The 72089-nt window shown below is 41.5% G+C and overlaps 1 protein-coding gene across 9 annotated transcripts; it reads right to left on the bottom strand.

The window, feature by feature from the left end:
- Positions 1-32927: 32927 nt before the first annotated feature.
- Positions 32928-62404, bottom strand: slc4a5b (solute carrier family 4 member 5b). 9 transcript variants are annotated; one of them, XM_088355427.1, is made up of 27 exons: positions 62268-62404; positions 60143-60216; positions 56898-57092; positions 52554-52686; positions 52336-52496; positions 47358-47516; positions 46996-47097; positions 44869-44924; positions 44585-44742; positions 43680-43767; positions 43458-43612; positions 43260-43385; positions 43020-43194; positions 42825-42958; positions 42568-42748; positions 42174-42264; positions 40693-40745; positions 40438-40629; positions 40105-40218; positions 39861-39974; positions 37760-37921; positions 37515-37693; positions 37357-37429; positions 35814-35882; positions 35575-35748; positions 35342-35509; positions 32928-33053 (listed from the first exon to the last, which is right to left on the bottom strand). In XM_088355427.1, the coding sequence occupies exons 2-27, from the start codon at positions 60213-60215 to the stop codon at positions 32985-32987; spliced, it is 3354 nt and encodes a 1117-aa protein (XP_088211553.1). In that variant the 5' UTR covers position 60216; positions 62268-62404; the 3' UTR covers positions 32928-32984. The 9 variants fall into 9 exon arrangements, with proteins under 9 accessions (XP_088211553.1, XP_088211554.1, XP_088211555.1 ...); XM_088355428.1 differs by having other exon boundaries at positions 32928-33050; XM_088355429.1 differs by having other exon boundaries at positions 40693-40724.
- Between the last annotated feature and the right edge of the window lie 9685 nt (positions 62405-72089).

Genomic DNA, 72089 nt, shown 5'->3' with positions numbered 1-72089 from the left:
CATCGAGTTCAGTCCGAAACAAGATACAGGGACAATATAAAACCCGGAGTAGCTCACCGAAGTCGTTGTGTTCATAATAATGTGCAGCCGTGGTCCTCTTATATCCGTGAGTTTAGTAAATCCAGGAGAATACAATATTTACAAATACAGAATAGTAAAAAAATGCTTTCTGTATGCCGTCAACCACGTGCTATACGCATTCATCTTTTTCGGCCAATTGCAGGCTTTGTTTTGCCGTTTAAGCCAATGCCAGCCTGTTAATGATAAAAAGGATCCGCCCCTTGACCTCCGAATAACTTTAGCTTTTAGGTGCGCCTTATAGTGCGGAAAATACGGTAATTATAATATTGTGTAAATTATAACCTTTTTCTTCTTTGATTTCCTTTATCCTCATTGCTAAATGTGAAACTGGAGTGCCAGGTCCAATTTCCTTGTCACAATATGTTCAACCCATTTTGTAACAATGACAATAAAAGGTATATTCTATTCTATTCTTCTATTCTATAAATCGTACAACTTACAAAACGCCTCTGACCGGGTGGCCGACAACTTTTTCAAGAAAACAAAAAAGGAAAAAAAACGAAAGATTTTTTTCAAACGTTTGTGTTATTCCGATTTCGAAATCTTCATTCGGTTTGGAAATTTTGGAATTTCGGTTCGTTTGGCAATTTGCATACCCGGCAGCCAATCAGAAGCCCGCATCGACTAACTTCCTGCTTCCGGACTTTCCCGAGCGTTATTGTCGGGACCAGAAACAGGAAACAGGACCCACTCGCGTAACGTTACTCACAGTTTTATTGGGGAGAAGGGAAAGGAGCGCACGCTCGATCCAGAGATCGTTGGTCGCGGGGAGTAAGTTGCTCAAGTGGGACCTCCGTGGCGAGCGATGGCGGTGTCGGGAACGGAAAAAGTCGAAATCAAACAGATCGTAACGGGAGAAAAAACGGGGCAAAAACAAAGGACAAGCGAAAAAGGGCTTGCGGTGTAAAAACGGAGATTCGCAGACGCACCGACAAAAGGCGACTGACAGGACAGCGTTTGAATACTGACAGGGAGCCAATCTGTCAACGAGCTTCAGCTGGCGCCACACAGGCGGGGCCAATTGGGCACCATGGCAACCGTGACAGAAGCTGGCGCCACACGGCGGGGGCCAATTGGGCACCATGGCAACCGTGACAGTTACAAGGTCGTGCATTTGCATGTCATTTTCCAAAGTAGACGCACAGAAAACACAAGAAAAATGGAGAAGTGGGCAGGAATCAAGCCAAAACCTCAGCCCCAGAAGAAAGATTCAAAAGAAGCGAACGAAATTGATGACGCTCCAAAACGTAAACGTACATTAAAAGCATCGTGGAAAAACGGATACGTGGTTAGGAATCAAGCCAAAAACTCAGCCCCAGAAGATTCAAAAGAAGCGAACGAAATTGATGACGCTACAAAACATAAACGTACATTAAAAGCATCGTGGAAAAACGGATACGTGGTTAGGAATCAAGCCAAAACCTCAGCCCCAGAAGAAAGATTCAAAAGAAGCGAACGAAATTGATGACGCTACAAAACGTAAATGTACATTAAAAGCATCGTGGAAAAACGGATACGTGGTTAGGAATCAAGCCAAAGCCTCAGCCCCAGAAGAAAGATTCAAAAGAAGCTAACGAAATTGATGACGCTCCAAAACGTAAAGGTACATTAAAAGCATCGTGGAAAAACGGATACGTGGTTAGGAATCAAGCCAAAACCTCAGCCTCAGAAGAAAGATTCAAAAGAAGCTAACGAAATTGATGACGCTACAAAACGTAAATGTACATTAAAAGCGTCGCTTAAACTTTGCAACAATGTTTTTTTTTTGCAATGTGTCGTCTTATTGTGTTTCAAGTTGTGACACTGGAGCACCAGGAAAATTTGGCGAAGGATCAATGAATTGATAGAAAATATATTCCGATCTGCTTCAGTGCTAGTCAGCATTGGGGATGAGTTGACCAATCGCATCATTTTGGGTTATAAATAATTCATTGGGATTAACTTCAGTCACATTTCCAAATCAATAAATCTTTTTTAAAAAAAACAACACATGGGAACTTGGGCGAAGAGTTGACAAACTGGGAGAGAACAATGCAGCCATCTGGTTCAGTTTGAGTCTTAAGTGTTGGCGATAAGTTTATCGATTGTGTTTGAATTACTCGAGGTTTGAAGACATTTTTGGAATTACATACAGACCTACAAAACATTGATGATTGAAGAGTAGTCGGGACTGGATTGGGGACAGAGTAAGGACATTTCAGTAAAATATGGGGTGAGTAAAGTATGAAACGGGGTAGCATTCCAATAAAACACCTGAAGTACAGTAGGCTATGTCTGCTTGACCAGTTGTCTCCGGTTGTGAGAGTTGGATTTCATTTATTTTTTCATTACTTTTTTCTTTTATCAAGATAAGTAGAAATAAATCTTTGAAATACCACCTGTAAACTTGATCAGGAAATAAAACATCCGTATCTCTGATCAGTTTTCTCCTTATGTGACGGAAAATTGCAGTGGTCTGATACGCCTTCCATTTCAATATTATTGCTTGTACAGCGCTCCTTGGGATGTTTAAAGCTTGGGAAATGTTTTTTAAATCCAAATCCAGCTTTAAACTTCTCCGCAACAGTATCTCAGTCCTGCCTGGTGTGTTCCCCGTTTTTCATGATGCTCTCCGCGCTTTAAACAGACCTCTGAGACTATCACAGTGCGGGTGCATTTATACAGAGACTTGATTACACACAAGCGGATTCCATTGATCATCGTTAGTCATTTAGATCAACATGGAATCATTCAGAGATCCTCACTGAACTTCTGAACAGAGTTAGCTACACTGTTTTTTTTATTTGTTAAAAAAAAGTTGAAAATATCCAATAAAATGTGTTCCACTTCATAAATGTGTCCCACTTATTGTTGATGCTTCACAAGAAATTAGTTTTATATCTTCATGTTTGAAGTCTGAAATGTGGCAAAAGGTCACAAAATTCAAGGGGGCCAAATAGTTTCGCAAGACACTGTACTTCAGTTCGAACAAGAGTTAACCAATTGTGTTTGTATAACTCGAGCTATAGACAGGGTTCGTACACATTTTTCATGGCCAAATTCAAGCACTTTTTAAGGACTTACAAAGCCAATTTTACCATTACTCTAGTAGCATTTAAAAAAAAAAATACAGTGTGAATCATGTATCTTGCAAAACCACAAATATATATACCGTTTACATATGTGATTTTTTTGTCTTGTATGTGCATTGGTCAAGTCAAACGATCGGTGCTTCATAAGACAATGCCATACAAACTCATGCCAGCTGCCGTTAATCACGCGGGAAGAAGAAATGCAATGGAAAAGCAAAGCCACCAAAGAGCAGTGATGGCCTCATTTTTAAGTATACTTGTTGAGAAACATGGCAAATGTTTCAAGCATTGAGGAGAAATTCACCAAGAATTCAAGCACATAATCCATTTCTCTTTAAGGATTTCAAGCACCCGTACAAACCTGGTATAAATTAATTAAACTAGATGAGTCTTACTTGAAATTTTTAGACAATCCACAACTAAAAAAGGCAGGTTTGTTTTATTTTCCGGCACGTTGCCGACAAATGTGTGTTGTAATAATTACATTGTGTAACTAAAAATGTGAAACTGGAGTGCCACGTCACAATATGTTCAACCCATTTTGTAACAATGACAATAAAGGTATATTCTATTCTATTTTCAAACATGGCCGCTTTATATGAGCTTCTACTTCGCTCTTGTAGCCATTAAAAGGTAAAAGCTTGCTTTGTTTATACAACGCTAAAAGTGTTTGGTTACTAATTTACACGGAGGTGAAAAAATAAATGGACTGTTTGGGTTGCTCTGGGAGACGGGAGGAAGACATTTTGGTTTCCCAAAAATCAAAGACACATCTTGAAACACAACAAACAGAACAGAAGAACAGCTTCAGCGACAGACTGCTGTCACAGTCTTGTTGCACGGAGAGACAGAGGAGATCATTTTTTCCTCATGCCATGAGGCTCTTTAACTCCACCCGGGGGAGTTAAAGCCCACATTAAACCCACCCCCACATTTGCATATTACCCTATTATTATTACAGTGTATACTATTTAAATACTCTATATCAACACGTTATAGTGGGTATTTTTGTATTATATATATTTTATTTAATTATTTTATTTTTCAACACAAGGATACTGCTGGAAGTGTGAATTTCCCTACGTGGATGAATAAAGTATCTATCTATCTATCTATTTATCTATCTAGATATTTATCTAGACATCTATCTCTCTATCTAGACATCAATCTCTCCATCTCTCTATCCAGACATCTATCCCTCTATCTAGACAGCTCTCTATCTATCTAGACACCTATCTCTCTATCTAGACATCTCTCTATCTAGACATCTATCTCTCTATCTAGACATCAATCTCTGCATCTATCTATCCATCTCAACATCTATCTCTATCCATCTCTATCTATCTAGACATCTATCTCTATCTATCTGGACATATATTGCTATCTAGACATCTATCTATCCATCTCTCTAGACATCTATCTAGACATCTAACTAGACATCTATCTCTCTATCTATCCATCTCTCTATCTAGACATCTATCTAGACATCTCTCTATCTATCTAGACATCTCTCTAGACATCTATCTCTCTATCTAGACATCTATCTCTCTATCCAGACATCAATCTCTCTATCCAGACATCAATCTCTCTATCTAGACATCAATCTCTCCATCTAGCTATGTCGACATGTATCTATCTATGTCGACATCTATCTCGACATCTATATCTATCTAGACATCTATCCTATCTATCTAGACATCTATCCTATCTATCTAGACATCTATAGCTATCTAGACATCTATCTAGATACCTATCTCTATCTAGACATCTCTCTATCTATCTAGACATCTATCTCTCTATCTAGACATCAATCTCTGCATCTATCTATCCATCTCAACATCTATCTCTATCCATCTCTATCTATCTAGACATCTATCTCTATCTATCTGGACATATATTGCTATCTAGACATCTATCTATCCATCTCTCTAGACATCTATCTAGACATCTATCTATCTATCCATCTCTCTATCTAGACATCTATCTAGACATCTCTCTATCTATCTAGACATCTCTCTAGACATCTATCTCTCTATCTAGACATCTATCTCTCTATCCAGACATCAATCTCTCTATCCAGACATCAATCTCTCCATCTAGCTATGTCGACATGTATCTATCTATGTCGACATCTATCTCGACCTCTATATCTATCTAGACATCTATCCTATCTATCTAGACATCTATAGCTATCTAGACATCTATCTAGATACCTATCTCTATCTAGACATCTATCCATCTCTATCTATCTATCCATCTCTATCGACTATATCTATCTAGACATCTAGCTCTGTATCTCTCTCTCTCTATCTATCGCTATCTATCTAAACAGGCTCAATGATAGCTATATGTAGTCTGGATTGTGATTCAGATGGAGAAACCGATATGAGCCTGATTTTCAATGCGCCACTATGAAAGGATTTGAACTTTTGTTGACGTCGAGACGAGTCCATACACGTGTCTGTGTCACAAAAATGAAGATTAGTCGGAAAACATTCTGGCCAGGTTTGTTTCGGACCTAAATTAGTCCTAAAATAGATGTCTAAAATTGGGTCATGTTGAGATACTCTGACGCGGACGAAATGTAGTCATTTTATATCATCTAAAAAGGTCCAAATCGAGCTCTCAAAAAGTCCTATTTTCAACATCTTGAAAATTCAAGAACTCGTCATTCCTTGAAAACACAACATTCAAATTCAATCGTTTTCAAGGATTTCAAGCAATCGTACGAACCCCTTTCCTATTTCAACTTATATTCAAACACTTTTTGCCAGATGGGTCAAATAGATGATAGAGATAGCGATAGATGTCTAGCTAGATAGAGATAGATGTCTAGAGAGAATGTTAGATGTCTAGCTGCTAGATAGATGTTTAGCTAGATAGATGGATGTCTAGAGATAGATATATATGTCTGGAGAGATAGAGATTGATGTCTAGAGAGATAGAGATTGATGTCTAGAGAGATAGATGTCTAGCTAGATAGAGATAGATGTCTAGCTAGATAGATGTTTAGCTAGATAGATATATGTCTAGCGAGATAGAGATCGATGTCTAGATAGAGATAGATGTCTAGAGAGATAGCTAGATGTTAAGATAGATGGAGGTCTAGATAGATGGATAGGGATGTCTAGATAGAGATAGATGTTTAGCTATATAGATGTTTAGCTATATAGATGTTTAGCTATATAGATAGATGTCTAGAGAGATAGATAGAGATGTCTAGAGAGATAGAGATGTCTAGCTAGATAGATAGATGTCTAGAGAGATAGATGTCTAGAGAGATAGAGATACATGTCTAGAGAGATAGAGATACATGTCTAGAGAGATAGAGATACATGTCTAGAGAGATAGAAATACATGTCTAGATAGATAGATAGGGATGTCTAGAGAGATAGATAGGGATGTCTAGATAGATAGGGATGTCTAGATAGATAGGGATGTCTAGATAGATAGGGATGTCTAGATAGATAAAGATAGATGTCTAGATAGATAGATGTCTTAGATGTCCTGTCCCGGCTATCGACCCGCTTTTTCCGTCCCTGACACCGCCATCGTTCGCCACGGAAGTTCCACTTCCGCGGTCGGAGCACAACCCGAGTACCAGAGCAGGGGGGCGCAACCCTTTCTCTTTCTTTGTGGTCGCAACCCTTTCTCTTCCAATAAACACTTGTGAGAAACGCAACGCAAGTGGGTCCTGTTTCCGTTCTGGTCGTGATAATGATAATGATAATTTAGATTTTTAATCTATATTTTATTGTTTTGCATTTTCAGGTATTTTGTGTTGTTGTTTGACTTTTAATCTGTTTAATGTGTAAAAAGCTAAAATTGTTTTGTATTTCAAAAAATGTTTTGTAGATCTTTGAGGTTATATGTTTTTCAGGAATCTTCTGCAAAACATATGAAATGACCAATTGCTAAATAGCTTGGTGCTTAATGTTTTGTGATTATTTATCACATATTATTTAAAAAACAAAAGATCTGAGGAGTTGTTTGGGCGGCGAAGGAGCCGTCTCTTCTCATTGAGCTGACCCAAAAGAGCCGGTTTTCTAAATAGAGCTGTCCTCTTGGGTGCGACCTATAGGAGGCAGTGACTCTTCGGATAAGCAGGCGTGTTGAAGGATTTTATACATTTGACTATAAAAGATTTTATACGATTGAATACAAGTTACATTTATTGAGTTTAATGCAAGATATTCACTGACTGTTTTTCCTCAAGGTACATTAGAAGGTTAGGCTGTGTGGAATGCATCAGACGAATTTCTGATAACAGATTTCCTATTAGAGCTGACGGAGAAGGCCAGACGCACAAGGACAGACATCGCGACACCCAAAGAGGTGGTGAAGCTGAGGGGGGGCTTCCCTGGCACGCCCATGGGAGGAGACGGCACACCAGCTTGCGGAAAAACGTGGGCCGGGAGAAGAAAGCGAGAGAACGAGAGAGGAGGCTTGACAGAGACAAGAGCGACACTAATTCGGCTAATTCGAGAGAGGAGAGAGAGCGGGACAAAGAAAGAAAAGGCGAGAGATAAAGAAATAACTGAAAGAGGGAAGTAAAAGGAGAGAGGGCGGGACAAAAAAAGGAAAAGAGAGAGATAAAGAAATAGGAGAAAGAGGGAGGGTAAAGAAAAGAGAGGGCGGGACAAAGAAAAAAAAAGAGAGATAAAGAAATAAGTGAAAGAGGGAAGGAAAAGGTGAGAGGGCGGGACAAAGAAAGAAAAGAGACAGGGAGAGAGTGTGAGAAACAAAAGATAAAAAGTCGTGAGAGAGGGGGAAAAGAAAGGGAGGGGAATAAAATCTGCCCCGTGTGGAAATGCCGGTCTCTTGTCCATCTTTTCCATCAAGAAACAAGTGCGCATACACTGTTGGGTGAATGTAGGTTGTGTTTGGTTAATTAAAATTCAAGCAACTTCAAGGATTTCAAGCACCAGTACAAACCCTGACAACAAACTAAAAAAAACTTCACTAGAATTCCATTAGCTCCTGCCAAATCTGATATCATCGTCACGCTCCATAAAGTCCGTAGAACCTCCTCCTTTAAAAACTCTGATGCACCATAAAAACAACAAAAACAGCAGGAGGCAAAAGAACAGAAAAGCGAGAGAGCGGCCCAATGAAATCTTGAAAGGAACATTCGTGTCAGGGGTTAAAGACAAATTTTGAGAAAAGCCATCTTCAATGGACATTCCAGCAGCATGATGTCAGAAACAACTACAAAAAAAAACGACAAATCCGACTTATAACCACCAAAATTGCATACGAGGACCATCCAAAGTCTTCCACGGGAACGTCCAGCCGGTTTTTTCTCACGGAGCTTTTTCCGAAACTGAAAGTGACAAAAGTCTATCGATGATTCACGACCTGGTTAAAAATAAACACCTAGCTGCCGAGGAAGAAACATGGCCGCGTGAGAGTTATACTTCTTCTCTACACTAAAGTACCGTATTTTCCGCACTATAAGGCGCACCTAAAAGCCTTTATTTTTTTCTAAAGCTGACCATGCGCCTTATAATACAGTGCGCCTTATATATGGATCAATATTAAATGGCAAAGTCTTCCAACTAATTTGCAGCCGCCGACTCGATTTTCCCCCGAACGCGAAATAGTCCGCGGTGTATGCTCGGATTTATTTACCGGCGTTTCATTGGCTAACCAATGTGTCAATCATCATTTGAATCGATCGCTATTGGCTAAAGTTATTCGGAGGCCAAGGGGCGGATCCTTTTTATCATTTACAGGCTGGCATAGGCTTAAGCGGCAAAACAAAGCCTGCAATTGGCCGAAAAAGATGAATGCGTATAGCACGTGGTTGACGGCATACAGAAAGCATTTTTTTACTATGTAAATATTTTATTCTCCTGGATTTACTACCCTCACGGATATAAGAGGACCATGGCTGCACATTATTATTGAACACAACGACTTCGGTGAGCTACTTTGGCTATATATTTTCCCTGTATCTTGTTTCAGACTGAACTCGATGTTTCTGTGATAAGCGGTGCAGATAATGAATGGAATGGAGTGTCTATTTTTAAATTACACTCAATTCCAAGTGTTTATTGTCATATGCACATAAAGTTGTGAGCGAAAAAGAAAATAGAAACTAAGGAATGGTTGGCATTTCTTGAATCCCAAGACTTTAACCTTCCGAATGATATTTGAAACAATGCGTTTGAGTGACATCGTACGGACACCACATCCGCACGTGTCTACGACACGTATTTGCAAGCTTTGGGAATGTTAAGGGGGTAATAAGTTGGACTGAACCATCTGACTGTTTTGTCCACGTTCCCATTGTAGCGCCTTATAATCCGGTGCGCCTTATGTATGTCAAATATAGGACCAAAAACTATTTTTTCGGGGTGCGCCCTATAACCCGGTGCGCCTTATAGTGCGGAAAATACGGTACACACAGTATAAGACAGGGTTTGTACACCTTTTTCATGGCCAAATTCAAGCAATTAGTTCAAGAACTCAAAAAGAATACTTTAATTTCTCCTGTACAATCATACATGTCGCGCTCCAGGGCTCCATGCTCTTACAAACTGTCGTATTTTCCCTCACAAACTACTAAATAATCTTACACCATATTTATTTTTCAAACGTGTTTATTTATGTAGTTTAACATGTTATATTGTACATGTGTTTCGTTAAATCATATATATTGTTGATTAACATTTTGTTGTGAGATGCCGAGTTGCTCGACATGAATGAGGTTTATTATGAACAAAAGTTCAAAAATTAAGTCGCTGGGACGTTCACTGTAGAAGAAAAAAATACAAATAGAATTAAGTAGAATAATACACTTTCTTATTCAAATTATTTATTCATTTTCTGCATTAAATTATTGTTGGTAATATACTGATTAAAGGGATCACCACAAACCTGTTTTTTTTTTCATTTTCTCCTTTTATACTTCCTTTTTTCTTAACTTCTTTATACAACATCATCATTCGTAATATAATGCATCAAGGCAAGTGAGCCGTTTGAGAGCCGGCTCTCTTGAATGAGTTGAGCCGAAAAAGCCGGTTCTCTAAAAAAGAGACGGACTTCCTTTCACTACACAACTCAAACTCGTTTGACTCGATTGATTTGCCGTTTCGTGATAGTCGGTGTATACCGGATGGTACCCATCATTGCCAAAATTTGCGTTTTTCCGTGCAAATTTTCTTGTACGTCGTACACGTCTTAAAATGCATCATAAACGTGCTTTGTACGCAAAAAACGTACAGGTTGACAGGTATGTGTACAATTTTAAAAAGAAATCAGGTGTTTTTGTAGACCCAAAAATATACCGGCGATACACAAAAGTGATTTTGTATCAGTCATGTGTTGTGGTTTAGCAGGGTTGGGTAGGGTTACTTTAACTGGATTACTTTCAATGACTTTTGGATTACTCCAATAGCAAATATGCTCATAAAAGACAAAATAGGAATAAAATGACTAAATTTTGTGCAAGCTTGGGGAGTAACGGAATCCACGGAACGGCAAAAATGATGTTTGGATTGATTTTCATTTTGTTTCCGTCGCATTTGATGTTCGTTTTGCCGGAGATCAAAGAGATCAAAGCCAGGAGAGAAAGCTTACCACGTGTTGTGAGTCATCATTTTATTCATACTGAGTTTCTTTTTGTCTTTTATTAGCATATTTGGTATTTGAGTAATCCAAAAGTCATTGAAAGTAATCCAGTTAAAGTAACCCTACCCAACCCTGGCTTTGCCGGAGATCAAAGCCAGGAGAGAAAGCTTACCACGTGTTGTGAGTCATCATTTTATTCACATTTAGTTTCTTTTGTCTTTTATTAGCATATTTGGTATTGGAGTCATCCAAAAGTCATTGAAAGTAATCCAGTTAAAGTAACCCCACCCAACCCTGTGGTTTAGCGGTGGACCCAAACGCAGGAAGTGCGATAAGGCGCTCAAAAGGATGGCATTTAATCACAAAATAAATAGTCATTGAACAACTGAACCATCCAAACCGGAAAACAAAAAAAACAAACCTCAAAAACCAGGATGAAACGGGAAACAGAGTTCCTGCAGCTTAAGGCAAGTGAAATTCAAGACTTTTAAAAATCAAATTTAAGACCAAGTTAACAAAAAAAAAACACAATTAAAATTAAATTTGTCCTACTACTCATTGAATTCGATTTCCCATAGTCCAAAGTAAACATCACTGTTTTAATAGTTTCGCTATTGTGGTCCCGCGATGCTACTACGAAAACAAATCGGTGATTTATTTGGAAAAAAAAAGACAATTGATAAAGGTTACCAAATCTTTTGAGTTTAAATAAATACATATCTTATTAATGTGTTCACATTAAGATTTTCGAAATATGGATTTAAAACATATGAATGCCATTTAAGGCTTTATTCTTATAATAATCCATCCATTCAATATGGTTGGTGTAAAGTGTAAAGATCAGGAGAGCAGTTTCATTGGAAACAAAAGTGGAATAAGAAAGATTGATGCGGTTGAGAAAATGGTTGGATCGCTTTCTTTTCAGTCACATTTTACCAGGCAGGAGGACCTCTAGAAGCTCATCTTCTAAAAGTAAGTTAAACTTCCCTTTATTTATCTTTATAGAGGATATTATTTCATGAAATGTTTATTTTTGAGTACGAAACAATACAGATTACTTATACAAGCCTTGAACATACATTCTATACAAAATAAAGCACTGAAGCAACTTACGAGCAAATTCAACTTACAAATGATCGTCTGGAATCTTGTTCGTAAACAGGGCAGCGTCTGCATAGTATTTTCTAATGCGCCGAAAGAAAAGGCAAATGAGGGCTGATTTGCAAAAAAATCTGAGCAACCTGACTTGGGTCATTTATCTCCTGTTCATTTCCAAAGACCCTCTCCCACCAATCAACAGCTAATGCCCGAGAGAGGAGGTTACATTTGTTTTGTATTTTCTACTATTTTTAGCTTGATGAATATTTTCCGTTTTTTTTCAATCGTATTGTGTTTATATAAAAATGTAAAGTGTATTTTTTGTCTTCGCTTTTTCCTTTTGTTGAGACATTTTTATGTTTAATATCTCGTGCATCCATTCGATACGGTTGGTGTAAAGTGTAAAGGAGAGGCGAGCCGTTTCATTTGAAATAAAAGTGGAATAAGAAAGATTGATGCGGTTGAGGAAAATGGTTGGATCGCTTTCTTTTCGGCCACTTTGTACCACGGGAGGAGGACCTCTTGAAGCTCATCTTCTAAAAGTAAGTTAAACTTCATTTTATCTTTATAGAACATATTATGTTATGAAATGTTTACTTTTGAGTACAAAACAATCCAGATTACCGCCAGAATCTTCCTACAGTAAGGAAAACACTGATTTGAATCATGGCCACACTCCGACAAAGTTTGTCGCTTACAATGTTTAGTTTAAGATGAGAAAAAGTCAAACAGAATGTGAACGTTTTTAGTCAAAAATGAGGGTTCCTGAAAATATCTGGCAACCCTGCTTACGGTGAGTAGAACTGGAAGAGACGAGGTGAAAAATGGCGGAACGGAGAAGAAAAACCTCATTGTGGGCCCCTCAAACTTGCTTGAATATCAAAAGCTGGCCCTCTCGGACAAAAACACTCTCACATCGAGAGAAAAGTACAACCTCAGAGTCGGAGCTGGCAAGCGGCTCTCGGCTTCTTGGACCCGCATGTGCGAGGCTGCTGAAATCCGAGTGCCAAAAAGAAAAAAGGCAATAGCGAGAGTTTGGAGTGTTGGGAATGAGTGATGATGTGTGCAGAACTACTCCATATGGAGACGATATGGAGTACGTTTGTATATGTTTTGGCCTCTGCTGCTAAAAAGATTGGACTGCCGGTAAAGAGCTGAAAAGAAACTCCAAAAAGACCCCGAGAACCATGTTGGAAGCTATGTTAACTCGCTTTGAACCCTTGGTCCCCCAGATGAAACATTAAAATACTGTAATAGTATTTTACATGACTTGAGCTGGTACAGTGGTGTAGCGGGTGGCTGCAGGGAACGGGCAACAGATGTCATTTGATTTAGCTTTGAGTGTGACATGGCTTGAGCTGGTAGAGGAGTGTAGCGGGTGGCTGCAGGGAACGGGCAACAGATGTCATTTGATTTAGCTTTGGGTGTGACATGGCTTGAGCTGGTACAGTGGTGTGGCAGGTGGCTGCAGGGAACAGGCAACAGATGTAATTTGATTTAGCTTTGAGTGTGACATGGCTTGAGCTGGTAGAGGAGTGTAGCGGGTGGCTGCAGGGAACGGGCAACAGATGTCATTTGATTTAGCTTTGGGTGTGACATGGCTTGAGCTGGTATAGTGGTGTAGCGGGAGGATGCAGGGAACGGGAAACAGATGTCATTTGATTTAGCTTTGGGTGTGACATGACTGGAGCTGGTACAGTGGTGTAGCAGGTGGCTGCAGGGAACGGGCAACAGATGTCATTTGATTTAGCTTTGGGTGTGACATGGCTTGAGCTGGTACAGTGGTGTGGCAGGTGGCTGCAGGGAACAGGCAACAGATGTCATTCGATTTAGCTTTGAGTGTGACATGGCTTGAGCTGGTAGAGGAGTGTAGCGGGTGGTTGCAGGGAACGGGCAACAGATGTCATTTGATTTAGCTTTGAGTGTGACATGGCTTGAGCTGGTAGAGGGGTGTAGCGGGTGGCTGCAGGGAACGGGCAACAGATATCATTTGATTTAGCTTTGGGTGTGACATGGCTTGAGCTGGTACAGTGGTGTAGCAGGTGGCTGCAGGGAACGGACAACAGATGTAATTTGATTTAGCTTTGGGTGTGACATGGCTTGAGCTGGTATAGTGGTGTAGCAGGTGGATGCAGGGAACGGGCAACAGATGTAATTTGATTTAGCTTTGGGTGTGACATGACAGAGCTGGTATAGTGGTGTAGCGGGTGGCTGCAGGGAACAAGCAACAAATGTAATTTGATTTAGCTTTGGGTGTGACATGACTTGAGCTGGTAGAGGGGTGTAGCGGGTGGCTGCAGGGAACGGGCAACAGATGTAATTTGTTTTAGCTTTGGGTGTGACATGACTTAAGCTGGTACAGTGGTGTAGCGGGTGGATGCAGGGAACGGGCAACAGATGCCATTTGATTTAGCTTTGGGTGTGACATGGCTTGAGCTGGTATAGTGGTGTAGCAGGTGGCTGCAGGGAACGGGCAACAGATGTCATTTGATTTAGCTTTGGGTGTGACATGACTTAGAGCCGGTATAGTGGTGTAGCGGGTGGCTGCAGGGAACAAGCAACAGATGTAATTTGATTTAGCTTTGGGGGTGACATGACTTAAGCTGGTACAGTGGTGTAGCGGGTGGATGCAGGGAACGGGCAACAGATGCCATTTGATTTAGCTTTGGGTGTGACATGGCTTGAGCTGGTATAGTGGTGTAGCAGGTGGCTGCAGGGAACGGGCAACAGATGTCATTTGATTTAGCTTTGGGTGTGACATGGCTTGAGCTGGTACAGTGGTGTAGCAGGTGGCTGCAGGAACGGGCAACAGATGTCATTTGTTTTAGCTTTAGGTGTGACATGACTTAAACTGGTACAGTGGTGTAGCGGGTGGCTGCAGGGAACAGGCAACAGACGTAATTTGATTTAGCTTTGGGTGTGACATGACTTGAGCTGGTACAGTGGTGTAGCGGGTGGCTGCAGGGAACAGGCAACAGATGTCATTTGATTTAGCTTTGGGTGTGACATGACTTAAGCTGGTACAGTGGTGTAGCGGGTGGATGCAGGGAACGGGCAACAGATGCCATTTGATTTAGCTTTGGGTGTGACATGGCTTGAGCTGGTATAGTGGTGTAGCAGGTGGCTGCAGGGAACGGGCAACAGATGTCATTTGATTTAGCTTTGGGTGTGACATGGCTTGAGCTGGTACAGTGGTGTAGCAGGTGGCTGCAGGAACGGGCAACAGATGTCATTTGTTTTAGCTTTAGGTGTGACATGACTTAAACTGGTACAGTGGTGTAGCGGGTGGCTGCAGGGAACAGGCAACAGACGTAATTTGATTTAGCTTTGGGTGTGACATGACTTGAGCTGGTACAGTGGTGTAGCGGGTGGCTGCAGGGAACAGGCAACAGACGTCATTTGATTTAGCTTTGGGTGTGACATGACTTGAGCTGGTACAGTGGTGTAGCAGGTGGTTGTTTTCATATTTTTAATTACCACAATGTCTGCATCTTTTAGTTGAATTTCAGTATCTAAAAAGTACTTTATAAATTCAATCGGAATTGGCTCTAAATAAACTGGTGCATCGTATAGCGCCCTCTGCCCTTTGCACTCTAAATCTATGATCTAAGTTGTTGCCAACGCTTTTAAAAATCAATTTCAATCTATTTTATCGATTCATTGTTGCAGCCCTAGAGCGATTATTCTGATTTTTTTATTATCACAAGCTTCGTTTGCGAGGTTTTTGCTTCTTTCTTTAGCATTACACTCATAGTGAATCAATACAGTAATAGAAATACAGTGGATAGCGGATGGGTTCAGCCAAATTCCTTCGCGAGGGGAATGATTTTTTTTTTTTTAGTATTCCTTGATTATCACAAACTTTGTCTCCATGGTTATCATGTTTTTGCTTCTCCCTTTAGCATCACTGCAATAATTGGAGCCATAGTTAATACATACAGCACCAGGAATACAGTCGATAGTCGATTGGTTACAGCCAAATTCCGTTGTGAGGGGAACAATCTTTTAGTATTCCTTGATTATCGCAAACTTTTTTTCCATGGTTATCATGTTTTGCTTCTCCCTTTAGCATTACTGCAATAATTGGAGCCATAGTTAATAAATACAGCACCATAAATACAATGGATAGCGGATTGGTTACAGACAAATTCCTTAGCGAGGGGAATTATTTTATTTTAGTATTCCTTGATTATTTCAAACTTTGCTTCCATGGTTATCATGTTTTTGCTTCTCCCTTTAGCATGACTGCAATAATTGGAGCCATAGTTAATACATACAGCACCAGGAATACAGTTGATAGTCGATTGGTTCAGCCAAATTCCTTAGCGAGGGGAATGATTTTTTTTTTTTTTAGTATTCCTTGATTATTGCAAACTTTGTTTCCATGGTTATCATGTTTTTGCTTCTCCCTTTAGCATGACTGCAATAATTGGAGCCATAGTTAATGAATACAGCACCAGAAATACAATCGATGGTCAATTGGTTCAGCCAAATTCCTTAGCGAGGGGAATTATTTTATTTTAGTATTCCTTGATTATTTCAAACTTTGCTTCCATGGTTATCATGTTTTTTGCTTCTCCCTTTAGCATCACTGCAATAATTAGACCTATCGTTGATAAATACAGCAACAGAAATACAGTCGATAATCGATTGGTTACAGCCAAATTCCTTATCGAGGGGAATGATTTTTTTTAGTATTCCTTGATTAACTTTTTTTCCATGGTTATCATGTTTTGCTTCTCCCTTTAGCATCACTGCAATAATTACCAAATTCCTAAGCGAGGGGCACGATTCTTTGGATTGCTTCATTTGCACGGTTGCCATGTTTTTTGCTTCTTTCCTTAGCACAACTGAGAGACTTGAACAGTCTTCTCAACGATTTAAAAAGACTTGACGAAGCACATGAGATTATGAACCCAATGAAGAGAGAGAAGGGTATTGTGGGAAGTAGTTCAACCAATAGCGTGGATGTATTCTCAGGATACGGTGACGCAAAACAACGGCAGACCACCCGTTTATAAAACAAGGACCGAAGACAGACCTAACTCTAGTCCTGCAAAGGTATTTGTGATGTATACCATAGTAGACACAACGCCATAGAGAGGGATCATCAAACGATGGCCACCATAGAAACTACAGATGTGCATTCCTGCAAGCAGCGAAGCGATGGCGGCTTTAAATAGAGACCCGAAAGGAATGCAAACAGAGAAACCAGGCCTGGGGGCGCCACGGGAGTAGTAGAGTCCGGGTATTTGGCTGAAAATAAGCCGCCATTTTTGGCCCCACACTCTCACTCCAATCAGAAAGGACTTGTTGTGCAAAAAAAAAATAAGATTTTGATCTTCTTGCATTTAAAAGTGCTTCAAGAAATCTCAAATCTGGTTTTAATAGACTATAAATAGCTGGGGGGGGGGGGGTATTTATTTAACGCAAGGGCTGAAGAAAAGGATAAAAAGGACAGTTCATGACCAATGTTCCCTCTAAACAGCGCACAAGAAAATCTAGCCAGCTCACAAAAATCAGGGCTCGAAATTGCTAATTAAGAAGCCAATTAAGTCAAAGTTACAGTGCGTGAAGGGAAAAATACACAGGTTCCCCTGACGTTCTGTCCTAAATGCGGTATTTTGAAGTCGAGTCGAAGTAGAACGAAGTTGAGTAAAGTTGGTAGAGTTTTTCGAGGACCGGCTTCTTCGGCTCGGCTCACTAAAAGGAAGCGGCTCTTTTGGGTCCCAAACGGCTCTTCGGGTCGTTTTTGCTTGTTTCATCCCAACTTGACCAAATATGATGTAAAATTATGCACAAAATGACTTAAGAGAAGGGGGGAATCGATCAAAAAAGAAAAAAATGCCAAAATGAAAAAGTAGTAAAAAGCTGAGAAAAAATAAACAAGAGGAAGAGAAAAAAGAAGGAAAAATTCAGAAACAAGCCAGAAAAAAGGAAAAGAAAGAAGAGAGAGATGTCTAGATGTCTAGATAGAGAGATGTCTAGATAGATGTCTAGAGAGAGATGTCTAGAGAGAGATGCCTAGATGTCTAGATAGAGAGATGCCTAGATAGAGTGATGTCTAGATGTCTAGAGAGAGATGCCTAGATGTCTAGATAGAGAGATGCCTAGATAGAGTGATGTCTAGATGTCTAGATAGAGAGATGTCTAGATGTCTAGATAGAGTGATGTCTAGATAGAGAGATGTCTAGATGTCTAGATAGAGAGATGTCTAGATGTCTAGATAGAGAGATGTCTAGATAGATGTCTAGATAGATGTCTAGATAGATACACAGATGGATAGGGAAATTCACACTTCCAGCAGTATCCTTGTATAAAATAATAAAGATATAGAATACAAAAATACCCAATGTAACATTTTGCTATAGAGTATTTAAAATAGTATTTAAATACATCGGCCACATCATACACACTGTCCCTTTAATGTCATGAAGAGCCTTAAAGGGACACTGTAGCTGGAGTTACATCTTCTGTTTTTACTCTCCAACCTCAATTGTAGTCTCCTTTTTTATTCTTTTTTTTCTGGAAAAAAACTCAATTTTATGCCTTTTAGTAAAGCAAAACTTTTTTTCACGACGTGTTTTTCTACTGTCAAAAAGAAAATCCACACCGATTAGTTCAGAGTAATAAAATCTCTCTTTTTTCCACTTGAAATCAGTTTTATGTGGAAAAGAGAACATTTGAAAACTGTTTTTTTGAAATACAGCCCGGAAAACGCCGGTTTTTATTCGTATACACGATAAAAAGCAACCGCGGCTCACACAGAGTTGAAAATTCAACTCATTTGTCGTTTAGATAGACATATAGATGTATAGCTAGCTAGATGTATAGCTAGCTAGATGTATAGCTAGCTAGATAGCTAGATGTATAGCTAGCTGGATAGCTAGATGTATAGCTAGATAGATAGCTAGATGTATAGCTAGATAGATAGCTAGATGTATAGATATATAGCTAGATGTATAGATATATAGCTAGATGTATAGATAGCTAGATAGATGGATAGCTAGATAGATGTATAGCTATCTAGATAGATGTATAGCTATCTAGATAGATGTATAGCTATCTAGATGTATAGATGGATAGCTAGATAGCTATATAAGCTAGATAGATAGCTAGATGTATGGATGGATAGCTAGATAGCTGTATAAGCTAGATAGATGTATAGCTAGATAGCTAGATGTATAGATAGATAGCTAGATAGATGGATAGCTAGATACATGCATAGCTAGATAGATGTATAGCTAGCTAGATAGCTAGATGGATAGCTAGATCGTTAGATAGCTAGCTAGCTAGATAGATAGCTAGATAGATGTATAGCTAGCTAGATAGCTAGATGGATAGCTAGATGTATACAGTATATGAATAGCTAGATAGATGGATAGATAGAGATAGATGTCTAGATAGATACTTTATTTATCCCCGTAGGGAAATTCACACTTCCAGCAGTATCCTTGTGTTGAAAAATAAAATAATAAAAGATATAGAATACAAAAATACCCAATATAACGTGTTGATATAGAGTATTTAAATAGTACACACTGTAATAAAAATAGGGTGATATGCAAATGTGGGGGTGGGGTTAATGTGGGCTTTGACTCCCCCGGGTGGAGTTAAAGAGCCTCATTACATGAGAGAGAAATGATCTCCTCTGTCTGTTTAGTCCACTTAGAGGTTTTAACGTAATTGTCAAACGAGGGTTTCGAATTCGGATTTGAAACCAGATTTTAGCTTTCACATGGTTTTAAACTAAACCGAGGGTTCAAGTTGAGGTTTTAAAGTTTTGGTGTCAAGGTAGGATTTTGAACTGTAGTCAGGGTGTTAGGGTTAAAGATAGGGTTAGGAATAAAGTTAAGGTAGTTTTAGTAGGGTTAGAGGTTTAGAGTTAGGGCCAGAGTTCTAATCAGGTTTTTAAAACAGGGTCCTTGAGTCGAAATAGGGCTTAAAACTTTAACTAGGGTTAGGAAGTGATGGTACGGTTTACAGTTTTAGATTTAGGGCCAGAGTTCTAATCAGATTTTTAAAACAGGGTCCCAGTGTCGAAATAGGGCTTTAAACTTTAACTAGGGTTAGGAAGTGATGGTACGGTTTACAGTTTTAGGGTTAGGGAGTTAGGGTAGGGTTAAAGGTTTACGTCTAAGGTTCCGATTATGGTTTTAAAGCAAGGTTCCGGAGCCAAAGTAGGTTTTTAAACTGCAGTTAGGGTTAGGTGGTCGGGTGAGGGGTAAGGTTTCAATTAGGGTTTTAAGAGTGGGGTTGTAGTGTAAAATCAGGGTTTTAAAATGCAGGTAGTGTTTGAAACTAACTTATGGCTTTCAAAGTAGGGTTTGAATGAGACATGGAGGTTTAGAGCTAGGGCTGGGAGTTTAGGGGCTGGGTTTGAGGCTTAGGGTTCGAATTATTAATTTAAAATAGAGCTTTGGTGTCAAATTATGTTTTTTATTCTGCAGCTAGGGTTTCAAGTTTCGGTTTCAGACCAGCTTTTGGCTTTCAAATTAGGGTTTGAACTAGGCATGGAAGTTTAGAGTTAGGGCTAGGACATTAAGGGTTCGAGGTTTAAGGTGCAAATTACTAATTTAAAATAGTGTTTTGGTGTCAAATTAGGGTTTTTAAACTGCAGCTTGGGTTTCGAGTTACGGTTTAAGACCAGATTTTGGCTTTCAAATTAGGGTTTAAACTACGCCTCTCGATTCTTATCAGGGATTTAAAGTAGGGTTTTGATGTCAAACCAGGGTTTTAAACTGAAGATAGGGTTAGGGTTAGGGTTAGAGGTAAGGTTCCAATTAGAAATTCCAAGTAGGGTTATAGTGTGAAACTATTGTTTTCAAGCGTAGTTAAGGTTAGGATTTTAAGGTTAGAGGTTTAGGGTTGTAGGGTTTTTATACTACAGCTAGGGTTTCAAGTTACAGTTTAAGACTAGATCTTGGCTTTCAAATTAGGGTTTAAACCAGGCCTCAGGGTTCTTATCAGGGATTTCAAGTAAGGTTTTGATGTCAAATCCAGGGTTTTAAACTGAAGATAGGGTTAGAGGTAAGGTTCCAATTAGAAATTTAAAGTAGGGTTGTAATGTCTAATGATTGTTTTCAAGCGTAGTTAAGGTTAGGATTTTAGAGTTAGGGGTTTAGGATTGTAGGCTTAGGATTAAGGTTCCAATTATGAATATGGCTTTGGTGTAAAATTAAGGTTTTTGTGCAAGAGTCAGGGCTTCAAATCACGGTTTACAAATTAAGGTTTGAAACTAAAAAACTACAAAATTGTTTCTCTCCGCAACGTGTTCGCAACTCTTTTGCCAATTGCATTAAACTCATTATTAGTCTGGGGTAAAAATGTAAAATGTCAAGTTTGTCCTGCCAAATCAATTTGAAAATAGAAATTGTAACAATTACGGGATCTCTTTCCCAGCCGTAGTCACTTTCTGCCAGCAACATTCCCAAAGCTCCCTCGCCCCCTTCCCGCTCCAATAAAACCCCTCCAAAGTATGCGACTCACCTTGGAAAACTTGCCCCGGCGTCAAGCACACGTTTTTCTTCTTTTGTCGCCCATGTTTTGGAAGTTTTTGGGGTGTTTTAATCTTCGGAGGGAAGTTGGAAAGCGGCGAAAGGGCAGCCGCCGAGTGGGACAAGGACGGGGGAGGAGCCAGAGAGCGAAGGGAGGGCGGGATCCCGGGCGTCTCATTGGTGGAACGCGCTGTCATTTAGGATTTGAGGGGGCGGGGCGTGACGTTCAAGAGATTAGATGGAGTCCTGGGTGAAAACAACACGCTGAGGAACGGGAGGGGGGCAAATGTTTTGCAAATGTTGATTTTAAAGGCGAGGATCTTTTTGTAGGTTGGATTTTAAGCAAAAGATTACGTGAATAGATATAGAAATAGAAGAAATGAGATTATGTCTCAGTGTTTCTTCATTTTCCTCATGTTGAGGTTTTGGAGTTTTTCCTTGTCCTCATGTAGGTTCTAGATCAGGGGATGGTGTCATAATAGTCAGTAGTCTGTAGAATAATCTGTGGTCTGTGCAGATCTTTGAGACTCTTTGTGATTAAGGGTGTCACAAATAAACATGACTTGACTTGAGGTTTTTGAGTTTTTCCTTGCCCTCATGTAGGTTTTAGATCAGGGGATGGGGTCATAATAGTCTGTGGTTTGCAATAGTTTTTTATCTGTGCATCTCTTTGAGACTCTTTGTGATTAAGGGCGTCACAAATAAACATGACTTGACTTAAGGTTTTTGAGTTTTTCCTTGCCCTCATGTAGGTGTTAGATCAGGGGATGGTGTCTTAATAGTCAGTAGTCTGTAGAATAATCTGTGGTCTGTGCAGATCTTTGAGACTCTTTGTGATTAAGGGTGTCACAAATAAACATGACTTGATTTAAGGTTTTTGAGTTTTTCCTTGCCCTCATGTAGGTTCTAGATCAGGGGATGGTGTCATAATAGTCTGTGGTTTGCAATAGTCTGCGGTCTGTGCATATCTTTGAGACTCTTTGTGATTAAGGGCGTCACAAATAAACATGACTTGACTTAAGGTTTTTGAGTTTATCCTTGCCCTCATGTAGGTTTTAGATCAGGGGATGGTGTCATAATAGTCCGTAGTTTGCAATAATCAGTGGTCTGTGCAGCCCTTTGAGACTCTTTGTGATTAAGGGCCAAACAAATAAACATGACTTGAGGTTTTTGAGTCTTTCCTTGCCCTCATGTAGGTTTTAGATCAGGGGATGGTGTCATAATAGTCTGTGGTTTGTAATAATCTGTGGTCTCTGCATATCTTTGAGACTCTTTGTGATTAAGGGCGTCACAAATATACATGACTTGACATAAGGTTTTTGAGTTTTTCCTTGCCCTCATGTCGGTTTTAGATCAGGTGATGGTGTCATGATATTCTATGGTCTGTGCTTTATCATTAAAAGGACATTTATAATAGATTAAAATGGGCGATTGATGTACGATTAATCAGGAGTTAACTATGATATTCATGAGATTAATGGTGATTAAAGCAAGAGAGAGGAAGAAAGAAATCTAAAGAGAAATAGAAAAAGAGAAAGTTAGGAGGAGAGAAAGGAGAAGACAAAGAGAGAAGGGGAGAAAGGGAGAAGGGTAAAGCAAGAGAGAAAGAAATACAGAAAAGGAAAAAAAAGGAAGAGAGCACATGAAGGTAAAAAGACAGAGAGAGAGAGAAAGAGACAAAGAGGAACAAAGAAAGAGAAAAAGAGAAACAGGAGTGAAGGAGAGAGAGAGAGTGAGAGAAAAGGGAGATAGAGGGAGAGAGAGAAAGAAATAGAAGTACACCATCTTTGTAAGAGGTTCCTGGCTTTGGAACATCAAGTGGACAACCTGCAGCTCGTTTTTCTCTTGCGCTTCTCTGAGCGTTGTCTCGCGGGCCGGATTCAATCCCTTAGTGGGCCTGATCCGGCCCGCGGGCCGCCTCTTTGACACTCCTGTACTAGATCCTAAATCACTGTGAAAAATGAAAAATGATTTTGTTTCGAAATTCTGAAATGTTGACATCGTTCGATCCGCGTTGCCTCATTTTCACATTTTGGCTTCCATGATTTTTCTTGAAAAACGAACTTTGTGGTGATGACGTTATGTCCTTTGCTATTGAGACATATTAAATACTCAAAGGCTCTTTGTCCAATAGAGGACTTTGTTTTGCTTTTTGTATAGATCATCATATCATTTATGTACCGTAAATTCCGGACTATAAATCGCACCTGATTATAAGCCGCACCCACCACATTTTAAGAGGACAACCGCTTTTGTACTTACACAAGCCGCACCTGATTATAAGCCGCACCCACCACATTTTAAGAGGATAACCGCTTTTGTACTTACACAAGCCGCACCTGTATATAAGCCGTATGCGCCCACATTAAAACATGTAACACAATCACAAAATTAACCCAAACCCGACTTTGAGTCCCGCGATTGTAACGGATATAAAGTACACAGTCCAAAATCTACAGCCGGCAAAATGAACGGAAAATGATACCGGTACTTAAGGTTTGATGCAGACCTGCAGAGTCCGGGTCCCGTTGAAAATAATCCAAGGGAAAAAAAGGGTATTTCCAAAGGTAAGGGTGGGAAAAATACATATCCACTATTGTCTGTTGCGTCCACAAACACGCCTCACCTTTACTCCACTTCCCGTCAGCCCCCGTTGTTTTCGCCTCTTCTTTTTGATTCGCCCGTGGAAAACATATCAGAATAAGTCTCTAAAATAAATACATTACAAAAATATACACTTGCAAATACATGTTATATATGGTTACACATATTTACAAAGAAAGACGGTACATCGAGAGCTTTCAAAGCTTTAATAATAATATTATGACTTTCATCCCAAACCGTGCCTGTGAAGGGTAGCAAAACGCTACTAGCAACACGCTCGCAACTCAGCAAACGGCTCTGTTAAAAAAACATACCGTACTAGTAGTAAACACAGTAGCCCGTCCTCATCTTCCTCCTTATAACTGACGTCATCAAAGTCGTTTTCCTCAGTATGGGAAAGAGAGTTTTTTTTTGTTTGTTTATTCCAAAACACGCTAGCAACATGCTCGCAAAGTAAGGTTTACGTGCAGTAGCTCTGTTTCCTTCGTTATCGGACTGCTCGATTGCTTTTAACTTGAAAGCTGCGTCATGTGCCTTTCTTTTTGCAATTTGCATGGTGAAAATATGTCTACGCTAATTTAATTTGCGCACAGAAGTTGCAGTCTTCCTCGGCGCATATATTCCACCGGTCTAAATCTTACCTTTTGTACTCGAGCGCCGCTGGCAGCTGTTAGAAAAATGACATAAATTGGCCGCATCACTGAATAAGCCGCAGGGTTGAACGTTTGGGACAAAAGTAGCGGCTTATAGTCCGGAATTTACGGTATTTAAATGAATAACTGGATGTATAAATGAAATTATTCCATCAAAAATAAAAACACGATTTTAAAATAATTTCAAATTAGCCCCCTGGGCTTCACCATCTCGTAGAAGAGTCCCGATGTCTGGGGTACTCAAAACAACAGCGAGCGTTTCTACGTCACCAGCGTCCGGATGTGCTGATCATCTTATCAGCCGTACGTCCCGTTCCCGCCGTTCCTGTAAACAACATTTTCCACCAGGGTGCCCTGACCTCGCACCACAGCCCAGTCGGTGAATGTCTTTTGCATTAAATGTCATTTGTATTCAATCGTATAAAATCCTTTAGAGTCCAATGCAATGTTCCCTGTAATTTTCCCTACGGGTCTGAGCGTTCACACTAAGTTGGTGAGCAGCGCTTGAAACAACAGTGAGCAACCATAATCCCAAGTGTGGCAACTAAGTCATTATCAAACATGTCCAAAACTTGACATCAAGTTACATTTTGCTGAGTTTCTGGCAATGCCAAAATTATTTTTCACTTTTGAATGAATTGACTCATGGAGTATTGCAAAGGTTGTACGGCCTACAAACGTCGTTTGTTCTTACAATTCTTTCACAAGATGTCCATTTCTTTTTATTTCCTGATATATTTTGTCGCATAATATTAACATTTTTGGGGGCTTATTGAGTCGGTTGCACGATACACAACTGTATTTAATCACATGTTTTAGCGGAAGTACCATGTTGGCAACAAGATTGACTTGGTATCATTGGAAATTATTTGAACGTAACACAAACTTTTTCTTCTTTTTCCCTGTTTTTTTTTCTATTTTTTAAATTCCTTTAAAAAAATCTCATTGTGTTTATTTTTTCCTGGCTGTTACTTTTTTTCTTTTTGTTCTCTATTTACTTTTTTTTTTCCTTTGTTTCTTTCTTTTTTTCTGGCCTTTTCTGAATTTTTCTTTCTTTTTTCTCTTCCTTTTGTTTCTTTTTTTCTCAACTTTTCACTACTGTTTCATCTTGGTATTTTTTTCGTTTTTGTTCTATTCCCCTTTCCTTTAAGTCATTTTGTGCATCATTTTACATAATATTTGGTCATATAGGGATGAAAGAAGCAAAAAAAACCTGAAGAGCCGTATGGGACCCGAAAGAGCCGGTTCCTTTTAGTGAGCTGAGCCGAAGAAGCCGGTTCTCGAAAAACTCTGCTAACTTTACTCAACTTCTTTCTACTTCGACCTTGACTTCAAAATACCGCATTTAGAACACAGCGTCGGGAGAACCCTTGTATTTTTCCCTTCATGCACTGTAACTTTGACTTAATTCGCTTCTTAATTAGCAATTTCGAGCCCTGATTTTTGTGAGCTGGCTAGATTTTATTGTGCGTGGAAAAGCTCTGGGTAGTGCATAATTGCGCACATACGCAGCTTAGAGGGAACATTGGTCCAATGTAAAGAATGCTTAAATACTCATCATTAGTTATTATCCACATTCCACAACAACAGCACCTTCATCATCTGGTCACCGTTGTTTTTCTTTATAAAGCGCCATCCCGCTCTTCAGAGATGAGCCGGACCTCGACATTGACGTGAAAATACGGATAGTAGTTCCTAAATTACTGGGGGGGAACAAGTCATCATGTAGAGAGTATCACATTGCACAATACGCATGACATCATTTGTGGCTTTCATATTTTTGTGAAAAAATAAATTTTCTGTGTGCTTTTGTGACATATAAAACAATCAAAGGCTCTTTATCTATTAAAATACAGTACGTGATAGATAGATGTCTAGATAGATGTCTAGATGTCTAGATAGATAGATAGATGTCTAGATAGATAGATGTCTAGATAGATAGATGTCTAGATAGATAGATAGATAGATAGATAGATAGATAGATAGATAGATAGATAGATAGATAGATAGATAGATAGATAGATAGATAGATAGATAGATAGATAGATAGATAGATAGATAGATAGATGTATAGATAGATAGATAGATAGATAGATAGATAGATAGATAGATAGATAGATAGATAGATAGATAGATTGATGTATAGATAGATGGATAAATGTCTAGATGTCTAAATGTCTCGATAGATAAATGTCTAGATGTCTAAGTGTCTAAATGTCTAAATGTCTAGATAGATGTCTAGATGTCTAAATGGCTAGATAGGTGTATAGATGTCTAAATGTCTAGATGTCTAAATGTCTAGCTATATGTCTAGCTATATGTCTAGATGGATGTCTAAATGTCTAGATGTCTAGATAGATGTCTAGATGTCTCGATAGATAAATGTCTAGATGTCTAAATGTCTCGATAGATAAATGTCTAGATGTCTAAATGTCTCGATAGATAAATGTGTAGATGTCTAAATGTCTAAATTTCTAAATGTCTAGATAGATGTCTAGATGTCTAAATGTCTAAATGTCTAAATGTCTCGATAGATAAATGTCTAGATGTCTCAATGTCTCGATAGATAAATGTCTAGATGTCTAAATGTCTACATTTTTAAATGTCTAGATAGATGTCTAGATGTCTAGATGTCTAAATGTCTAAATGTCTAAATGTCTAAATGTCTAAATGTCTAGATGTCTAAATGTCTAGTTGGATGTCTAGATAGATGTCTAGATGGTTGTCTAGATGTCTAGATAGATGTATATATATATACTGTAGATATATACTTTATTCATCCCCGTAGGGGAATTCACACTTCCAGCAGTATCCTTGTTTTGAAAAATAAAAATAATGAATGAACCATGAATAATTGTCCTTGGATTAATTTTCAAGTCAATCAAGCTTTATTCATTTTTATTTTTGGAATCAGGGGTTTAAAACGTAGGTAAACGAATCTAGGATTTACAAGATTAAAAATAAATCATGAGTCAGGCTCTATAAGAGGAACCACGCTTGTTTGACCTACTGTCACCAGAGCCTGATCCGTTTCTATATTTATCTAGTACAAAACGTGATAACATCACATCGACAACCAATAATGGCACATTTAAATTCATTTTAGCAATTCAATTGGGCATGATTTATTTAAAAAATGAGAGTTAATTTAAATAATTGTTAACACCATTGCTCGTTGCAAGATGAACTGGCCCTTTAAAAAGAGGCGGGGCGCTTCTCATCACTTCCTGTTTACGTTTCGTGTTCTGTCATGCCGTGGACGCACGCAAAATGACTTGAGATGACATGGATTTTTATTTATTTCATTCGTTTGATTAAATATCTTTTTATTAGATATGTGTATACTTAGGGAATAGTCCGATTCGACACCATTCAAAGATATTCTAGAACGCTGATTTTTGTAATTCCGATCATTATCTTCAATATTAAAACCACGCGTGTTTTACTGTTTGTATTTAAGTTCCTTACAATATTAAGTTACTGCATCGAGCATTAAAACTTGAATCGTTTAATTTGGTTATTTATTTTGTTCATCTTTAATTTATCTCGAACTACAAAAACAGTTTGGATGATAAAATATTTCTACTTCCGAATAGTCTTTTCAAAATAAAGCATCACGTGACTGCATAAAATGTAGCGACACAGCTTTTGACGTTGTGGTTTGTTAATTCAAAATGAGTTCAATCCTCTCTTAAATTTGAATATTACGTGACGTTATTTCTTTCATTAATTGGCAGAATTTCAGTTGCTGGTGTTTTATCGAAGAAAATGAAATTTCTTGTAGTTTTATTTTGAAATATTGGGAAGACGTTTATTATAAACGTTGTCATAACTATGTTTTTTTCTAATTATAATCCGTGCAAATATTATTTTAGTATATTGAATAATACAATAGGGAATTCAATATCTTAAATGATGTTATTGTACATTCAAGACCAGTTCAGTCATGTGTTTTATTTTTTATCGTTATTACTTTTTAACAGCGATTTCAAGCTCCGTGATTCTTGTAGTGCATGTTCTGGATCACTTGTTTTTTTCTCCGAGTGTCCAGTTAATATCATTTATCACAGCGATCATTTTTTGTTTTTTTTCTGACACAATACAAGAATCAGTGCGTCATCTTCCTGGAATGTGGATTCATTTGTTTGGATGTCAAACAGTTGTGTGCGCGTTGCGCCCTCTGCCGGATATTTAGTCACGCTGCAGCACAGTTATGTTGATGTTATTGGTTTTGAATCCTAATTTTTTTTAACGGTTTAATCAGGCTCTGACGTTAATGGCCACAAATCATATCAAACAAAAATAATACAAAGGAATATACTCGCTGACTCACGCACATGAAATAAAAGAGAAGATAAATCGGTGAATTTCTATACATTTTCTATAAATTGCTGTGTAGTAATAAAAGCGCCAGGAAAATTTCCTTACTTCTCGACATATTTATTATGTAAACTGAAAAGAAATAGGAATCACACAATAATTGTCCTGTGGGGAATTCCATCCCAGGCTTAAAGTTAAAAACCAAATCACTAAATTAGTGTAAAAAACAAAAGGACAGCAATTGAAATTTGCATGGAAGAAAAAAGCTGAAAACTAATTTGTTTAGTCAATTAACTTGAATTTCAATTCAATTCCTTTACAGATTTTCCATAAATTGGTGAATTTTAGGACTGGGCTGGTTACCAGAAATGACTAATCAATGTTTCGTCTTAAACATCCATCCATCCATTATCTGCACCGCTTATCCTCAGTAGGTTCGCGGGGGTGACGGAGCCCATCCCAGCGATCTTCGGGCAGTAGGCAGGGGACACCCTCAACCGGTTGCCAGCCAGTCGCAGGGCACACAGAGACAGTCACAACTCAATCGCTCATTCACACCTAGGGAAAATTTGATTTTGGTTAGGCCAATCAACCTGACATGCATCTTTTTGGAATGTGGGAGAAAACCGGAGTGCCCGAAGGAAATTCACGCAAGCACGGGGAGAACATGCAAACTCCACACGGGAGGTTCGATCCCATGACCTCATAACTGTGCCGCACACGCGCTAACCACTGTGCCGCCATCTTAAACATGATTTATAAATTCTGCATTGACACTAAAATAATGAAACATATTTGAAAACTGTTGTGTTATCCCCCGTCCTTTATTTTTTACTTACCCTTACCGACTTAACCTAAAACCCTAACCCATAACGCTAACCCCTAACCAGGGTTGGGTAGGGTTACTTTAACTTGATTACTTTCAATGACTTTTGGATGACTCCAATACCAAATATGCTCATAAAAGACAAAAGAAACTAAATAGGAATCAAATGATGACTCACAACACGTGGTAAGCTTTCTCTCCTGGCTTTGATCTCTTTGATCTCCGGCAAAACGAACATCAAATGCCACAGAAACAAAATGAAAAGAAATCCAAACAGCTTGCCAACATCATTTTTGCCGTTCCATGTGTTCCGTTACTCCCCAAGCCTGCACAAAATGGAGACATTTTATTCCGATTTACTTTCTTTTGACTTTTATTAGCATATTTGGTATTGGAGTCATCCAAAAGTCATTGAAAGTAATCCAGTTAAAGTAACCCTACCCAACCCTGCCCCTAACCCTCTAACCCTAACACTTTACCTCAAATTCTAGCCCGAACCCTACATCTAACCCCTAACCCTGAATGGTAACCTCTAACCTTAGCTCCCTAGCTCTAGCCCCCTTTCCTCGTAACCCTAACCTTTACCCTAACCCCTAGCGGCTAGGGGGTTAGGGAACTCATAGATCTGCAGTCTGACACACTTCTGGCAGATCACTTCAAGTCAGTCTCACTGCTGGATTTTTACTCCTCCCTCAAAGAGGAGAACTTTCCACACCTGAGGAAGCATGCTCAGAGGATCCTAGTCCTCTTTGGATCTACCTATCATTGTGAACAGACATTCTCAGTTATGAAGTTTAATAAATCCAAACATAGATCCTCTATGACCGATGACCACCTCTCAGCTGTCCTTCGCGTAGCCACTTCAGACATTCCGCCAGATTTCAATGCCCTTGTTCAAGCCCAGAACAGACTGGATTATTCTCACTGAAGAGGTAACATGAGGTGGAGAACATTACAAGTTATTGTTTGTGGAAATTAACAAGTTAAAAATAAATTACACTGGTTCAATGATTTTCTTATTTAACCAATACTGTCACGGTCGCCGTGGCGACCAGTCTGCCGCGCCCCCGAACTCAAGCTGTAGCAGATCAGCTGATTGCTGGTCTGCTACTTAAGGCTGGGTTGTGGGTTTGGCGGGCGCTGGCTCAATACACATTCCCCGGTCTGTTATGCCTTGTCCTGTTTTAGTTTAAAACATTGTCCGTTCTGTTATGCCTTGTCCTGTTTAGTTGAGTTGGAAGAAACAACTGTTTGTTTTGTCATGTCCCAGAGTTTGACAACTTTTATTTTGGTGAATAAAAGTTTTGGATCGTTACGCAATTGAGTTCTCCCTTCCTGCCTCCTGCCTCCGTTCCGGTCCGGTCACCCCTTCCACTCCACCACGCCTCGTGACACAATACACCACAATTTTACATAGCCTAATATAAATATTTACAGAGTGCTATATTCTTCTGATTATCAGCATCAGCAATTCAAAATATTTAATTCGAGCATTTTACAATGAAAGAAAGTTGGTGGCCCTCTGACACAATTCAGGTTTCTCATGCGGCCCCTGATAAAAATTAATTGCCCACCCCTGCCCTAGCCTAACCTCTATCTCTCTAACCCCAACACTTGAACTCTAAACCCTAACCCTAAACAATAACCGCCCACCCTTACTTGTAACCCTAACACTCCTACCCTAACCCTCTAACTGAGGGATGAAAAACTATTTGGAGTAGTATTTTTGCAGTATTTATTTTGGGGTATTTTTGTCATAGGACTTAGTATTCCATACAAGCCAAGAATATTAGTCGTAAGAATTTGTAATTAGATCTATTTTTTGAATTCAACATTTGCCGTTATGTATTTTTGGAATATATTGTGTCCGGTGTTCCCTCTAAACTGTGCGCGTGCGCAATCGCGCACTGCCTGCACATTCTCAGCGCACAAGAAAATCTAGCCAGCGCAATGTTCCCTCTAAACTGCGTGTGTGAGTTTTTAAAGTTTTTGGAGAACCGGCTTCTTCGGCTCGGCTCACTAAAAGGAACCGGCTCTTTCGGGTCCTAAACGGCTCTTCAGGTTGTTTTTGCTTCTTTCATCCCTATATGACCAAATATTATGTAAAATGATGCACAAAATGACTTAAAGGAAGGGGGAATAGAACAAAAAAAGAAAAAAATACCAAAATGAAAAAGTAGTGAAAAGCTGAGAAAAAATAAACAAAAGGAAGAGAAAAAAGAAGGAAAAATTCAGAAATAAATAAAAGAAAGGAACAAAGGAAAAAAAGTAAATAGAGAACAAAAAGGAAAAGTAACAGCTACGAAAAAATAAACACAATGAGATTTTTTTTAAAAGGGATTAAAAAAAAGAAAAAAAAAACAAGGGCAAAGTGATTTGAATATGATAAGTATTTTGTTTTTACTGCAGTTTGCCTTTTTTCAAAGTTCGAAAGTAACGTTATCAATTTCAATTTTTTGGTCAAGAATTTACAACAAGTAGGACACAATTTTGAAAGAGAGTCACCGCACATTTTCTACATGTTCAACAAAAACCTAACAAGGTGGCGTGCAATAGTACTTTGCCTATTGTATTAATACGTTGTAGAGCCATCTTTTGCTTTAAGTACTGCGCCAGTGGTACGTCTCTAAGAGTTTTGCACAACGAGAGACTTCAACTAGTGATCCCAAGAGCCAAGAAGAAATCCGCAAGTTGGAGAGCGTTCTCCTTTCTGCGTTCTTCACAAATAAACATGACTTGACAAGTTTTGAGTTTTTCCTTGCCTTCATGTAGGTTTTAGATCAAGGGCTGGTGTCATTATAGTTTGTAATCATCTGTGGTCTGTGCAGCCCTTTGAGACTCCTTGTGGTTCTATTTTTGTAGTATTCCTGTTGTAATATGTCTGTAGTAGTATTTGGCCTGGAGAGGGATGGGCGCCACCAGGCTGTACTTGCTCAAAACACACCACAGGAAAAGGTGCCCCTACGACTCTAGTGGTTAGGGAAGCCGCCCGCCCGCTATTACTGTAGTAGTATTTCCAAAGTATTTCTATACTATGTTTTCTTTTCAGAATGAAAGCAAAATAATACATTTCAAGGATGAAATTTGATATTCAGTTTTGTGTCATTTTGTTGTATTTTAACCCCATTTTCGTAATATATTTTTGTAGTATTTCTATACTTGTTTTCTTCTTTTCAGTGGCGTTAATCAAAGACACACCATGTTTGGGATATCAAGAATTTATTTATGAATAACATGAGAGGTGAGAGCTATGGTGGCGTTACTCATGGGCTATAGTGGGCGTGGCAGAGTCCGTGTGGGCGGGGCCGGCTGGATCCGTGGGGAACTGCTGGGGGCGTGGTCACAAGGAGAGTAAGGAGTCGGGTTCACATCGTCGCCCAAGAAAAAAAATGTCACTTGTCACTCCAAATGTTGTCTCCGCCCACTTTTTTAAACCCTTAACCCTAACCCACTAACCCTAAACCTATAACATTAACTTTAACTGTGACCAAAACCCTTTAACCTAACCCTAACTCTTATCTCTAACCCCTCAAAGCCTAACCCCCTAACCCTAACCTAACCCAACTCTAACCCTAACCCTTTAACCCAACCCTAACTCCTGTCCCTAAACCCTTAAACCCTAACCCTCTAACCCAACTCTAATCCTATAACATTAACTTTACTGTAACCAAAACCCTTTAACTCAACCCTTTTGAATTATATCTAACCCTCAAACCCTAACCCCCTAACCTAACCCAACTCTAGCCCTTAGCCTTTAACCCAACCCTAACTCCTGTCACTAAGCCTCAAACCCTAACCCTCTAACCCAACTCCAACCCTCTAACGCTAAAACATTAACTTTAATTGTAACCAAAACCCTTTAACCCAACCCTAACTCTTATCTCTAACCCTCAAACCCTAACCCCCTAACCCTAACCTAACCCAACTCTAACCCTAAGCCTTTGACCCAACCCTAACTTCTGTCCCTAACCCTCAAACCCCAACCCTCTAACCTTAACTTTAATTAACCAAAACCCTTTAACCCAACCCTAACTCTTATCTGTAACCCTCAAACCCTAACCCCTAACATTACCCAACTATAACCATATGTCTTTAACCCAACCCTAACTTCTGCCCCTAACCCTCAAACCCTGACCCTCCAACCCAACTCCAAGCCTCTAACCCTAACCCTAAAACATTAACTTTAACTGTAACCAAAACCCTTTTACCCAACCCTAACTCCTGTCCCTAACTCCCAAACCCTAACCCTCTAACCTTAACCCTACAACATTAACTTAAACTGTAACCAAAACCCTTTAACCCAACCCTCAACCCCTAACCCTAACCCTATGCCTTTAACCCAACCCGAACTCCTGTCCCTAACCCTCAAACCCTAACCCTCTAACCCAACCCTAATCATCTAACCCAACCCTAACCCTTACCATAACCCTCTAACCCTAACACATATTCAGCAAAGGAAATAATAGCCACACGTCACTCCAAAATTAATTTTAGGCCACTTTTCACAAGACGTGGCACCGTTGTTAGCGAAAATTCGGTGTTAGCATTGCGCAGAGCGAGCAGAAGCAGGAAGCGGAAGAAGAAGAGATAGCAGGAAGCGTTAACGTCAGCAGCACTGCAGGACAAAGAAGACAAAGTGCTTTTTCATTTTCTTATATTTTTTCCGCCAGGGAACTAGCATCTGAGGTGCCTCTAAACAATTGTCTAGGGTTCTGAAGTAGGGTTTCAAAGTCAAAATAGGGTTTTAAACTGTAGCTAGGGTTAAGTGTTTAGGCTAAGGCTCAGGTCTGTGTTAAGAATAGGGGTTATTGTTAGGTCTAGGGCAAATGCTAGGACTAGGGTTAGGATTAAAATTAAGGTTTCAAAGTTGGGTTTCTGGATTAAACTAGGGGTTTCAACTGTAGCTAGAGCTACAGTTAGGCATAGAGTTGGGACTACGGTTCCAGGTCTAGGGCAAATGCTAGGACTAGGTTTTGGATTAAAATTTAGGTTTTAAAGTTGGGTTTCTGGATTAAACTAGGGTTTTCAACTTCAGCTAAGGCTACAGTTAGGCATAGTGTTGGGACTAAGGTTCCAGGTCTAGGGTAAATGCTAGGACTAGGGTTAGGATTAAAATTTAGGTTTTAAAGTTGGGTTCCTGGATTAAAATAGGGGTTTCAACCGTAGCTAGGGCTACAGTTGGGCATAGAGTTGGGACTACGGTTCCAGGTCTAGGGCAAATGCTATGAATAGGGTTAGGATTAAAATTAAGGTTTTGAAATTGGGTTTCTGGATTAAACTAGGGTTTTCAACTGTAGCTAGGGCTACAGTTAGGCATAGAGTTGGGACAAAGATTTCAGGTCTAGGGCAAATTCTAGGACTAGGGTTAGGATTTAAATTAAGGTTTTAAAGTTGGGTACCTGGATTAAACTAGGGTTTTCAACTGTAGCTAGGGCTACAATTAGGCATAGAGTTGGGACTAAGGTTCCAATTAGGGTTTCAAAACTGGTTTTGAGCTAAAACTCAAGTTTCAAAATGCAGCTGTCTTTGAAATTAGGGTTTGAGACCATCTTTAGACTTTAAAAGTTGGGTTTTAAACAGACTCTAGTGGATTGGGGCATCATCACTTTCACTCACGTCTTCGTCACTCTCTGCCTCGGCCGCTTGCTTCTTCTTCGTCTTCTTCTTCTTCTCGTCTTCGTTTTTCTTCTTGTCTTTGTCTGGAAGGATGTCGTCCAGCCAGGCCAAGTCGTGTTGGGAGAACATGCTATCCAGAAGCTTTCGGACCACCATTAGTCCCAGGATCTGAAAACAGGAAATCCAAAGTCCTTTTTGGTGCCAAGGAAAATATTCCTCGTGGATGTGCTCACCATCACGGGAAAGATGATGGCCAGGAAGGTGGACTTGAGGACCCAAAGGACGGCCAGGCAGGTGATCTGGACCAAGGTGAAGAGGTGGACTCGGCGCAGAGGAACGTGACGCAGGAAAGCGAAGTCGGGCTGATGCTTGGGCGGCATCAGGTACAACTTGATGCGCTCCCAGAACTGAGGAGAAAAACACTTTGCTGTAAACCCGATCTTAAGCATGCTAACTTGAAGCTATCGCAAACCTGGATGCCGCTCAGCGAAGCCACGCCCATGTACAGGAAAACACCGTAAAGCACCGGCATGGGGATGTACTGCAACATGAGAAAGAGTCTAGCCAGGCTTTCCAATTAGGGTTTCAAATGAGCTTTTGGATTTCAAAGTAAGGTTTTAAACTAAGCCTTGGTTTCCGATTAGGGTTTTAGTTTTGAGTTTTGAGGTTAAAACTAGGGTAAGGAATTGTACCTAGGGATTGAAACTAGGGTTTGAAGCCAGCTTTTGGCTTTCAAAGTAGGGTTTTGAACTAACCCTCACAGGGTTTTGGTGTCAAAATGGGGTTTTCGTTTTCTACCTACGTTTTAAACCAAGCCTAGGATTCCAATCAAGGTTTTAAAGTAGGGTTGGGGCTAGCGTTAGATTTCCAATTAGGATTTTAAATTGCTGCTGGGGTTTTAAACGAGTGTTTGAAACAAGCTTTGGGTTTTCAGAGTAGGGTTTTGAACTAATCCTCACAAGGTTCTGGTGTCAAAATTGGGTTTCGTTTTCTACGTACTTTTTAAACCAAGGTTTTAAAGTAGGGTTAGGGCTAGCGTTAGATTTCTAATTAGGATTTTAAATTGCAACTGGGGTTTTAAATGAGGGTTTGAAACCAGCTTTGGGTTTTGTACGAAGCCTCAGATTTTAATCAGAGCTTTGGCGTCAAACTAGGATTTCAAACAGTAGCTAGGGTTTGGGGATTAGGGCTAGGGTTAGGTTTAGTTTTAAGGTTGGGCAAAGGTTCCAATAAGGGTTTTAAAACAAGGTTCCAGTGTCACACTGCTATTTTAAACTGCAGCCAGCCTAGGTTTCCAATTAGGGTTTTAACGTAAGTTTTGAGGTTAAAACTAGGGTAAAGAATTGTACCTAGGGGTTCAAACTAAGATTTGAAACCAGCTTTTGGCTTTCAAAGTAGGGTTTTGAACTAACACTCACAGGGTTCTGGTGTCAAAATTGGGTTTTAGTTTTCTATGTACGCTTTAAACCAAGCCTAGGATTCCAAGGTTTTAAAGTAGCGTTAGGGCTAGCGTTAGATTTCCAATCAGGATTTTAAATTGCAGCTGGGGTTTTAAACGAGGGTTTGAAACCAGCTTTTGGCTTCCAAAGTAGGGATTTGTACGAAGCCTCGGATTTTAATTAGAGCTTTGGCGTCAAACTAGGTTTTTAAACACTAGCTAGGGTTTGGGGATTAGGGCTAGGGTTAGGTTTACGGCTACTTTTAAGGTTGGGCTAAGGTTCCAATTAGGGTTTTAAAACAGGGTTCCAGTGTCACACTATTTTAATATGCAGCTAGACTTTCAAATTAAGGTTTCAAACCAGATTTTTTTAATCTGAAAGTAGGTTTTATACGAAGCAAAGGGTTCCGTTTCAGGTTTTAAAGTAGGGTTTTGGTGTTAAACTTGAGTTTTAACCTGCAGTTGGGCTTTCAATTGAGGGTTTCGAACCAACATTTTGCTTGAAAAATAACAGTTTAAAAAAATACTCTAGGGTTCTAATTAGAATTTTAAAGCAGGGTTTTGGTGTCAAAAATACCTGTAGGACAGGCGCCAGGAAGACTGAAAGTCCCGTGAGGACGAAGACCAGCGTTCCGGTCAGCCTCTGCTCGCTGGAGGTGTAACGAGGAATAAAAAACTCAAGTCCACAATGAGAAGAAAGAGATGCCATCGTGGGGTGCGGCACCATGGTCTTACCGAACCCCCAGGAACTGGGGCTGCTCCCCAGGGGCGCTGGACTCGCTCTCCATCTTGAGTGAGTCTATATGCGCGATGGAGATGACGGTGGCGGCCACGTACCACGGCAGGCCCATGAAGGAGCACACGGCCATCAAGATCCCCACCCAGAACAGGTCCAGATGGTACCCGCAACCTTTCTGTAGGTTGGGGGGGAGCAGAGCCCCGGTTGGAAACGAAACGAGGCTTGGACGACTAAGCATCACCTTGAGTTTGTTCTCCTTGCGATTGACGATGACGGCGCTGATCTGCTGGTCCATAAAGATCAGGATGGTGACCAGCAGCGCCGGGACAAAGCTGGCCAAGTACCACCACCAGGGATTCTTTCCGAACGGCACCACCAGCCAGCCGCGGTCGGGCCGGGTGGGCTGCAAAACCAGCGAGCTTCAGTTCAAGTGCACGTTTGTCAGGCGTCAGTGGCATGGGCCAAACACTCTCTTTGGGTTTTTCTGACCCAAATTCCACAGGCACTGGTGCAGCCTAGACTAACAAGATCTGAATATGGATCTACTCAAAATCGCTAAATCAAACTCCATTTGACCCTGTGCTTTCTTACTCCCCAACCGTTACACTAGGACCACAAAGGAAAGTTCAAAGTCCAAATGTTTAAGTGCTGTGATTGAGGGTTAGGGTTGGAGGGTTAGAGTGTTTAGGAGTAAGGGGTAGAGCTAGATTTAGGGTTGTACTAAGGTTTAGGGTTTTGGCTGGACAAAGGGTCATGGTTGGAGCTTGGGTTAGGATTGGAGCTAGGGTTAAAGCAAGGGTTAGGGTCCGAGCAAGGGTTAGGGTTGGAGCGGGGTTTAAAGTTGGAGTTAGGGATAGTTGTTAGGGTTAGTGGTTTAGGGTTGGAAGAATAGGGTTAAGGTAAGAGGGGACAGGGTTAGGGTTGGAGTGTTTAGAACTAAGGAGTAGAGCGAGGTTTAGGGTTGTAGCAATGTTTAGGGTTTTGGTTGGACATAGGGTCATGGTTGGAGCTTGGGTTAGGCTTGGAGCTTGGGTTAGGCTTGGTGCTAGGGTTAGAGCAAGCGTTAGGGTTTGAGCTAGGTTTCAAGTTGGAGTTAGGGATGGTTGTTAGGGTTAGTGGTTTAGGGTTGGAAGGATAGGGTTAGTGGGTTAAGGGTTTAGAATTAGGGTAAGAGCTAGGGTTAGAGCAAGGGTTAGGCTTTGAACTAGGTTTCAAGTTGGAGTTAGGAATAGTTGTTAGGTTTAGTGGTTTAGGGTTGGAAAGATAGGGTTAGAGGGTTAAGGGTTGGGGGTTTAGAGTTAGGGTAAGAGCTAGGGTTAGAGCAAGGGTTAGGGTTTGAGCTAGGTTCCAAGTTGGAGTTATGGATAGTGGTTAGGGTTAGTGGTTTAGGGTTGGAAAGATGGGGTTAGAGGGTTGGGGGTTTAGAGTTAGGGTAAGAGGGAATACGGTTTAGGGAAATGGTTGGAATTAGTGTTTGGGGTTCGAGGGGTAAGGGTTTGAGAGTTGGAGTTAGAGTTATAGGGTTAGAGTTAAGGTCTTGAAGTAGGGTTTAAAGTAAGGCTGACTAACCTTTTTTAAGTTGAAAGCTACTTTTCTTATTAGGGCTTCCATTTTGATACAGTTGGGTGGGTGTATCCCTTCACAACTAGGGCCATAAAGGCACCATTTCCCGTGGTATGTCTTGGGCAAGTACAGCCCGGTGAGGGCCTATTCCTCTCCAGGCCAATAAATGTTTCCACCCAGTCTCGACCTGGAGACCTTTAGCTATACTGTTTATGTTAATACTATGTTGTTACTACACTATTGTTGTGGATTAACTGTAAGTCAGCTTCAAACTGACAACAGACATGTGGCAGGATGTAAGAGATAATATTGATACAAGAAATCACAAGTTATTGACTAAGACTATGAGTCGATTCCGAGAAAAAATACTCTCGGTTCAGAGAAAAACATTACGTGATCTTGTTGAACACAGTATAAAAGCCAGCGTCTCTCTCACGAATTTCGAACGTGGACGAATGAACGGATGCAATAAAGAGTGTTCCCTCTGCCATATTTCTATCTCTGCGTATATTTTGGGGCGACGCCCAACGATGTCATCTCCAAAACTATTACCAGGTTATAATTATTAGAAGTTATTCAGAGTTAAGATCAGGGGAGGGTGTAATTGTAACCTATGCAGATTAAGGGTATACAAATAAATGTGACTTGACTACTAAAATAACACATTAGAGAAACCAGGTTTAGGATTAGAGTTTAACATCAATTTATAATCTAGATGAAAAATTACGACAAGACAGAGTGACCTTGCATGCTGCCAAGAGTGAAGTGAGATGGAGTACCTTCAACTCAGTAGGAACGATCAGTTTGGGCGTGTCTAAACCCACCAACATATCCAGAGCCACAAAGGACATGATTGACATGAAGATGGCAAAATCACTGATTAGCTTCCTCAGCTTAGCATCACACAAACACAACAAAGAAGAGAAAGCCAAGATTTGTCGATTAAAAACGGAGCAATCATCAAGAAATAGGATTCAGCAAGATGTAACGACATGCGGGACTCAGGGCGGTGCGTTCGGGGACCTTCAGGTGCACGGGGACATGCAGTTTGGGCGTGTCCAGGCCCACCAGGACATCCAATCCGCAGAAGGCAAGGATGGAGATGACGATAGAGAAGTCGCTGATCAGCTGACGTAACTGTGGTGGGGAAAAGGGGGGAAGGGTCACCGGGTACAGACCACATGCTAGGCTGTATTAGCATTAAGCTAACAGGCTTTGAACGTTTTGAGAGCAAAAGACCAAGTAGGGATGGCGTCACACTTTGCTATAAAACAGATCCAAACTAAAAACTGCCCATGCTAGGAGTCAGGTTCACCGGCAGGCAAGGTCAGGTCAGTCTTGGGGTCCGGTTCTTACCTTGGTAGGGAAGTAACGGCTGAACTTGAACTTTTTGAGCGTGACGGTCATGGAATAGGTTCCGAAGAACAGGATGAAGGACATGAGTGCAAGGTCGGGAACATACTTGCACGCTTTGCCCACCAGAGCGCCACCATACTTGGCACATTCCTTTTTGCTTAGTTGAGTCCAGTCCAGGTCGCTCACATTGAACTGCAGTGAAAAAAACCCTTGTGACGCTCCAGACGGCTAAAACGGAGGTTGACGGTCTCTCACCAGAAGGGACATGTTGTCATCGGCCAGAGGAGCTGAGAAGTTCCAGGAGGAAACTGGAGACAAGTCAGGCACAGGGAACACAAAGTGAGTTTGGACCCGTTTTGAACCGGAAGAGACGTTTTTTCTACAATTGTCAATATTGTATGATCAATAGTGACCTAAATTTAACCGGTAGTACCAGTTTTTAGTTATTTTTTTATACTTTTCATTTATTTGTAGTACTTTTCAATACTGTGTTCTGTGGAATGCTGTGTTCTTCTGACGCCATGCATAGCGCCCCTTGTTACGTCCAAATAACTCCATTTTAGTTTCATCAGTCCACATCACCTTATTCCAAAATGAAGCTGGCTTGTCCAAATGTGCTTTAGCATAACTCAAGCAACTCTGTTTGTGGCATGAGCGCAGAAAAGGCTGTTGCCGCATTACTGTCCCATAAAGCATCTCCCTGTGCAAAATGTGCTGAATAGAAGATCCTGTTGTAGGTTTTCCGAGCTGGTCTGTGGGCTGAGTTTGACTGTTTTCACCATCCTTCACCTCTGCATATCTGAGATTTATCTTGGCCTGAAACTCTGGGCCTTAACTAGAACTGTGCCTGTGAGCTTCCATTTCCTCACTATGTTCCTCACAGTTGAAATTGACAGCTGAAATCTCTGACCTAGCTTTTTGTATCCTTCCCCTCAAACATGATGTTGAACAATCTTTATTTTCAGGTTTTGACAGTTGTTCTGAGGCTCTTCAGAGAATATGCAAAGAGGAGAAATTGCAACTGGCCGCCTTAAATACCCTTTCTCATGATTGGCTTCACCGTGTAGGTAGGTCAAGGGTCAATGAGCTTACCAAACTAATTTTGTGTTCGAAAATTAGTGCTAAAGGTATTCAAATCCATAAAACAACAAGGGTGCCCAAATGTATGCAACTGCCTACTTTTGTTTAAGTAATTATTGCACATTTTCTGTAAATCCTATGAACTTCGTTTCACTTCTCAGATATCACTGTGTTTGTCTGCTATTTGATATATTTAACTGTAATTGCTGATCCGAACAACCAATGATTTATAAAGGAAAATCTTGAAAATGATCAGGGGTTCCCAAACTTTTGCATACGACTGTGAATGCAGGCCATTTACCATTTACAGTACTTTCTGCATATGTTTCAGTCCTTTTAATTTTTTGTCTTTCCGACTTCATCCTAAAACATAAACATCTACCTTAATCAAATTATTTCTAATGTTTGACTTTATTCTGATTAAAACAGCCCTGTTTCCAATAGTTCAACAGATCCCTTACAGCATTTTCGCCTTCACACGGGACCGAAAACATAAATGGCATTGATCTCAGGGTGTCACCTCTCAACAAGTAAGGGACAGAATTGAAAATGTTACTCACATAATCAAGCCACGACCAGTCAGAAAAAAAAGAATACAAAAGATACACATGAAAACCAGAAAGAGCATGTCTTCAAGGCCTAAAAAGAGGACTAACCCTGGTCTGGAGGAATGCAGTCACATTTGTAGGACGTGACGTAGTCGGGCTTGAAGGAGCGGTTGATGGGGTAGTACTTAAAAGCGCCCACCTGCACGCAAGGCCACGGTCATTTTGCATGCGGAGATGCCAATTTGCCTGGGTCGCCAACTGGCAAGCTCTGTGATTGGTTAGTGTGAACATTTGGCTCTAGGTTAGGAGGCCAGCACTTTGTGAGCCTTGGTTGGAAACTTCAGAGGAAGACAAGTGGCAGGAAGGTGTCAGGTAGGACTGTACACACGTGTCGAAACGAGAACATGGGAACCGTTTACTTGGTCGAAAGGGGTACAGGGAGGTAGTGAGGTAAAACATTTGCAAGCAGGCAAGTGAGGAACAGATTAGTGTGGAGGCGGACCATCTTTTTGATGGCATCAGAGATGAAGATGAAGGAGATGAGGCTGGAAAAGCCTTCCTCGGTGAAGCGGGTCATGTACTGGATGATGTAGCTAGCATCTGACAGCACCAAAATGAAGCACTGCACGCAGGAGTGGATCCCGATCCATAGGCGTAGTTCCATGTAGTCCACGCTGTTGTTTCTGGACACAAACCCAGCGCAGGCGGCACCGTGGTCAAGCTTGTCCTTAAGCTTAACCTCCTGTACCTTGTTCTTACTTGCAGAACTCGTAGAGGAGCTTTTCGAAGATGAGAATGGGTCCGGTGGAGCTAAGGATGATGAGTGGCTGGCCACCAAACAAACAGAAAACTGTCCCTGCCAGTGCTGTCCCCAGGAAACTTTCCATGACACCCTGAGGACAAAAGATCCTAAGAGAAGTCGTCCCGGCCTTGAATACCGGATATTCTCTTCACCTGGTAGTTGTCGGTGGCGTCACCGAGCAGGCCTCCAAAGGTGATGGCGTTGGTGATGCAACCCAAGTAGATAAAGAGCACAGCCGACACGGTCTGGATGTGGAAGCCATCGTAGATGTCACTGCAGTACCAGGGCATCTTCCTCTTCACGTCCAACCACAAGCCGCCACCGAGCCTTGAGGAGAACAAAATCCATAATAGGGACTGAGGTTGTCACCCTCTCCATTATCGGCGTCTTACCGTCCGGTGAATTTGAGCTCTTCACCAATTTCGTGCTGGACAGGAAGTTCCTCATCCTCCCCGCCAGCTGATCCGCCAGCCACCCCATTTACTTGACCCAGTTCGTTTAGGTTCAACACAGACTTCCTTCAAGGAGCATAACAAGAGCACGGTTAGCGTCGCCTCAGTCGTCTGCAACAGATGATGCTGAGCTCCTGCCTCATGTCCGCCGACGGGACTTTCTTGGGAGGTTCGATCCGAATCTTCGGGTCCCACTCTCCCGGAGGCAGAACGATGACTTCGTCCAGGAACTCGTCCACACCTGCGATCAGGTCTTCGCGATCTCTGGCCTTGTAGGCCACGTCACTGAACAACTGGTGGCACCATAAGTTGGATGGTCACATGGGAGGTCGGAAACCGCTGTGAGAGAAACTAACTTACCTCGTCCACCATCAGCGTAGCAATGGCACGACCAATCTCATTGTAGGACTTTGTCTTTCCGTGAGGACCAAGCAGAACGAAGAGGAACCTGCAAGACACGTCCTGTTCATGAACCATCAGCCATCTGAAACCTTCGGAATGGCCTTTGAGTCGATAGCCAATTTACCCATAAGTCACTTCACATTGGCATAACTTGGCCTGACTAGCTTCTGTTTGGGAAGTTCTTCTCCGGAAGAACGACAGGCCACGGAGGCAGTCCTACCACTGAGAATGGTCTGAGGACTACGTCCAAGCCTTTTGTAACATCTCTCAGAACATAACAAATGCAAACTGAAACTCGCATAGTACTCTCCCAGCTGCGGAATGTTACCACTTTTCTGGTGCGCCGGGGTGGGATAGTACTACCACTGGTAATCGTCTGAGGACCACACCTGATTAGTTACTGAATGGGGATTCAGTTTTCGGTGGATCAATGGACGGCACAAACAGTTCTACCGCTGAGAATGGTCTGAGGTCAACACCTGACAAGTATCTGAGTAGGGAGTCAGTCTTTGGCAAAGCAGCAGACAGAGGAGACGGTTTTACCATTAAGATTAGTTTAAGAACTACGCCTGACCAAATCCTAAGTGGGCATTCGGTCTTTGGTGGATCAACGGTTGGCACAGACAATTCTACCACTTGGACAAGACTATGCCTGACTGGTTACTAACCGAAATTTGTGTGGTACTCTCCTAGCTGGGGGACATCACGGCCGAGGTGGGGGACGATAGGGTGTTAGCTCATTTTAGATAAAGGGTCAGGATGAAGGATAACAACTTGTAGATCAATAGTCTGTAGTTCCACTCATTCTAAACAACTCTGCCTTCAATTTCTCAAAGATCTGGTGTTATGTCGGCATCACCCACCTGGTGGGCACGGGTACTTCGGTTAGACCGCCGAGCGTCGTAGCCTGGGCCAAGCGTACGAAGGATACGAAGGGTTTGTCCAGAAAATCCACCTCTCCAATGAGCACATTGGATGCCTCAGCATCGCGTGGAATCTTCTTCATGAATTTGTTTTTCATCTGGAGAAGAAACAGCACCCGCAACTCAGTCACCCAGGCGCAGTAGCCACACTTCAACCCAGGTGGCGCCCCACAGCCCACCCTCGGATTGAGTGCTGCTAGCTAGTGCCATGGAAACAGAGCTACCTGGTCAGAGCTGGGCTTTTCCGAAATGTCGTTCATGCTGCGACTCTGCGCCTCGTCTGGAAAAAAAAACAAAAACACGTTTTAGTGGGAGACTTTGACATCATCAAAGGAAGCTTACACGTGCACGCCTTTCTCAAACTCTCGATGAATTAGTGAAGACTATAAAGCGGAACGGCCAAATTCCTCTCTAATCCCTTTCACGCGTTTCTCAAGGAAACAAGAAAAAGGAACACAAGAACTGATGTTATCACAATCCTTTTTACATGTCTAGATTATGATACAGCTGACCCCCAGAACATGTCGACCCTACATTATGACATTTACACTTTATGGTGTTGAATAAAATGTTTTGTGGCCCCATATATTCCCCACCATGAAACATCAACCACAAATCATTTCGTGTGCTCAAAAACGTAACAAATTCTAACTTTGCAGTGTTTGTGCGTATGCCTCTAAGATGCATGATTGGTATTTATCGGCTTCATGAAAATACTGACATGCTACTGACTGAACTCCCTCCCACGACATCCCCTGATCTGAAACCTGCTCATATATTATACACAACTAGTACTTACTTGTGTGCGATAGGGGTGTGTGATGTCACCATGGCTGTTTAATGTGTACATGGATGGCGTGGTGAGAGAGGTGAATGCAAGAGTATTTGGCAGAGGTGTAGAAATGATGGATAACAGTGGGACAGTGTGGCAGGTAAGTCAGTTGTTGTTTGCAGATGACACAGCGCTTGTGGCTGATTCTGAGGAAACATTGAGAAGGTTGGTAACGGAGTTTGGAACAGTGCGTGATAGGCGTAAGTTATGTGTGAATGTTGGGAAGAGTAAGGTGATGAAGTGTTCACGTGATGGAGTGGGCATGGCGTTAGAAATAAGGTTGCATGGACAGGTGCTGGAAGAAGTTGAAAGCTTAAGGTACTTGGGTTGTGTTGTGGCTGCAATTGGTGGAATGGAGTGCGAGGTATTGCACAGAGTGAATCAAGGAAGCAAGGTTTTTAGTACTCTGAGGAGAGTAATAAGCAACAAGAGTATGAGTATGGATGTTATGAGGGGACTGTATGAGAGTGTGATTGTGCCGACTGTGTATGGTGCAGAGACTTGGAGCCTGAACGCAGATTTGAGAAGGAAATTAAGTGTTTGAGGAGTGTGTTAGGAGTGACAAGATTGGATAGATTGAGAAATGAAATTGTGAGAGACAGAACTGGAGTAGTAGTGGAACTGAGCAAGCGTGTGGATAAGAGAGTACTCGGTTGGTTTGGACACAAGGAGAGGATGGATGAGGAGCAAATGTTGAAGAGGATCTACAGAGCAGAAGTCAATGGAAGGAGACCAAGAGGAAGGCCGCGATTGACGTGGATGGATAGTGTTATGAGTGCACTGCAGGAAAGAGGTCGAAATCTAGTGGAAGCTAGAGCTATTGCGGGTGATAGGAATGAGTGGGTAGGTGTTGTAAAAGGATAGTGGGATGTTTGGAGGTGTTCTAAGGGATGGGCAGGGCACATGTATGATGCGGCAGGGGTAAACCAGTGAAAGCTGTCGGGCCCTGCTGTTGAACAGAAGAGTGTGTTGCGTCACCCTGACCCGAGTGACATGGCCGCTTTCTTGTGTCCCGTTTTATCTGGAAGGACGAAAGCATGACCGACTTGGGTGCCGAGGTGCCTAACTTGTTTGGGTGTTTGGGTTGGCCATGGTCCAAAAATGTTTGTGTGTGTTTTTTGCTATTTGTTCCCTTTTTTATTTTCTTAGTTATTGTATGTGTTTGTCTTGCTGTCGGTCAATCCTCTTGAGGGATGTGACCATGGTAGATAGATAGATAGTAATTACTTAGTAGTATTTTATTATTTAAGTATTTTTGTGTCAGGTACTGGGGGTTCGAAAAACAATAGCAAATTAGCATGGATTTCTATCCTCCGCTATGCAGCAATTTGAGCACTTTGAATTACCACTTGTAAAAAGAATTCCACCAAAAGTGCCTGTGTTTCCTTTCCTGAAAGAAGCTTGAGTCTGAGCTGCATTCAGTCACAAAGCCAGGAAATCAAAGGTTTTTGCAAATGTTGAGTTAGCACTGGATGCTAAAGCTAAGAAGAGCAACAGGAGGGTGTTACAGGGTACTCACGCAGGCGTCCCAGGCTGCCTGCACGTCGCGTCTGCAGGTCTTCGGCGGAGCGACGGACGGCCGAGACGCTTCTACCACTGGGAACGCCCTGAGGACTGCGGTCTGAAAATGGGAACAGTCGTGTTAGAAATGACCTAAATGGTGGCTTTGTGGGTGCTAGGCGGTGCCAGGTCGGGGCTAGGTGGGTGCAAGACGAGCGCTACAAGGGCACAAGGTTGGCGCTCGGCGGGTACTAGGTGGTGGTAGGCAGGCATGAGATGGGCACCAGGCGGGTGCTAAGCAGTCATTGGGCGGGGGCTAGGTGGTGCTTGATGGGCACTAGCTAGGCGGTGCTAGGCAGCGCTAGGCGGGCGCTAGCTCACTAGCAGCAGAGGAAGACGACGATTTTCCGATATCAGCCAGCGAGCGATGGATGGGCTTCTTGGTCTGGTGTCGATGTTTACGCAGCAAAACGAAGACGATCTGCTCCCTCACGTCCTCGGATATCAAACCGTCTGCGATCTGGCGGTCTACCATCTCATCTGCACAGAAACAGACCAGAAATTTAGATCTTTAGGGTATGTGGTTTATAGTAGGGTGTGGGGAGGTTTGTGTATGGTGAGGCACACCCAGATTTATAGATAAGTCAAGTCCTGTTTATTTGTTTGGCCCTTAATCACAAAGAGTCTCAAAGGGCTGCACAAAACCACAGACTATTGCAAACTATAGACTATTATGACACCATCCCCTGATCTAAAACCTACATGAGGGCAAATAATACATAGATATTGTTAACATCAAATATAGGTTATTCATATGCTATAGAATAGAAGTGTGTTTTAAGCTTAGATTTAAACAGTTCCACTGAGGTTACAGATCCTCAGGGGGAAGAGCAAACACAGCACCGGGGCCCGAATGGAGAACACTTTAGAACCTCCGGATTTCTTCTTGGCTCTTGGGATCACTAGTAGAGCAGACTAGATAACAGAAATCTCATTCGTCACTTGATTAGCGGTGCAAGAAAGCTATATCTGAACCGTTGCATGGAAAAAAAATGTTTTATAATTTTCCCTTACAAAATACAATTTTTTTTTTTCAAACGTGTTTATTTATGTAGTTTGACTTGTTATATTGTGCATGTGTTTCGTTATATCATTAATTAAAAAAAACATTTTGTTAGATACTGAGTTGCTCAACATGAATGAGGTTTATTATAAAAAAAAGTTCAAAAATGAAGTCGCTTGGCCGTTCACTGTAGAAGGAAAAAATACATGCAAATAGAATTAAGTAGAATAATATACATTTTCTTATTCAAATTATGAATTCATTTTCTGCATTCAATTATTGTTGATCAAAGGGATAACCACCATTTTTTTCCCTGAACATCTTTATACAACAATAATGAATCGTAATATATTGCATCAAAGCAAGTGAGCCGTTTGAGAGCCGGCTCTATTGAATGAGTTGAGCCGAAAAAGCTGGTTCTCTGAACAGAGACGGACTTCCTTTCACTACATAACTACCACATGAAATCCGAGGCGGCAGACGAATGCGCACAATAGCATCAAACAGCTGGCTTCGTTTGCAACATAAAAAAATGATACCGAGATAGAGGCTACTGCGGCCAACTCGTTTGACTTGATTGATTTGCCCTTTCACGATAGTTGGTGTATACCGGATGGTACCCATCATTGACAAAATTGCGTTTTTCCATACAGATTTTCTTGTACGTCGTACACGTCTTAAAATGCATCATATACGTACTTTGTACGGCAAAAACGTAGAGGTCAGTGTTCTAGTTTGCCCGCGTCCCTGCGTCCTAGACGCATTATTTTTTCTGGGGACGGATCAAAGTGCGTAATTTAATGCAGAAAATAAATTAATAATTTGAATAAGAAAATGCATTATTCTACTTCATTCTATTTGCATGTATTTTTTCCTTCTACAGTGAACGTCCAAGCGACTTCATTTTTGAACTTTTTTTTAAAATAAACCTCATTCATGTTGAGCAACTCAGTGTCTCACAACAAAATGTTCATTAACAATATATATGTTATAACAAAACACAAGTACAATATAACATGTTAAACTACATAAATAAACATGTTTGAAAAAAAATAAAAGTTTTTGTATTTTGTAAGGGAAAATACGACGGGCATGGAGCACACTACATTTTGGGGACCCATAGATCTTTGTTGGACCAATGTTCCCTGTAATTTTCCTTACGAGTCTGAGCGTTCACACAAAGTCGGTGAGCAGCGCTTGAAACAACAGTGAGCAACCATAATCCCAAGTGTGGCAACTAAGTCATTATCAAACATGTCCAAAACTTGACATCACGTTACATTTTGCTGAGTTTCCGGCAATGCAAAATGATTTTTCTGTTTTGAATGAATTGACTCATGTACGATTGCAAAGGTTGCAGGGCCTACAAACGTCGTTTCTTCTTACAATTCTTTCACAAGATATCCATTTCTTTTTATTTCCTGATATATTTTGTCGCATAATATTAACATTTTTGGTGGCTTATTTTGTTGGTTGCACGATACAGAACTGTATTTAATCACATTTTTAGTGGAAGTACAATGTTGGCAACAAGATTGACTTGGTATCATTGGAAATTATTTGAAGGCAACACAAACTTTTTCTTCTTATCCCTATTTTTTTTCTTCTTTTTTTTTTATTCCTTAAAAAAATCTCATTGTGTTTATTTTTTCCGAGCTGTTACTTTTTCTTTTTGTTATCGATTTACTTTTTTTCCTTTGTTTCTTTCTTTTCTTTTTTTCTGAATTTTCCCTTTCTTTTGCTCCTTTTTTTTCTCAGCTTTTCACTACACAGCTCGGTGGCCTTGGGGGTATGGCGCCCGCCCCGAGACTGGGAGGTTGTGGTTCAAGGCTCGGCCGAGTCATACCTAAGACTTAAACATTGGTACCCGTTGCCTCCCTGCTTGGCGTTCAGCATTAGGGGTTGGAATTGGGGGGTTTGCTCACCTAATGGCTCCCAACACCTCAGTTGGGTTGAGCGAGGGGGCTGGGAATCCCCTCCTCTGTATCAATCTCCCAAAAAGAGCCAGAAATGACTCTAGCCACCTCCCACTAGGGGGATATGGCTGCGGTATACATATACTGGACTGTCTCAGAAAATTAGAATATTGTGATAAAGTTCTTTATTTTCTGTAATGCAATTAAAAAAACAAAAATGTCATACATTCTGGATTCATTACACATCAACTGAACTATTTCAAGCCTTTTATTATTTTAATATTGCTGATTTTGGCTTACAGCTGAAAAAAACTCAAAAATCCTATCTCAAAATATTAGAATACTTCCTCAGACGAAGTAAAAAAATAATTTTATAGCAGCAAAACTAAATCAAACATTTGAAAATGTCCATTGATGCACTCAGTACTTGGTTGGGAATCCTTTTGCACGGATTACTGCATCAATCCGGCGTGGCATGGAGCCAATCAGCCTGTGGCATTGCTGAGGTGTTATTGATGCCCAGGATGCTTCGATAGCGGCCTTCAGCTCATTTGCATTTGTAGGTCTGGTGTCTTTCATCTTCTTCTTAACTATACCCCACAAATTCTCGATGGGGTTCAGGTCAGGGGAATTAGCAGGCCAATCAAGGACAGTGATGCCATGGTCAGTGCACCAGTTACTGGTGGTTTTGGCACTGTGGGCAGGTGCCAGATCATGCTGGAAAATGAAATACTCATCTCCATAGAGCTTTTCAGCAGATGGAAGCATGGAGTGCTCTAAAATCTCTTGGTACACAGTTGCATTTACTCTGGACTTGATGAAACACAGTGGACCAACACCAGCAGCTGACATGGCTCCCCAAACCATTGCTGACTGTGGGAACTTCACACTGGATTTCAAGCAACTTGGATTTTGCTCCTCTCCAGCCTTTCTCCAGACTCTGGCGCCTTGACTCCCAAATGAAATTCAAAACTTGCTTTCGTCTGAAAAGAGGACTTTGGACCACTCTGCAACTGTCCAGTGCTTCTTCTCCATAGCCCAAGTCAGACGCTTCTTCCGTTGTCTTGAGTTCAGAAGTGGCTTGACCATGGGAATACGGCTATTGTAGCCCATTTCCCGGACACGTCTGTGAACTGTGGCTTTTGATACCTGGACTCCAGCTTCAGCCCACTGTCTTTGAAGCTCCCCCAAATTCTGGAAGCGGCTCTTCGTCACAATTTTGTTAAGGCTGCGGTAATCTCTCTTGGTTGTGCAGCGTTTCCGGCCACATTTTTCCCTTCCAACAGACTTTTTGCGGATATGCTTTGAAACTGCACTCTGTGAACAGCCTGCTCTTTGAGAATTTTCCTTTTGTGTCTTACCCTCCTGATGGAGGGTATCAATGATGGTCCTCTGGACAGCAGTCTTCCCCATACTTGTGATTTAGTTTACTGAACCAAGCTGAGTGTTTTTAAGGCTCAGGAAACCCTCGCAAGGTGTTTCGAGTTAATTAGATGATTCAGGTGATTAGTTGAATAGCCTACTTGTATACTTTTTCATGATATTCTAATATTTTGAGATAGGATTTTTGAGTTTTCTTAAGCTGTAAGCCAAATTCAGTAATATTCAAATAATAAAAGGCTTGAAATAGTTCAGTTGATGTGTAATGAATCCAGAATGTATGTATTTTTGTTTTTTTAATTGCATTACAGAAAATAAAGAACTTTATCACAATATTCTAATTTTCTGAGACAGTCCAGTATATAATAATATTCACTACCTTTTCATTTTGGTATTTTTTTCTTTTTTGTTCTATTTCCCCCCTTCGTTCAAGTCATGTTGTGCACAATTTTACATAATATTTGGTCGTGTAGGGATGAAAGAAGCAAAAACAACCCGAAGAGCCGTTTAGGACCCGAAAGAGCCGGTTCCTTTTAGTGAGCCGAGCTGAAGAAGCCGGTTCCCCGACAAACTCGACTAACTTTACTCAACTTCGTTCTCCTTCGACTCGACTTCAAAATACCGCATTTAGGACACAACGTCAGGGGAACCCATGTATTTTTCTCTTCATACACTGTAACTTTGACTTGAGTCGCTTCTTAATTAGTAATTTTGAGCCCTCATTTTTGTGCTAGATTTTCTTGTGCGCGCAGCTAAGAGGGAACATTGGTTAGGACCCATAGATTTTTGAGCAGGCGAGTCCCTGGGACCCATCACTTTTCACAGCTCAAATGAACACTGTAGGTTGACAGGTATGCAGTGATATATTTTGAATTTCCACAATGACAGGAGAAGCACTGCCTCACCTGCACCTTTGTGGTTTCAGTATCAATACCTCATCAGATTTGGGCATGGATGTCCAAAATTCCCTCCACCATTGAAGAAAGCAATTTGGTCTCACCGACAATATGAGTGAGCGAGAAGGCCTCCAAGTCCAGAAGGATGCTGCCGGTCTGCAAGCAAGTCCGAAGCTCGAACAGACTATGCAGAGTTAGCGTGGACACGTGAGGTTTGCTCCAGCGCTCGCCGCCTTCCTCCACCTTCTCCTCGAACTTCACCCATCTGCAGATGTTTCAACGTCAATACCCGTTCCTAGCTTCTCCTAGCTCTGGATCTCACCTGGCGGACTCCTTCCACTCCAGTTCTCCACCCTCCTGCTGCAGGGTGTCCATCTCGGTGAAGATGGTGGGTGTAGGCCCGCCGCCATCGTCTTCCCCCAGGATGTGTCGTAGACGTTCCGCTGCCGGTGACACTGCGGAAAAGGGGCACAAAATGAAGACCGCACTTTCCGGGATCCATAAACCTTTTAGGATCCAGCGCACCACCGTCCACCAGAGGGGACTAGCAGGCACCCCGCACAGACACCGATCAGGAAAAGGGTGTTTGAGGACTGTGCTGACATCCGAGGCTGTCGGTTCGTACCTTCATCCTGAATTTTGAAAGCTGAGAGTTTTCTGGACTGTGTTTTTGTTTTTCCCCTACTTTTGTGTGCAGAGGCCTTTTGTTAATCACCCTTTCCTCTCAATAAACTCTTGTCACTAAGCCCTTATGTCAGTACCTAGGTCCGCCTCCACAAAACGAAAAAATTTGCTCCTCTGTTGAAAATCGACAATAAAACATTGGTAGGCAAAGACTGCCTGAAGCGATGGTCTTATTTTAACCATAACATCATAGCCGCAGCCTTTCTAGAGCTCCGTATTATTTCGCTCTTTTTGTGATTTATTGCTTTAATTGTCTTTGGTGTTTTTCGTCCCGCTTGACAACTACACTTTGGATGACTTTCTATCCTATCGTCATGGGTTTTAACGCACAAAAATGCGTTTATTCGAGGAATCAACTCCTTGCCCTGAAGAATTCTCCTGCCGGCGTGATGAGGGGGCCCTATCGTGGATGCAGAGCCAAGGCAAAGGCTAAGCGGCTAACAGCGTTATAAGTCTTGGTACCGTCGGTACTCATGCTAAATGTGAGACACAAAAGCCTGCGGGAAGCGGAGAGGAGGCGGACTCGCTATCTACGTGAACACGAGGCGGTGTAACCCTGGGCACAAAGATTTGCATCTGCTGCAGGGACGTCAAACTTTTGGACTAGCGTGTGACGTCATCCACTCCGCTGTTGCTAAACTACAACACAGCACCCCGAGGCCATCCTGTTAATCTCTTAATAAACAACAAAAGGATACTGCTGGAAGTGTGAATCTTCTTTCCAACAGTAGAACTCTCTTCTCGCAGTTAGGCCTCTGAAAAAGCGCTACATTAACGAGCGGCTCTAATTAGTCCCTGTGCGTTCTTTCTCATCGATCGTCCGGCCTCGGGGCAATCGGCACGTCCCCTCCCTGACGACACGTCAATGATATTAAAACCGATCATTGAGGTCAACGCTAACGGCTAACATGCGGCTTGCGCAGATTTCCGATCGGACCGCTAGCTTCCTGTGAGCCGACCTAAACAACAAAAATGGCTGAGTGGAACCAATCGTTGTCCTTGTGGTTGGATTTTGGCATGAGGGTCAACTGGAACCAATGTTCCCTGTAATTTTCCAGGGGTCTGAGCGTGCACACAAAGTCGGTGAGCAATGCTTGAAACAACAGTGAGCAACCATAATCCCAAGTGTGGCAAGATAATTAATGATCAAACATGTGCAAAACTTGACATTTTGCGGAGTTTCCGGCAATGCAAAATTATTTTTCTCTTTTGACTGAATTGACTCATGTACAATTGCCTACAAACGTCGTTTGTTCCTTACAATTCTTTCACAAGATATCCATTTCTTTTTATTTCCCAATATATTTTGTCGCATAATATTAACATTTTTGGGGGCTTATTGAGTCGGTTGCACGATACACAACTGTACTTAATCATATTTTTTAGTGAAAGTACAATGTTGGCAACAAGATTCACTTGATGTCATTGGAAATTATTTGAATGCAACACAAACTGTTTGTTCTCTTTTCGGTGTTTTTTTTTTAACTTTTTTTTTTTTAATTCCTTTAAAAAAAAAAATCTCATTGTCTTTATTTTTTCCGAGCTGTTACTTTTTTCTTTTTGTTCTCTATTTACTTTTTTCCTACATTTCTTTCTTTTCTTTTTTTCTGGCTTTTTTCTAAATTTTTCCTTCTTTTTTTCTCTTCCTTTTGTTTCTTTTTTTCTCAGCTTTTCACTACTTTTTCATTTTGGTATTTCTTTCTTTTTTGTTCTATTCCCCCCTTCCTTTAAGTCATTTTGTGCATCATTTGACATAATATTTGGTCATGTTGGGATGAAAGAAGCAAAAACAACCGGAAGAGCCGTTTAGGACCCGAAAGAGCCGGTTCCTTTTAGTGAGCCGAGCCGAAGAAGCCGGTTCCCCGACAAACTCTACTAACTTTACTCAACTTCGACTCGGCTTCAAAATACCGCATTTAGGACACAACTTCAGGGGAACCCGTGTATTTTGACCTTCATGCACTGTAACTTTGACTTAAGTCGCTTCTTAATTAGTAATTTTGAGCCCTGATTTTTGTGCGCTGGCTAGATTTTCTTGTGCGCTGAGAACGTGCGAGCAGCTTAGAGGGAACACCGACTGGAACATATTCATCGTGAAAACGAGAGAAAATCCATTCAAATAAACTCGGAGTTGCAAAGTCCCCGTTGGTCTCGCTCGGTTAGCTTTACCTGATTGAAAGTCGGATAGTGTCTGGCTGAAAGAAGCCATGGTGCCCGAAGGGATTCGAAATCCGTGGTGCCCGTCCGGAGTCGGCAGCCTCAGACGTCTCGTCGGCAATGCTAAACTGCTAACCGGACCTACGATTCGCCATCTTGTCCCGGTCTCCCGCCGAAAACCCTAACTTTTACTTAAGTGGCCGACACGCACCAAAGCTCTCAGGAGAACTATTTTCCTTCACTCTCACACTCTCGAGACTCACACAGAACTAAGGCATCCACATATTTGCTACTGTAATCAGCTTAGAGCTGAGCTTTTCGAGTTGGGAGGGCAAAACGTGGTCAGCCAGAGTCGCTTGGACATGACTTTGTCCCCAAAAAGTTCAACCGTCAGCTTGGAAAAACCACAACAACACCTGCTGACTTTTTTAGCGTTAGCTAGCATGTGAATCTTGTGAACTTTCCTTTCTTTGGCAATTGTCCTGGTCACATTTGCCGCCTCTCAAATCATCGTCAGGAAGTGCAAGGGAAAGTGGAAGGGGAGAGAGAAAGAGAAAAGGTGAAAGAGAATGGAAGGAAGAGAAAAACGAAAAGGGGAAAAAAGATAGGGCAATAGGAAAGAAAAAAGGAAAGAGAACGGGGAAGGAAAAGCATGTAGGGAAAAGAGAGATGGAAATGCAATGAAAGCAGAAAGGGGAAATAGGTGAAAGGGAAAAGAACAGGGAGGAAGGGGAAAGAGAAAGGGAAAAGGGGAAGTGGTAAGAAAAAAAGGGAAGGTGGAATTGGAAAGGGGAAAAGACCAAAAGAGAAGGGGAATGGGGACAGATAAATTGAAGGAAAGAAAAAAAAGCAAATTGCTTCAGAGAAAATAAGGGGAAGGGAAAATAAAAGAAAAGTCGAAGAGAATGCAAGGAAGAGAAAAACGAAAATGGGAAAGGAAAAGCGTGTCCGGAAAAGGGAGTGCAATGAAAGCAGAAAGGGGAAATGGGTGAAAGGGAAAATGACAGGGTGGAAGGGGTAAGAGAAAGGGAAAGGGAAAAGGGGAAGTGGTAAGAAAAAAGGGAAGTTGGAATTGGAAAGGGGGGAAAGCCCAAAAGAGAAAAGAGAAAGGGAATGGGGAAGGATAAATTGAAGGATAGCAAAAAAGGAAATTGCCTAGGAGAAAATAAGGGGAAGGGGAAAACAAAAGAAAAATGGAAGAGGAAAGAAAAAGAGAAAGGGAAAAGAGAGGGGGAAGACAATAGAAGGAAACCAAAAGGGAGGAAAGGGCATAGAGAAAGGAAAATGGAAAGAGGAAAGAAACAGGGAACGGGATATTGGAAAAAGGAAAAGTGGGGAGAGGAAAGAGAAAGTTGAAAGGGAAATTAAAAAGATGGAAAGGCAAAAGTAAAGAGAAGAGAAAATAGAAAGGGAAAGGTGGAAAGTGTAGAGGAAGGAAATCAGAAAGGGGAGAAGGGCATAGGGAAAACAAAAGAAAAGTGCATGTGGAAAGAATAAGGGGGAGAGAAAAGGAACAGGGAGTGGAGAAAGGGATGGAAAGAAAGGGGGAAATGAAGGGAAAGGGAAATTGGAAAAATAAAAAGGACAACAGGAAAGAGAGGATGAAAAGGCAAAGAGAAAAGGAAGAAGGGTAAAGGAATGGAAGGAATAAGTAAAGGGGAAATGAAGTGAAAGGGGAAAGGTGAGAAAGGAAAAAGGAGAATGAAAAATAGGGAAATGGGGATGGTGTCACTTGTTTATTATCCCTACCGGAGTAAATATCCACTCCCTGTGACAAACAATAGTCCCCAGGGTTCCGAAACCAAAGAGACAAAGAGGAACTCACCCGAGGGGTCGACCGGATCGTCATCGTTTTCCTGTTCTGACTCGTCGCTGTCCCGGTAAAAATCCGGGCGCTGTTCCCGGTTGGCGTGGTAGCGGCGTGCGTTCCGCTCGCTTTCCTGCTGCCGCTCGGACGAACGACGGCGCCGACGTTTCCGTCGGTGGGACGCGGGAGCGCCGAAGAAGAGCGCTCTGGCGTCTGCGCCACACACAGGAAACCAGAGGTTAGGGATGAATTGGGATTGCACTGATTCACAAAAAGTCTCAAAGAGATTCACAGACCACCATCCCCTGATCTAGGACCCACATGAGAGCAAGGGAAAACTCAAAAACCTCAGCACGATGAAAATAAGGAAACCACGAGAAGGGACCGTAAAATAAAAGCTTGTGTGAGAAACGTCACGCATTTGGGTTCTCCTCCTGTTCCGGTTCTTGACATTTACTTTACCTCCTTATTTCACTTTTAATGTGTTGCATAAGCACAAAGTAATATTATAGTAATATTTTTTTGTTTTCAGAGCATACATTACGCTAGGGGTGTCAAACTCATTTTGACTCGGGGGCCAGACGATGGAACAAACAAACTGTCGGGGGCCGGAATAGTAAATTAAAGAGAAAAAAAAAAGAGAGATAAAGAAATATGAGAAAGAGGGAGGGAAAAGGAGAGAGGGCAGGACAAAGAAAGAGAGAGAGGGAGGGAGCGTGAGAAACAAAAGAGATAAAAAGTCGTAAGAGAGGGGGAAAAGAAAGGGAGAGGAAGAAAGAAATCCAAAAGAAATAGAAAGACAGAAGGAGAGAAAAGAAAGCGTGAAGGGTAGGAAGAGAGAAAGAGAAAAGAGAGAAAAAGGAAAAAAGGAAGTTAGAGCAAAAGAAGTTCAAAAGACACACAGAGAGAAAGAGACAAAGAGCAACAAAGGAAGAGAAAAGGAGACACAGAGAGTGAAAGACAGTGAAAGAGACAGAGTGGGAGAAAAGGGGTGGAAAAGAAAGAAAGAAAGAAAAAAAAGAGAGAGAGAGAGAGAAATAAATACAAGTACAGTGTCTTTGTTCGAGGCACCTGGCTTTGTCAACATCAAGGTGACATATTTCAACCAGCGGCTTGTTTTTCTCTTGCGCTTCTTTGAGTGTTGTCTCGCGGGCCGCATTCAATCCCTTAGCGGACCTGATCTGGCCTGCGGGCCATACATTATCCATCCATCCACATAATGGCGTAATCGTGAAAATGAATCAGCTTGGAGCCCCCACGTGTGTGTCGAGCATTTCCCTGCAGGGCTTCACTGCTTTATGGGGCTTCACTGCTTTATGGGGCTTCATTTTGCCATCACTAGAAATAATCTGTTGCCTCGTGAGAGCTTCTACAGTGTCGAACAGGTATTTAGTGTTAGGCCGAGGAGATCGATACCAGTTGCACAAGCAGATATCGGACAGCTGGGTCGATACCGGATAGGACGTGACAGACAGGATTGATGTCAGATACAGGAGACTGGAGACAGATATCAGACAGGACGAGACAGACAAGATTGATACCAGACACTGGAGACTGGAGTCTGATATCAAACAGGATGGGGTAGACGGGGACAATACTGGAGATTGTAGCAAGGTATCAGACAGGGCGAGACAGACGGAATCGATACAAGACACTGGAGACTGGAGTTCAATATCAAACAGGATGGGGTACACAGGGAAGATACTGGAGATTGTAGCACGGTATCAGACAGGGTGAGACAGAAGGGATAGATACCAGACACTGGATACTGGAGTTCGATATCAAACAGGATAGGGTAGACGGGGACGATACTGGAGATTGTAGCAGGGTATCAAACAGGGCGAGACAGAGGGGATCGATACCAGACATTGGAGACTGGAGTTCGATATCAAACAGGATAGGGTAGACGGGGACGATACTGGAGATTGTGGCAAGGTATCAGACACGGCGAGACAGAGGGGATCGATACCAGACACAGGATACTGGAGTTCGATATCAAACAGGGTGGGGTAGACGGGGACGATACTGGAGATTGTAGCAAGATATCAGACAGCGAGAGACAGACAGGATCGATACCAGACACTGGAGACTGGAGTTCGATATCAAACAGGATGGGGTAGACAGGGACGATACTGGAGATTGTAGCAGGGTATCAGACAGGGCGAGACAGACAGGATCGATACCAGACACTGGAGACTGAAGTTCGATATCAAAAAGGATGGGGTAGACGGGGACGATACTGGAGATTGTAACAAGGTATCAGAGAGGGCGAGACAGAAAGGATCGATACCAGACACTGGAGACTGGAGTCGGATATCAAACAGGACGAGATAGACGGGAACGATACCCGACACTGGAGATCTTAGCAAGGTATCAGATAGGATGAGACGGACGGGATCGATACCAAACACTGGAGACTGGAGTCAGATATCAAACAGGCCGAGATAGACGGGATCGATACCGGCCTGGATACACAAGCAGGATACCGAGTCAAAACACACGTCTTGCGGATGCGGAGGTTCATTGACGGACTGACAAAGGGTGAGTGAGAGCACTCAGTTTAAATAGAAGAGAAGCCAATCTGTCAACGAGCCGCAGCCAGTGCCACACGGGCGGGGCCAATTGGGCGCCATGGCAACCTTGACACAATATTTACAACTAATAAATAAAATACTGAAATAGGTGGGCAGTTTATATCCTTATCTTTGGTTGTGTCTCACCAGAAGCCAATGGTAGGTGGCGCATGAGGCGGGGGCGTGGCTTATACAGGATCAACGATATCAACAGGGCAAAATGACAACAAAATTTACGGTAAAAGACTTCTGAATTTTGGTCTTTTATTTGTATTACCCAGAAATGTAGAAGGAAATATTTGAGTGGTTTGAAAACAAAAATACAAAATGGTTATAGAGTGTGTCCTTGTGTTACTTTGCAATCTCTCAATATTACCTGTAATCAAGTACTTTGTTCAGTAACACTCCCAATACTGGCTGTGACTATACCTGGTTAAAGGGAAACAAGTCGTTCTTTGGATTACCTTGTCATGTAGCGCCAACTAGTGTCCAGGAGGACTCACTCATTACCAAATTATGCTGGCCTTAATCATCTGTTGTTGTGAAAAGGTAAACAGCTGCTCTTGTGTCTTCTTAAATTGTTGCCGTCATTCCAACAAACGACCCAGGTAGGGACTGAGCCATCCACTCAAACAGCTTCGACGAGACAAACATCGCCCCCCTGTGGTCGTAGCCTTTAGGCGCACTCACCTTCCTCCTCTTGGTCTTCATCATAGTGACGATGACCTCGTTCTCTGCCCCGTCTCCACTCGTGCTGATCCATCCTGGAGAAGAAGATGGAGAAGCTGAACTGGTAGGAGACACCACAGACCCCCACCGAGATCTGGTCTGGACCAGGTCTCTGTGATATCGATAGTTAGCAATTAGCGGTTAACATATCAGGCTGTTGACCGGGAGCCACCTTTCCACCAGCGGGGTTGGGTAGGGTTACTTTAACTGGATTACTTTCAATGACTTTTGGATGACTCCAATACCAAATGTGCTAATAAAGCACAAAAGAAACTAAATATGAATAAAATGACTACCGTGAATTCCGGACTATAAGCCGCTACTTTTCCCCCAAACTTTCAACCCTGCGGCTTATTCAGTGATGCGGCCATTTTCTGTCATTTTTCTAACAGCCGCTGATAGGTTGGTCGTTTTGGTTGTAACATTTCTCAGAATTCACTGTGTGAATATAACTTGTTTTTATATTCCTAAATATAAAAACAATCTTTCACACACACACACACACACACATGAAGTAACGTTTCAATAATCAGTCTAATTGCATCTCTTGTACGTTTATCAGCCTTGTACTCTTTTATTTTAAAGTCGCATTTTCGGTGTATTTTTCTGTTTCCTGTGTGAATAAAGTTAACTAGACACACGGGAGCGGGGAGTGCTGCCGAGGTGGTGGCTTGGGAAATGTATTTACCTTAATGCTTATTTTTATTTGAGTAATTCTGCCAACATAGAGTTTATATAAGTTTTGAAAACTCTCTCGGTATACCGTCTTTCTTTGTAAATATGTGTAACCATGTATAATATGTATTTGCAATTATATATTTTTTTAATGTATTTATTTGTATTTATTTTGGACACTTATTCTGATAAGTCTTGCACTGACCAATTAAAAAGAAGGAGCGTAACAGACGCGGGGGATGACGGGAAGTGGGAACCGGTAAAGGTGAGTGTTTGTGGACACGGCAGACAAAAGTGGATAAATAAATATATATATATATATATATATATATATATATATATATATATATACACACTTTTTTTCCTTGGATTACTTTTAACAGGACCTGGACTCTGCAGGTCTCATCAAATCTTAACTACCGGTATCATTTTCGGTTCATTTTGCCGGCTGTGGTTGTTGAACTAAGTGCTTTATGCTGAGTTAAAATCGCGGGACTCAAAGTAGGGTTTGGGTTAATTATGTGATTGTTTTAACGTGGGCGCACGTGGCTTATATACAGGTGCGGCTTGTGTAAGTACAAAAGCGGTTATCCTCTTAAAATGTGGTGGGTGCGGCTTATAATCAGGTGCGCTCTATAGTCCGGAATTTACGGTAAATTTTGTGCAGGCTTGGGGAGTAACGAATACATGGACCAGCAAAAATGATGTTGGCAAGCTGTTTGGATTGATTTGCATTTTGTTTCTGTCGCATTTGATGTTCGTTTTGCCGGAGATCAAAGCACGGAGAGAAAGCTTACCACGTGTTGTGAGTCATGATTTTATTCATTATTTAGAGTAATCCAAAAGTAATTGAAAGTAATCCAGTTAAAGAAACCCTACCCAACCCTGTCCACCATTGTCCTTTCAAGTGGTCTTTTGGAGTCTTTTTAGCAAAGCACCCACTCACCAATGGTTGACCACCTGCGTTTTAGTTTTCTTATCTCTTCTTCACTCACTCTCATCCTCTCGCTAATTTTTCCTTTGCTAGCTCTTTCACTGGCTTTTTTTGTTGTCCTCAATCCCTGTAGGGAATCCCGATTGACCTTTCATTTGCCCACTGCAGGGGGCGGGGCTAATCAATAGATGTCGTTGGCAATGGGTAAGCAGCCATTAAAGCCTGATCAGGCGCTGTGAAGGTCAAATGCATGAATGAAGGTCACTGGCACGCGACGTTCGGATTGTACAAAAGTTCCTGGAGATCGGGTACAGGCCAAGTTTAAGAGTTATGAATAGGAGGTGGAAAAACCAAACAAGTGCCCTCCATAGATGATGACCCCCTTCACAAGACCTGACTGCGAGGCAGTCACCATGGCAACAAGGCCAGTACGACCATGAAAACTTTGCTAGGACAACCAGAAACCAAAGCGCTTACCTGAAGAAGGAAAAACCGTGACGACGTGACGGCCGGATGAGAAGATGGGCAGAGTTGTGTGATCACCCGAGACCACGGGTGACGCCGGCCTGGCGAAGCCACGCCCACACGCCCTACATTGAACACTACCCCCCGACATCCCCCGGGACATCCGTCGATTTGCACTTTCCATCCTGGAAATTTGCCGCCGTAGTTTCCCTAATGAGACACGACAACAACATTGAGGCAAGACCCAACGAAAACAGATTGGAATGAATGAATGAAAACTTTATTCGAACGTTAAAATAAAAACAGAACAACAACAAAATAATGTTACATAATATGTTCGAAAAGGGGTAGTAAAAAGCAGATGCTTATATTCCCTACCCCTTCATCTTCCCCACCAAATACACCAATGATAATAACAACAATAGTACCGTAAATTCCGGACTATAAGCCGCTACTTTTTTCCCTAACTTTCAACCCTGCGGCTTATACAGTGATGCGGCCAATTTATGTCATTTTTCTAACAGGCGCCATGTATTTGCAACTGTATATTTTTGTAATGTATTTATTTTAGACACTTATTCTGATATGTTTTGCACAGGTGAACGAAAAATGAGGGGCGGAACAAACGCGGGGTGCCGAGTTTAAGTGGGGACCGCTAAAGGTGAGGGACAGACGAGGAAAGAAGAGGGGATAAAAAGTTGGTTAAAGAAAAAGGAGTTGCGTGAGTAAATGCGTTCATCTGATGTATTTTTCCCACCCTTACATTTGGAAATATACACTCTTTTCCTTGGATTGCTTTCAACATGACCTGGACTCTGCAGGTCTGCATCAAACTTTAAGTACCGGTATCATTTTCCGTTCATTTTGCCGGCTGTGATTTTTGGACTGCGGACTTTAATGAAGGACATTTAGTTTCAACCACGGGACTTGAAGTCGGGTTTGGGTTAATTTTGTGTTTGTGTTACATGTTTAAATGTGGGCACATGCGGCTTATATACAGGTATGTACAAAATCGGTTTTCCTCTTAAAGTGTGGTGGATGCGGCCCGGAATTTACGGTAATAATATTAATAATAACAGTTATGATATAATAATAGCAACAATAACACAAAGTTAACCATAGTGGTAGACGCACTATTCCCGATCTCTCGAATCACTTATACCCCATTTTCTTCATCTCTCTTCCGCCAGTAATGTTTTTTTTTTGTATTTATATTTGAACAAGTGAATAGTTGGACATTGTTTGATCTCGTCTTGGAAATTGTTCCAAAGTTTGACTCCACACACAGACACACACATACTTTTCCTGGTGGTTCTCACCTTTGGGATTATGAATTTACGACAGCCCCTTTAGTTATGATTTCCCTCCTTCCGAATGAATAATTTATGTTTTTTTGTTTTTGTTGACCTTAAATAGCAGTTGTGCAGTGGAAACAATTACAAAAGCATCTAATTTTAATAATTTGGACTGCAGGAATAAATTATGAGTATTATCTCAATATCCTACCATGTGTAAAGTTCTAATTGCACGTTTTTGGAGGATAAAAAGGGGCTGGAGTCAACTTTTGTAATGATTGCCCCAGATTTCTGCACAATATGTTAAGTATGGCAGAACTAGAGAACAATATAATAAATAGAATAGAATAGAATATACCTTTATTGTCAGTGTTACAAAATGGGTTAACATATTGTGACAACAAAATTGGGCATTCAGATTCAGATTCAGATCTACTTTATTGTCATTCTAGTACACGTGTATACAGAACGAAATGTCGATGCATCTGACCCCCACAGTTTCCTTGACTGTACAGATATAAATAATGTTGTATTGTATTTTGGCTACGTATAGTATTTTACCATAGTGCCGATAGTGCAAGAAGAGTAGCTAACCAGATGTGCAAAATGGGCAGTCAGGTTAACAAGTCAGGTACACAGTAACATTAACACTGTAACAATAACGCTGTAATTACAATAGTGCAGAGAGCAATGTGCAAGGAGTGGCAAGCTATAAAAAAAAAAAAAAAAAACTGCCAGTAGTGCAAAAAGTCAGATTAGCAGCCGTTTAGATTTAAGTTAACTATATGTTAGATTGACCATTTAACAGTCTAATGGCCAGGGGGACTAGACTATTGCGGAGCCTGGTGGTCCTGCACCGCACACTGCAGTACCTCTTCCCAGAGGCTAGCAGAGTGAACAGTCCATGATGGGGGTGAGAGGGGTCACCGGTAATGTTTTTAGCATGGGATAGGCAGTGCTTCTGGCCAATGTCCTGAATGGAGGGAAGTGTAGTCCCGATTATTTTCTCTGCTGTCCTCGTTACCCTCCTCACACTACCCCAGTCGGTAGCGCTGCAGCCTCCACACCACACAGAGATACAGCTGGTCAGGATACTCTCTATGGTGCCCCTGTAGAATGTAATGAGGGAGGGTGGGGGCAGGTGGGCTCTCCTCATCCTCCGCAGGAAGTACAGGCGCTGCTGTGCCCTCTTAACCAGTGATGCAGTGTTCACGGACCAGGTGAGTTTGTTTGTAATGTGCACCCCTAGGAACTTGATACTGTTGACAACCTCCACAGCCTTGTTGTTGATGCAAAGTGGGGCATGGTTGGGCTGGTTTTTCCTAAAGTCGACAATGATCTCTTTAGTTTTGTCGACATTCAGGACCAGGCTGTTGTCCCTGCACCAGCCCACCAACTGCTCCACCTCCTCTCTGTAGGCCAGGTCGTTGTCATCCCTGATGAGGCCCACCACTGTTGTGTCGTCAGCATACTTCACGATGTGGTTTGTGGCGGACCTAGGGACGCAGTCGTGTGTCATCAAGGTGAACAGCAAGGGGCTTAGGACGCAGCCTTGGGGGGAGCCCGTGCTGAGGTAGATGACATCTGAACTGTTCTGACCTATCCGCACTGATTGGGGTCTGTCACAGAGGAAGTCCAGCAGCCAGTTCCGCAGGGGGGTGTTGAAACCCAGGAGTCTCATTTTGTCTACCAGATGTTGTGGGATGATGGTGTTGAATGCTGAACTGAAGTCCAGGAACAGCATCCGCACATGGGTGTTCTTCTCCTCTAGATGTGTCAGGCTCAGGTGAAGCGCAGAGGAGATGGCATCCCTGGTGGAGCGGTTTGTCCTGTAGGCAAACTGAAAGGGGTCGAATGAGGAGGGGAGACTGGAGGTGATGTGCTCTTTAACCAGTCTCTCAAAGCACTTCATTATGATAGGAGTCAGTGCAACGGGCCGGTAATCGTTGAGTGATAAGATCTGGGGTTTCTTTGGCACTGGGATGATGTTGGCAAATTTGAAGCATGATGGTACTTTGGCTTGGTCTAGCGAGGTGTTGAAAATGTCTGTTAGTACACAAGCCAGCTGATCGGCGCACTCCCTAAGTACCCGCCCCGGAATGTTGTCCGGGCCTGGAGCCTTCCTTGTGTTGACCCTTCTCAGGGTCTTCCTCACGTCAGATGAGTCCAGGTGGAGTGCTCTTTCGTCCTGATTTGGAACCGCTTTCGCTGCAGGGGTGCCGTTTTGTGCCTCGAACCTTCCAAAGAATTTGTTGAGGTCATTCAGAAAGTCCATGCTAGTGTTCTGCACTGGGGCGGTGGTTGGCTTGTAACTGGTGATGGCCTGAATGCCTTTCCACATATCCCTGGTGTTGGTTGTGCTGAGGAAACGTTCCTGGATTTTTTGACTGTGCGTTCGCTTTGCTAGTCTGATAGCCCGGTTCAGGTTAGCCCTCGCTGATAACAGCGCCTCCTTGTCACCAGATCTAAAGGCAAGGTTCCGTACTTTTAGTTGTTTTCGTATTTCAGCAGTCATCCAGGGCTTCTGATTGGCACGGGTGCATATAGTTTTGTTATTGCTGACGTCTTCTGCGCATTTACTGACATTACACTCCAGTTTCACACATTCAGAGTGAGGTAAAGAAACCAAGAAGATAAGGAACAGAGAAGATAAGGTTATAAAACAAGGAGGATAAGGTTAGTTATAATTTACAAAATCGTCGGGGTTTGTGCAATATGCATTTGGTGCAAAAATAGTCAACATAGTGCAAAAAAAGTCCTTGATGATGTTTTCTGCTCTGCTGAGGTAGGGAGAGCAGGCAATTTCCTCCAGACTGGGCAGAGAGCAACCGACGATTTTCTGGGCTGTTTTGATGACTCTCTGGAGCGTTTTCCTATCTGCTGCTGTGCACCCAGCATACCACACCGTAATGCAGTATGGTAGAATGCTCTCCACTGTGGCTTTGTAAAAGGACACCTGCAGCTGCTGTTTAAGATGATTTTTCACTCTCAGGAAATGTAGTCGCTGCTGGGCCTTCCCTACCACCGCTCTGGCGTTTGCAGACCAGGAGAGGTCGTCTATGCATACAATGCATTAGAGTTTAAAATGAATTTAGCTTTACTAATCATTGAAATGCTTTTAGATACTTGAGTTTGTATGTGTCTGATGTGTGTTTTCCGGCTTAATTTATTGTCTATGATGACCCCTAAAAAATGAATTTCTGATACAGCATCTATTGCAGCACCATTCATTTTTACTTCTAAATCTTGATTTGCCTTGCGATTACTTTGGTTTTATTTAAATTTAAAGATCATTTATTTATATCCATCCATACTTTAAGGTTAATTAATTCACGATTAATACAGGTTACCAAATCAATATAGTTATCATTTGAATAGAAAATGTTAGTGTCGTCTGCAAATATTACTATTTTCAATAGTTTTGAAACATTAAAAATATTGTTAATATACAGTATACATTAAATAACTTTGGACCCAGGATAGAACCCTGTGGTACTCCACAACAGATGTCCAAGTATTCAGATAACAACTCTCCCATTTTTACATATTGCTTCCTCCGCGTCAAATAACTTTGAATCCACTGCAAAGCCACGCCCCGGATGCCATTGAGAACATGATTTGTCCTGAAAATTAAATAAATAAATAAATACGGAGCTAAATTTTTTGTCTAGCGCGACAAGAAATCGATATATTCATAATAATTCTAACTGATAACAACTTAGACAACGTTGTAAGACCCATTGCTAAAACATTTTAATGAAATAAATCCAATTATCATGTAAAACTATGGTAAATAACACAATACAGCTTTATTTATATCTGTACACTGAAGGACACTGAGGGAAACTGTGGGAGTCAGATCCATCGACATTTCGTTCTGTATACACGTGTACTAGAATGACAATAAAGTAGATCTGAATCTGAATCTGAATCTGAAAAGTGTAGTTTGTAACTTCTAAATATTCTACTTGATGACGCCATCTTCTGGCTGAAATCAACAATGCAGCCTCTGTCAAGCTCTTTTGTTGCACGCGCAAGTATGTGAAAGTTTTAGATTTGCTTGAGTAAATTCTTCCTTTTTTTGCCTATTTTGGGGCTTGGGATTTCATTTGGTCTATATTGGAATCAGTCCTTTTCTTACTTTCACCAATTTCACCGTAGAATGAAAGAAAACAACAAAATCTAGAAATCAATCACACAACCTACCCCCACACCCCATCCTCCAGTGTAATTCTCTCTGCGGCAGAAACACGATAGATAAAAGTAAGATAAAAGCAAATAGGTGGGAAAGAACTAAAGGCTCTTTGAGCATTGCTAACACATACCCAATAGAGAAAATATGAAATTTGAAGGCAGCAAGGCGGTGCAGTGGTTAGCGCGTGTGCGGCACAGTTCTGAAGTCATGAGATCGAACCTCCTATGTGGAGTTTTCATGTTCTCCCCGTGCTTGCGTGAGTTTCCTCCGGGCACTCCGGTTCCCTCCCACGTTCTAAAAACTTGTCAGGTTGATTGGCCGGTCCAAATTGTCCCTAGATATGAATGAGCGAGTGGATTGTCTGTCCCTGTGTGAGACCAGTTGAGGGTGTCCCCTGCCTACTGCCCAAAGATAGCTGGGATGGGCTCCAGCATCCCCACGACCCTACTGACGATAAGTGGTGCAGATAATGGATGGATGGATAGATGTAATTTGCAACCTGTTGAAACTACCCACCCCACCATTAATACACAAATGTTTTGCCTAATGTGCAGATTCTTCAGCTCTTACACATACTGTGCCGTTAGGAGACAACTTGATGATGTCACTGCTGTAGACATAAACATTGTTCAGTCCTTAATCGAGTGGCACAGCACGTCTTAGACTATTCGCTTCACCTCTTTTGTTGTGCGTAGTAGACACTGTAAGTACGTTAGCTTTATTGCTAACTGTTGTTAGGAATTAAATATTACAAATGTATCGTTTACAAAATAGTTCGAATTAGTTATCTGACTCCATTAACCAAACACAACTTACATTCGCCTAACAATGCATGCTCGTTTCTTTATGGAAAAATGAACAAGAGAAAGGCATTTCCACACGGGGGCAAATTTAATTTCTTAAATAATAAACTAAGTGAACTCCATCGAATTAGCTGAATTAGTGTCTCTCTCTCGAGCTCTACTTTCTCCCGGCCCACGCTTTTTTCCCAAGCTGGTGTGTCAGTTCCTCCCATGGGCGTGCCAGAGACTCCCCACCTGGACTCCACCTCGTCGCCTCGATGTCTGGACTGGTCAAAACATCCCCGCGCGTTTCCATGTCATCAGGGCCTCGCTCTCCAAACATCGCCCACCATCTGCGTCAGAATTCTATTATCAACAGAACTAAACAAAACGTTCGCATTCGGAACGGCGTGACCTGTCATTGAACTCAAGCCCTCTCCGTGAAAAATCTTCATTGCATTCAATAATTGTAACTTGTATAAAATCCTTTATAGTATAATTTATAAAATACTTCACTGTGAATTATTTTTCTTATCAAAAGGAAGAAGGAATCAATGCCTATGATTGGTTTACCACATAACTTTTGATTTGTTAGTATTTAGCGCACCCTGGTTGACATTCTTTATAAAAGGCCTTTGCTACAATAATTTGGGTGGTTGATTCAAAGAATATGTAAAAGGGACCCAGGTGGATGGACTACCTCCAGCTGGTGTTACACATTTGTTTTATATATTTTTGTTTTTTGTTTGACCTTATCTGCAAAATAGATGATAAATGTCAGTCTCACACGACACCATTTCATTGTTGACATTAAGGATCATTTATTAAGCAAATCTCACGAAATCACGCGAGATCCCTTTTAACATTTAAATACAAAATACCATTGCCAACAATTGGTACTTTTCAAATATCATTTAACAAAACACCATAACTGTACCTTCCAAAACTACTCACTTTGTGTTATTTGGTATTAAAATATACAAATGAACATCAAAGTACACTTATAAGCCAGTTTAGCATAACATAACATACCTGCTTATGCTAACGGTTAGCATAACAGCTAACCGTTAGCATAACAGCTAACCGTTAGCATAACAGCTAACGGATGACTCACTCTTACTATTTCACTTTTTGGAAGGTTTACAGACATCCCAAACAAACTTTAAACACATATTATCATCCTCACATTAAGTGTGTTCTTAGTATATATTTCTCACCTGCAAAATAGATGATAAAAGTCCGTCTCACACGACACCATTTAATTATTAACATTAAGGTTCATTGATTGAGCAAGTCTCATTAAATCACGTGAGGTCCCGCGAGACCTGGCCCAAGCACCCTTCTCTGACCTGTGAGACTTTGCCATCTAGTGGTGATATACTGGTACTTCTCTTACCCTTTAAAAAACGTAATACCCTGAAAAATAATAATAGACTTCCCCTAAAAGTCAAATACGGATGACACAACATAAATCCCAAAATATAACATTTTAACTAGTCAGCAACCCTTGTTGTGCCACGAATACACCCTAATTTTCACACTTATTTAACCCCGGAGAATCCTTTTATTGAAAAATGATGACCCGTGCGTTACCCAGAGTTAAGAATACGATTTTTGGGGTAATAATATAATATTGTTCCCGATAGTTGCAAACTTTGGTCACTTGCGGTTACACGAAGCAGATTGGGAACCCAATTTATCCCTAAAAAAGGCACAAAAGAAACCAGAGCACACATTTGGAATCCTGCAACATGGAAACTATAAATTCACAATCAGGCACAAGCAAAGCAGTCCACGTATACGATTTTGTACTATGTTTTGCTAAAAGAGCAGCTTCAGCGACAGACCACTGTCACAGTCTTGTTCCACGTACAGACAGAGGAGATCATTTCTTCCTCATGTCATGAGGCTCTTTAACTCCACCCGGAGGAGAAAAAGCCCACATTAAACCCCAACCCCACATAGTACCCTATTTTATGACAGTGTGTATTTTCCATAGCACTATTTAAATACTCTATATCAACACGTTATATTGGGTATTTTTGTATTCTATATCTTTTATTTTATCATTTTGTTTTTCAACACAAAGATACTGCTGGAAGTGTCAATTTCCCTACGGGGAGGAAGAAAGTATCTATCGATCTATCTATCTAGGATTTTTCAATATCATCATATTCAGAAATCATTTCTATTTAACGTTTAAGTTCTTTGCATCTCGTGCACATTTTTCCTACTCTTAAACATACTGTGCCTTTAAGAGACAACTTGAAGCCTCAAACGAATTATTTTTAACCTAATTGAGATTTTTCCAAAGATGAAACGTTCCTCAGAATTTCAGCTTTTCTAAAGGTAGACGATTTCTGCTATTCTCCAAAATCGAAGATAATTTTCTTTGACATAAAGCCTGGGATCAAACCATATGTTATTTTATTACAAATTGCGACATTTTTTTACCTTGGCGAAAAAAATGCAGTATTTGCCACAAATAGGAAGACCACTTTTATGTCAGGCGTATATCTATTAAAAAAAAAATCAACAAATTTCTCAGGTGAAAAAAGGATCAGGACCAGAACGGAGACAGGACCCACTTGCGTTACGTTTCTCTCAGTTTTATTGGGAGAAAGGAAAGGTCCATGATCGCTGGGTGCAGGTCGCTCTGAACAAAGAAGTGGGACTTCCGTGGCGAGCGATGGCGTTGTCGGGAACGGAAAAACAGGTCAGTAGCCGGGACAGGAGAGCAAAAACGCGGTCGGGGTCAGAAGCGAGTCGTAAGCTAGGAAAGGAGAATAGACGTGGTCGGGGACAAAAGAGGTCGAAAGCCGGGACGGGAGAGTAGACGTGATCAGGATCAAAAACGGGTCGAAGCCGGGGGTCGGACTGGAGCAAAAGACAGGTTGGAGTCAGGGTCGAAAAAAGGCTTGCCTAGTGTAAACAGAGGTTCGCAGACGGACTGACATAAGGGTACAGATAGGAGGGGGTTTAAATAGGGACAGAGAGCCGATCAGAGTCGAGGCAGTTGGTGCCAAATAAGTGGGCAGAGGTGATGCATATCATGACATAATTACTGTCTGAACAAAACTTTTGGGGACGTCACAGTGACCACATACTTTTAAAAAAATATATATGTATTTTTCTACTCTGATTTTTTGACAAATTTATTAGTATTTAGGGTGAGGGCAGCACGGCGGCGCAGTGGATAGCGCTTGTGCAGCGCAGTACATGTCATGGGAACCTGTCGTGGGTTCAAATCCAGCTCCAGACTTCCTGTGCGGAGTTTGTATGTTCTCCCCGTGCTTGCGTGGGTTTCCTCTGGGCACTCCGCTTTCCTCCCACGTTCCAAAAACATTAATTTAAGGTGAATTGGCTGGTCCAAATTGTCCCAAGGTGTGAATGAGCAAATGAGTTGTCTGTCCCTGTGTGCCCTGTGATTGGCTGGAAACCAGTTCAGGGTGTCCCCTGCCCACTGCCCTGAGATGGCTGGGATGGGCTCCAGCCCCCCCGCGACCCTAATGAGGATAAGCAGTACGGCTAATGAGATGAGATGAGATTTAGGGTGAACGAA

Source organism: Urocampus carinirostris, chromosome 16, assembly GCF_059441175.1.
Source record: "Urocampus carinirostris isolate Australia breed hairy pipefish chromosome 16, RoL_Ucar_1.0, whole genome shotgun sequence".
Lineage (NCBI taxonomy): Eukaryota > Metazoa > Chordata > Actinopteri > Syngnathiformes > Syngnathidae > Urocampus > Urocampus carinirostris.
Note: the sequence above shows the minus strand (reverse complement) of the source record. Positions and strands in the feature narration are given on the sequence as shown.

Coding starts and splice junctions, on each gene's coding strand:
- slc4a5b (XM_088355427.1), bottom strand. CDS start 60,215: ATGGATCAGCACGAGTGGAGACGGGGCAGAGAACGAGGTCATCGTCAC. Junction 52,687..56,897: donor CGATCCGGTCGACCCCTCGG/GTGAGTTCCTCT, acceptor CCTTTTCCGCAG/TGTCACCGGCAGCGGAACGT. Junction 43,768..44,584: donor GAAGTACCCGTGCCCACCAG/GTGGGTGATGCC, acceptor CGTGTCTTGCAG/GTTCCTCTTCGTTCTGCTTG.